The sequence below is a fragment of the Cryptomeria japonica genome, chromosome 9 (assembly GCF_030272615.1).
Source record: "Cryptomeria japonica chromosome 9, Sugi_1.0, whole genome shotgun sequence".
Classification (NCBI taxonomy): Eukaryota; Viridiplantae; Streptophyta; class Pinopsida; order Cupressales; family Cupressaceae; genus Cryptomeria; species Cryptomeria japonica.
The window spans coordinates 325,339,833-325,411,921 of record NC_081413.1 but is presented as its reverse complement, the minus strand read 5'-3'; the positions used below and the strand labels follow the sequence as shown (position 1 = coordinate 325,411,921).

Here is a 72,089-nt window from a genome sequence, read left to right as displayed (position 1 = left end):
TGTGAATATGCATAACACTATTTTGGAAATGATAATATAGATCCTCATCCATTAAAAAAAAATTATAATGGTAAAATTAATAGACCTTGTGTAGGGTCCTCCAAGCCTAGAGAAAGGAGTTTGAAGCATAGATACATTGATTTGACCTTGTGGCCATCAATGAGTGTTGACCCAATAGGAGATGTCTTGAGATTGACAATTTTGGAAGTGTGGCATTGTTGAGAGCCAACAGTTAGGTGTGAACCCTGTCTTCACAAATTATGATCAGTTTCCATGATACTTGACCCTATCCTCATGGTGTTAGCTCAATTCATATTAGTTTTTCCAATCCCAGAAGCCAAGTAATGTATCCAAGGGTGTCTAGAAGAATGGAGTGTATGATCATTGACTTTGTATGTTGAAACCATTATACATGCCCCTCCATTGAGGGTATTGAGGAAGATTGGGAATAGTGTGTTTTGATGAAGAAACATGATTTGAGAATTTTGATGCAAAGGCAAGGGTAGAACTCAGTATTTCATATTAGGACAACAACCACATTGGTTAGGCAAGTCAAATAAGGTCTCTCCAATGTTTAGGATACACAAGGGCAGCATTAGTCATGTAAGTATGCATGAGCATGGGAATGTATAGTTACTTTCCTTTTAGACTAAATTGGGTCTATAACTCTCAATGGTGTTCATTCCAAAAGTATATTTAATACCATTCACTTGCACCCAAGGTTTGACTGAGAATTTTGTCTTACTTGTTACTAATTTGGATAGTATTGTGAGGATCCTGTAAGGATGACTATCACCATACTCTCGATGACTTCACAACATTGATAATAATTTCACATTAGACACTCATGGATTACCCTAATTACACATTAGTCAACTTAAGATATGATACAAGGATTGCATACCACAAAGCCATTAGATATGTTTTGAGATGAAAAAGAATAGTTAATTGGTTTTGGTTCAATTTGCATTATTTCTATGTTCAATTAATTTAATTTGGTATATTATACTAAAACGTGATTTCATTACTAAAATTTCAACTTCTATATAACTAGTTCTATAGCTCGATTTTTTTACCTATGAAGAAAGACCATGTCAAACAATATCAGCGAACAACAAAATAAGGAGACAATTGCTAGATTGTGGTCTAACTTGAAAAGAAAAGGTGATGGAAAATGTTATTGTCCCTACAAAATTTGTAAGGGGTTAAAGACTAGAAGACTTCTAATCAAAACAACTAAGAAACATTGTAGGTTGCATGGTAACATTGAAGGGGGACATGATTATCATCCATTGGTAAGTTTTTCATTATATCATTTTAACAATTTATATAAATAAGAAATCACTTGATGATGAGATCATGATCATGGTTTATTTATGTTTATCAATTTTATATAGGTCGAGCACCCCGGAGCACATGATATGGATCAACACAACCCAGAGAATATGGTTTTTGAAGTGGAGGAACATGGAGGTGTGAATATCGAAGTTGAAGATAATGATCCCATGGAAGATGACGATCATGAGCCACAAAACACAATTGAAGATGATGGTACAAATATATTGATCCATGACACATTTAGTACTAGTGAAGCTAATCATGATGATGAAGATGACCTTCATATTGTTCATGATGTCCCTCTACTTGAGAAGGCATCTCATGCCCTTTATGAAGTTTCCTAGACAACTCTTCTCTCTGTTTTATTGTTGTTGGTGAACTTGAAGGTTATGAATGGTTTATCCAACATAACAATCTCACGTATGTTAAGGTATGTCATATATGTCATTATAGTTAATAAATGGTGAATCATGTACCATTACTATTATTTGTATTAACAAATTATATTTTTTTGTTGTAGATTGATAGGTGAGTTTTTGTTACCACCATCAAATATTATACCTCGCTCATACTGAGAATTATCTGCCATTATGAAAGATATTGAAATGGAGTATCAAGCAAAAGATTCTTGTTCCAATGATCATATTATATATCACAAACAACATGAATTTAGAACTAAATGCCCTAAATGTCATATAAGTAGATATCGAATAGATCAAATAACAAAAAGGGTGCCTCGCAAGGTTCTTTGTTATATTCCCATTATTCCATGTATGCAACGATTATTCAAGTGCACTAGCTTGGCACAATTTATGGATTACTATGCATGCAATAGAAGTCAAGATGACATTGTTAGAATGCATGTAGATGGTTCAGCATTTATGGACATAGAGGAAAAGTGGCCACACTTTAAAGAAGAACCTCGTAATCTCAGGCTTTCATTGGCAGCGGACGGTGTCAATCCATTTGGAGAGTTGAGATATGTTTACTCAGTGTGGCATGTTTTTGTTATCAACAATAACATTCCTCCATTGATGTCAATAAAGAGGGAGCACATAATGTTGGCAATGATTGTTCTAGGTATTTTATCATTTAATAGTCGTCTACATTTAATTATAAATATTGCGGTAAAATGGTCATAATAATTATGTAATGTTTTTGTTCATTCGATTAGGTAAGTACCAAGTTAAACATATGAATGTATATATTGAGCCTCTTATCGACAAGTTGCTATAGTAATGGCATGGTGTCACTATGTATGACGTCTCTAGACCAATAAGACAAAGACAATTTCAATTCCATGTGATGCTTGTATGGACAATACACGATGCCCCAGGGCTAACACATTTTTGTGGTATGTTATAGTGTTCAAGTTGCGCATGATAATTATAATTAAAAAAATTAGCATATTTAATCCAATTATACATTATCTTGGAGGTCTTCAAACAAAGGGAAAATTTGCATGTCCAGTTTGTGGTCCAAAGATGAAATCTCATCATTCAAAAAGTTTAGGAAAGCAGGTCTTTGATGAGTATAGGCACTTTCTCCACAAAAATCATAAGTATCAAAATACTAAAAAACATCTTTTCAATGGGAAAGAAGAGAATACATCAAAGCCATGAAGAATGACACCTCACCCATGGATGTTGGAATATAATAGAATTAATCATCAAGGTAATGCCATTCCATCTAATGGTTCATGTCATAAAACATCTTTTTTGTTGTGTTTTGTTTACTGATAATGTGATTGATGATCGTGAAGGTCATCAAGGCATTAATGACCACCTTCCTAAGGGACTAAAAAGTTATCCTCGACAATTTAGTAGGTTTCCCAACTACGAGCAGTTACAAATTGTGCATTTGTTTGATACTATGCATATTGGAAAGAATATAACAGAGACATTATGGAAAATATTGGATGGAAGGCGTGACAAAGAAAAATTTGTCAAAATTTGTAGTAACATTCAGGAATTTAATCATGCAATGAAAAATGTCATTCAATCAAATATCCATGCAGACCAAATTAATATAAGTGAACTTCCTTGGTTATTAACAGACCAACAAAGCAATGCTATAAAAGAAGTCATACGAAAAAATTCAATTTCCCACAGGAAAAAGGTTAAAAGATGAATTGACAAACCATATTGTTGAGTGGTTTGGAAATGACACATTCGACAAAACCAAGCTCCATGAAAGAGCTCGCACATATCTAAAGTATGTGAGGGACCAATATAGGACCCATTTAGATAAGAACGTAAAGTACGAGTGTCCCCCCATGATTCAAGAGAGGGAGTGGAAGGACCTAATTTTGGATGCCAAGGAGAGAATTGAAAGGGAAAAAGGAAATACACCACCAAACGCCAAAAGAAGGTATGGGATACTATTAAGAATGTAATTATGTACTAATTAATTACTCTTTATATTTATATAATCTAACATATTTCAAATTTTTCATAGACTGAGTGACACGTCAAAGGAAACCAAGGCAAGACAAGAAAAGCACGGGAAACACAAACTCGACTCTAGTTGTTATATGAAACTTTCCGCATGAATCATAATTATCTCTAAATGAAATATCACATCAAAATATTTATAAATTGCAAACGAATTTTTTTTATCAAACAATGCAAACAAAATTCACGATACCAAGCAAAAATGCAAGGCTCTGAATTCAATAGAGTGCCCATAGAAGATGACAAGAGAATTTCCTACTAGCAAGGCTATACAGTCGTGGCTGATCGACTATGAGAATTGAGTGGGCAAACACAAGATTCTGGTGCATCCGTCACACAAGTAAATAAGCTAAATGAAAATTGTTTCAAATTGAATACTTTACCTGCAATAATCTAATTGATGTTGAGTTCCAACATAAAGTGACTATATTTGTTTTAAATAAGAAAGCAACGATAACAATGTGCATGACATTGGAATGTAGCTTGATAATCGTGAAACACCACCTGCACATGAAGGTCCGGATGTGCATCCCAATAGTGGAGGTCTTCATTTTCAATTCAAATTTATTTATGTAATTATTAATACAGTTAAACATCTTAATTTGTAATTAGAGTAGTAATTAATGTAACCTTTTTTGTTAATATTTTAGAGCATGTAGTCGGTGGTGACCAAGTGGAGCATGATCTGGGTACACAACATCAGGAATGTGATGTTCCCCATTCAGGTAAAGAGGACCACTGTTATTCCTTTGAACAAATTTAATTGCAATTGGTGTTTAGCATTAATGTAACCTTTAGTATTTCAACTCCAGAGGATCTAGAGGGTGTTCAGCATGTTGAGGTTGAGGCTAGACAAAATGATGTGGCCCCATCAGGTAAAGAGCGCAACAGTTATGTTCTCTAAATTAATGAAATATGTGTAACAATAAATTAACCCATTTCTTTGTTATTGCAGAGGACCCCCCTTCACTTTAGTGTCCTCATCCTCGATATAGGACTAGGCATACATCGAGATCATGAGTAGAGGGTAGAACAACTGAAGAGGGGGGAAATGATGAAGAAAACGATGCTCCACTTCGTCTTTTCATAGTTTCAAAGAAAAAAAAATGATTGTAATCTACCTTATTTGATAATGATTGATTTTTATGTGTTAATGAATGTAATTATGTGCTAATGAATGGTTATGAATGATATATGTTAATTAATATTGATGAATGTTGCATGTTAATTAATGTTAATCAAGGTTATCTGTTAATGAACTTTATGTGATATTAATGAATGAATGTTATATTTTATTAATGGTAGAAAGAATGAATGAATGTTAGATGTTAACAGGGAATTTAGAGTGATGTTAGGGGGGGAGGGGCCAAATGAGCTTCCACCTTCACGCGGTTGGCCCTATTAAGTAGAAAATATGAAACTATTCTCGAAACCAAGTGAAGCTCAATAAGATAACACACTTTTCAATATTTCAATATGTTGCACAGTTAATCTTATTGAATAATGTATATTGAATCTTAATTGTAGGGTCCAACAGAGCCAACACGAATAACAACACCACAAGTTGTTGGGTATAATGTACTCCCATATTGTCTTGTATGTACACTAACAGTATGAGTTACTTCTAGTGTTGATATCCATGGCGGGACTGCAAAAGTTATGAATATGCCTCATCCTTGTAAGTTTTTTATTACTTGACATTTTCTTTAGCATTTTTAAATTTTTCTTATCATTTTAAGTCTAACCACTTTTATATGGAATTTATTGTTCTATTTTTTAGTACTTGACTCCATGGTTGCTCTGTATGAGGATTATTATGACTATATGCTGCTATTAGTTGGTTCAATTCAGATGGACTATTATTTAGGCATTCTCTTTATCGTTGTTGTATGATCTGCATGGTTGCTATCTTATATTTGTCAACCAATCTTAGATTTTCCCTCGATGATCATGTATTTTCTTGCTATTTGTATTCCCCATAATTTTAGTCTTTCTCATACTATTTTTATATGCTTTCTCATCGCCTATACTAATGCATACAGTTATATCATAAGCTAGATAGTCCCTCATTGTTGAAAAGAAAACCTTTGAATAGTAGCATACTATTTTACCATCTTATAACAAGATGGCTCCCATGACATCCTTAGTAGCATTTGTGTAAGCTTCAATGAGAAACAAATAATTAGGTAAGGTCAACATTGGAGCATTGTGATGCAGAGCATGAAAATTATATTGTCAAACGTAATTGATAATATTCAGAGCATGATTCTGCTAGCCTATTGGACGAACCTGCTTTAACAACTACTCAGTTAGAACAAATGATTCATCCCTCTTCTTAAATAAATCAAAAATTGAATTGATCTAGCCAGCATTGCATTCTTATGAGTATGCCTTTAACTGCTAAGTGTCTAATATGTTTTGAGCATGCATACTCCATGGGTGTTTATATGTACACTTCTCTCATGTATACCTTGTACTTGCACCATGTATGTCATGTGTATGGCATATGTGTTTTATATCGTATGTGTATTTGTGTTACTTCATGAATGAGATGTTTTCAGATGTCTATTCCATGAATACCTCTCTCTTGTATGCTTCATGATCGATGTGTCTTCACCATGTCCACTCCATGAGAACCTTTCTCATATATGCTTGTACCTTATGTGTATTTATGTATTACTTCATGGTTTACATGTATGATCCATGCCTTGCATGTATTCATATGTATGGTTTGTCCTTTACATAGCTCCTTCATGCCTTATGTGCATTACTTCGTGCCTTGCATATATTCATGTATGCTAGTTATTTGCTTACATGTATCATTATCTTATTCCTTATGTGTACACTTCACATCTTATGGTATTTATGTATACTTTATTCTATGTGTATGCACATCTTATGGTATTTATGTATACTTTATGCTACATGTATGATTTATACCCTAAGTGAATTCATGTGTACACTTGATGCTTTACATGTATTTGTGCCTTATGTGTATACTCTATGTTTTGCATGAATGCTTCTTGCCCCAAGTATATTCATGTGTATGCTCTATATGTATTATTTATGTTTTATGTGCATACTTCATGTTTTAAGTGCATCCATGTGCCTCATGTATATTTCTCTTTAATGTATGTTTTATGTATATATACCTGATAAATTGTGGATATTAATGTGTCTATTGTGTCTTCAAAATGATTTCCTCATTGTATGATTTATACATGTACTTTTTCATATATGCATTGTACCTCAGGGGGTATTTGTGTGTATTACTTCATGTCTTGCATGGATGCTTCATGCTCCTGCCTTACATGTAACAATATGTATGTTTCATGACTTAAGAGAATTCATGCTCTACATATATTCAAGTGTATGCTTTAGGACTTTAGTAGAATCATCTAGATGCCTCATGCTTTATCTATGCTTCCTGCTTTATGTCTTAAGTATATTCATGAGTATGCTTCATGATTTAAGTATTCATTGTATGCTTCATAATTCAAGTGTATTCATTTGTATGCTTCATGCTTTAAGTGCTCATTGTATACTTCATGCTTAAAGGTATTCATTTGTATGCCTTATGACTCATGTGTATTCATTTGTATTCCTCATGTTTCAAATGTATTCTTCATGCTCCATGCACAACATGTGTGCTTAAGTGAATTCATGGACACTCTATGTGTTACAATGAACATCCCATGCATTATTGTTGGCATTATAACAGACAAGAAGAAGGTTGGCATTCCAATTACAATGAGAGATTGTTGGCATTTCAATAAGGATATTGAGAAGGTTGTTGATGACTATGGATATAACTTATTAAGGATGATTACTGTCTTAATATTATTATTTTGTCATTGATGTCAAGAAATTGATTTTCTAATTCAATATGATATTGCCATATCGTAAGGAGTATGATTTGATGAGTATAAAGATGTCAGTAAAAGACACAAAAAGAATATGATGAATAAGGGGATAAGTTATTCAATGGGCAACTATTACCGAGTTAGACAATGATGAGATCGTGATGTTTAGATTGTTTTGATATCCTACATATGCTATTGTTTGAAAGGTTAATACTATACTATGTTACTGAGCAAAGAACCTAGTCGGTAAACCCTAAGGAACCTAGTCGGTAAACCCTAAGGTTATCGCTATCGGTTAATGAAAGCAGAATGTCTACTGAGTGAAGTTTAGTATTTACCGAGTTACAACCAAGCTATAACAGAATGCATTAAATGTTTACATGTGATATTTAATGAAGGAAGCTGATGAGCTGGGGCGAATTAAATGATTTGTAAGCTGTGTATGAAGATTGTTAAAAAATATATGGTAAAGAAAGATCGGCAGGAAGATCTACAGCTCAGATTGAACCGCAATACCCTAACACAAGTTCCAAGGTGAAAATGCAAGTTCCAAGGCGGAGTAAAATGTTTTCAGATCGAAGGATACATTGAACCTGGACAAGATTGAAGATCTGATGGCTATGATTGATCATGGTATATGTGATCAAGGAGATTAAGCGGTTAGAAGATTGTTTATAAATAGGAAACTGTTGATAAACAATGTATGTGAGCAAGTGTATGCATAGGGATGCTACATAGTGATTACCGAGCACAGAAGCTTGAAGACCTGTTTTGATAACAAAGTATAGAGCCCAGCAGAGGGACAAGATAAGTCCTATGAATTGATTGTATTGAGAAAATAAGAATCTGCTTCAACATTTTTAGATGTGAAGTTGCAGACATATTTTTATTACTATTATTTTGAGAAGTAGCAGAAAATCTCTTAACCGAGTGGACTTAACAGCCTTATTTGTAAAATCCTCTAGCAAGGTGACATTCTTATTGAGTGTTTGAAATCCTTTAACAAGGTCACTTCTAACAAAGTGAAGATCCTAACAGATCTGAGGGAAATCCCTTAACCGGGTCACATCTAGCAATGTGTTTGTAATCTTTAACAGGATTTGCTTTTAACCGAGCATACTCTAGAAGAATATATTTCTTAGTGGGTCCAAAATCCCACAATGGTTTTTCCCTATTTGAGTTTCCACGTTAAATCTGGTGTTATGAGGTTTATATTGTTCATATGCTTTTGAGTTTGCATGTTTGACAGTTTTGGTTATATGACTGATATATATGTTACCGAGGTTGAATCTGATGTTTTTATGGATGATTAAGTTTGTATGATTCACCCCCCCCCCCTCTCATCTTGTTGGCTATTGGATCTATACTTATATTAAGTATCAGAACTATCAATTGGTATTAGAGCTTAGGACTCCGGAAGAAAAGTTTAAAGGCACTTGAGTTAAAGATCCAAAGATGTATAAGAGGGATGCACCGAAGCTGAATAAGTCAAGTTTCTCTACATGGCAGAAAAGGATGAAGTTGCATCTATCAGGAATTGGAGAATATGTTGTCTATTATCTAGAGAATGATTTCATCACACCGAGCACCTATCCATTGACAATGGAAGAGATAAAGGCAAAGCAAAAACATATTCAAGCAATGATTGAAATAACATCTGCATTGACTGACTTAGAGTTTAATGATCTAGAAGGATGTACTGATGCAAAGGCAATGTGGACTAAGCTCATATCTGTATATGGAGGAGATGAACATGTTCAAAGAGAAAAAGTGGATAGTTTAAGAGGACAACTTGAATCTATGAGGATGAATGAAGGTGAGAACATAACCCAGTATAGTACAAGACTAAAGGAGATTGTAAATCAAATCAAAGGAGTAGGAGGAACTATTGAAGAAAAGGATGTAACAAGTAAGTTGTTAAGAACCCTTCTACCAGCTTATGCAATCCGAGTCTCTGCAATCAATGAATTGAGGTCTGTACCCAATATGCCAGTATCTTTAGATGCTACTATTGGTAAGCTACATGCATTTGAGTTAAGTAACTTTGATAACAGTGGGTCATCAGTAAATAAAGTTGAATCTGCATTCAGTTCTTTTCATATTGATGAAACTAATGATTACAATGATAGAAAGTATAAGTACTCTGAAGGGAATCACAATGGAGCAAGTGAAAGATTTTGCAAAAACATGGAGGAGGTACACAAACTGTATGAGGAAATCAGAAAGCAAGAAGAGTTTGAGGCACTATTAGCTAGAAGGCTATAGAGAGGAAAAGGTAAGTATAAAGGAAAGCTACCTTTAAAATGTTTCAATTGTGATAAGATAGGACATATGGCTTCTAACTGTCCTAACAAAGAATCTAGTGAAAGGAGAGATTACTGAGATGAAAGACAGAAAGATAATCATTACAGAGGACACCGAGACTTCAGGAGAAGAGATAAAAAGACATGCCTAATAGCTGATGAGGAATCTAATGATGATAAATCAGATGAAACTGATACAGAGGAAGTTGCTTATGTGGCTATTAAAGATGGATCAGATGAAGAAAGGTGTGAAGAAAAAGCTTTAATATCTCATATAAATACTAATGATTCTTGGAGCATAGATAGTGGTTGCTCACATCACATGATAGGTGATAAACACAATTTTATTAAATTAAATGATTATGATGGAGGCTATGTAAGATTTGGTAATGATGCACCATGTCCGGTAAGAGGTAAAGGATCCATAACACTTCTTGACAATGCTAAATGTAATGATGTTTATTGGGTTGAAGGTTTGAAATATAATTTGTTGAGTGTAGCATAGCTAAACAACACAGGTTACCGAATAGAGTTTGAAAAAGGAATTGTCAAAGTTCATGACAAGCATGGAAAGTTAGCTACTACTAGAACACAAACAAGAGGTAATACATTTCATCTTGACTCAACTCAGAATAAATGTCTATATGCAAGGATAGATGATACATGGTTATGGCATAAAAGGTTTTGTCATGTTAATTTTGATAATCTGATCAAAATAAGTAAGAAGTACCGAGTAAGAGGTCTACCAAGTCTTGAAAAACCTAAGAATGCTATGTGTCGAGGATGCCAGATGGGTAAGATGACAAGATCAAGTTTTACAAGTAAGTCCTACACTTCTAAGGGAATTTTAGATCTTGTGCATACTGATCTTTGTGGTCCTATGAAAGTTTAGAGTTATTATGGTGATAAATATTTCATATTATTTGTGGATGATTACTCAAGGATGATGTCAGTAATGTTTTTAAAAGAAAAATCAGAAGCTTTTCAAATGTTTAAATGGTACAAGGCTAGAGTTGAAAATGAAGCAGGAAGACAACTGAAATGTCTCAAATCAGACAGAGGAGAAGAGTTTACATCTGATGAGTTCAACTTATTTTGCAATGATCATGGTATAAAAAGACAAGTCTCTGCACCGAGAACTCCACAGCAGAATGGGATAGCTGAGAGAAGGAACAGATCTATTGTGGATTGTGCCAGAACCTTGATGATTGAAAAGAACATTCCACAAACATTTTGGAGAGAAGCAATAAGCATAGTTGTTTACACCTTGAACCGAGTTCAATTGAAGAAAGGTACTTTGAAGACACCTTATGAAATCTGGTATGACAAGAAACCTAATGTAAGTTATTTTAAAATCTTTGGGAGTAGATGCTATGTTCACAAAGATGATAGAAATGGTAAGTTTGATCAGAAAAGTGAAGAAGGAATGTTTCTAGGTTATTCTTCTAGAAGCAAAGCATTTAAATGTCTGATCAAATCATCTAACAAAATAGTAGAAAGTGCAAATGTGAAAATTGATGAATTTGCAAAAAGAAATGATGAAGGAAACTCCAAAGAACCTGAAGATTGTGAAGGATTTGTCTATGTGCAACCGAGAAGTCCTACCGAGATAACTGTTGAAGAAAATGAAGAAAATATCCAGTTACCGAGTGATGAAGAAGATCATACAGAGCCTACCGAGCCTATATTAGCCAAGTATGTCAGAAGACATCATGCACCAAGTTAGATTATAGGAGATAAGGATGATCCAGTGATGACAAGGAACAAACTGAGATAGAACACATGTTTGCTATCTGAATTTGAACTAAGAATAGTGAAAGAGACATTTAACAGTGAAGATTGGATAAATGCTATGACAGAAGAGATTGATCAAATCAAGAAGAATGACACATGGACACTGGTCCCAAGACCGAAGGACAAAAATGTAATCGGTACAAAGTGGATCTTCAAAAACAAGCTAAATGAAAAGGGTGAGGTCATTCGAAATAAAGCAAGACTAGTTTGCAAAGGTTATGCCCAAGAAGAAGGAATTGATTATGGTGAGACTTTTGCACCTGTGGCAAGACTTGAAGGAGTAAGAACATTGTTGGCATATGCTGCTTACAAGAATTTCAAGGTATATCAAATGGATGTCAAATCTGCATTTCTGAATGGTATATTAGAAGAAGAAGTTTTCATTGAACAACCTGAAGGATTTGTTGAAGGAGAAAATAATGATCAGGTATGTAAATTGAACAAAGCTTTATATGGTCTGAAACAAGCACCTAGAGCATGGTATGAGAGATTGCACTCATATTTGATCAAAATTGGTTTTATAAGAACAAGTGAAAACAACAATATGTACATGAAGAATGATGAAAATAGAATACTGATCTCTGCCATATTTGTTGATGATATTATCTTTAGTGGAAATGACTCTCTATGCAAGAACTTTGGAAATGAAATGAGTAAAGAATTTGAGATGTCATTAATCGGTGAGATAAAATATTTTATATGTCTGCAGATACTGCAAATGAAAGATGAAATTTTCATTACCCAATCCAAGTACATAAAGGAAATCTTGAAGAAATTTGGAATGGAGGATTCAAAACCAGTAAGTACTCCTATGACTACCAACTATAAACTATCAAAGAATGATGAATCTGCATCTATTGATGAGACACTTTACCGATCTATGACTGGAAAGTTGCAATATGTTGTTCACAGCAGGCCAGATATAGCACATGCAGTAGGTATTGTTGCAAGATTTTCTGCAGATCCTAAGGAAACACACATGACGACAATCAAAAGAATTTTCAGATACTTAAAAGGCACTGAAGATTATGGTTTGGTATATCAGAAAGGAAATGAGTTTGATTTAAAAGTTTATACTGATGCTAATTGGGCAGGCAACATTGATGACAGGAAAAGCACAAGTGGAGGAGCTTTCTTTTTAGGAGAAAGACTAGTGAGTTGGCTTAGCAAGAAACAAGGATGTGTTTCTCAGTCAACAGCAGAAGCTGAATATGTTGTTGCAGCACTGAATTGCACCAATATAGCATGGATCAAACAACTGTTGGAAGGTATAAATGAGCAAGTTACCAAGCCAGTAACTATATTCTGCGATAACACTAGTGCCATTAACATTTCAAAGAATCCTATTATGCACTCTAAGACAAAGCATATCTCTATCAAATATCATTATCTTAGAGAAGAAGTTCAAGAGAAGAAAGTGGTGTTGGAATATGTTAGTACAAAGGAGAAAATAGCAGATATCTTCACCAAGCCACTGTCAAAGGACACTTTTGAATATCTCAGAAGTTAGTTAGGGGTCCTACCCCTATCTTCCATTCACTAATCAAGTTCGGTGAAAGCATCAATTTGATGACTCTACAGAATATCTTTAGGAGTTGATGCTAATTTACACACTTTAGGAGGTTTTCTAAAGGTGTGCAGGAAACAATAAACAGGGAATAGGAATTGAAGACAAATGCTCTGACCGAGACTCAGTTGATACACAACAACAGGAAATAACTTCTTACATGAAAGAAATTATGTTTTTAGTTCTTTTCTTTTTGGCATTGTTGTCAAAGGGAGAGAATACCTACGAAAGGGGGAGAATACATAAGAAGAGCAGACTACAGATTGGAAAGAAGACTAAGAAAATAGGAGAAGTCTAATGTATGGGGGAGAGCATTTCAGAATTTTAGAATTTCACAGCAATCTGAATCCGACTCAATAAAGTCAAATCAATTGGTTTTGCCATCAATGCCAAAGGGGGAGATTGTTGGCATTATAACAAACAAGAAGAAGGTTGGCATTCCAATTACAATGAGAGATTGTTGGCATTTCAATAAGGATATTGAGAAGGTTGTTGATGACTATGGATATAACTGATTAGGGATGATTACTGTCTTAATATTATTATTTTGTCATTGATGTCAAGAAATTGATTTTCTAATTCAGTATGATGTTGCCATATCTTAAGGAGTATGATTTGATGAGTATAAAGATGTCGGTAAAAGACACATAAAGAATATGATGAATAAGGGGATAAGTTATTCAATGGGCAACTATTACCGAGTTAGACAATGATGAGATCATGATGTTTAGATTGTTTTGATATCCTACATATGTTATTGTTTGAAAGGTTAATACTATACTATGTTATCGAGCAAAGAACCTAGTCGGTAAACCCTAAGGTTATCGCTGTCGGTTAATGAAGGTAGAATGTCTACTGAGTGAAGATTAGTATTTACCGAGTTACAACCGAGCTATAACAAAATGCATTAAATGTTTACATGTGATATTTAATGAAGGAAGCTGATGAGCTGGAGTGAATTAAATGATTGGTAAGCTGTGTATGAAGATTGTTAAAGAATCTATGGTAAAGAAAGATCGGCAGGAAGATCTACAGCTTAGATTGAACCGCAATACCCTAACACAAGTTCCAAGGTGAAAATGCAAGTTCCAAAGTGGGGTAAAACATTTTCAGATCGAAGGATACATTGAACCTGGACAATATTGAAGATCTGATGGCTATGATTGATCATGGGAAATGTGATCAAGGAGATTAAGCGGTTAGAAGATTGTTTATAAATAGGAAACTGTTGATAAACAATGTATGCGAGCAAGTGTATGCACAGGGATGCTACATAGTGATTACTGAGCACAAAAGCTTGAAGACCTGTTTTGATAACAAAGTATAGAGCCCAGCAGAGGGACAAGATAAGTCCTATGAATTGATTGTATTGAGCAAATAAGAATTTACTTCGACATTTTTAGATGTGAAGTTGCAGACATATTTTTATTACTGTTATTTTGAGAAGTAGCAGAAAATCTCTTAACCAAGTGGACTTAACAACCTTATTTGTAAAATCCTCTAGCAAGGTGACATTCTTATTGAGTGTTTGAAATCCTTTAACAAGGTCACTTCTAACAAAGTGAAGATCCTAACAGATCTGAGGGAAATCCCTTAACCGGGTCACATCTAGCAATGTGTTTGTAATCTTTAATAGGATTTGCTTTTAACCGAGCATACTCTAGAAGAGTATTTTTTTTAGTGGGTCCGAAATCCCATAGTGGTTTTTCCCTATTTGAGTTTCCACGTTAAATCTGGTGTTATAAGGTTTATATTGTTCATATGCTTTTGAGTTTGCATGTTTGACAGTTTTGGTTATATGACTGATATATATGTTACCGAGGTTGAATCTAATGTTTTTATGGATGATCAAGTTTGTATGATTCACCCCCCCCCCTCTCATCTTGTTGGCTATTAGATCTATACTTATATTAAGTATCAAAACTATCAGTTATAAGATACATATATTCACATGTATGATCCTTATTCAAATAATTCCTTAAATATATTCATGTATTTATATGTACTTCTTTATTGGTATGATCCAAGATTTATGTTTGATCGATATCTTATGTGTATTCATGAGTCTTGCGCACTATATGTGTCAAAGGTATATGCCATACTTTATGTAAATGCTTCATCCTTTGCATCAGATGAGTCGGGCAGCCTATTATGTTGTAGTGTATAGTGTAGTAGTCCTAGTGGCACAACATGTTGTTCCATATTTACAGTATATGGCTGGATCGGAGGGAGCTAGGGCACCCAGATAGGATGTCGGTCAGCCGACACCACCTCCTCCACCTGGCGATGAGGGAGAGGTAGATAGATAGCTTTGTTATATCTCCTAGATTTTGTTATATGTACCCCATTTTTGTAGCCTTATTCGATGCTTGCTTCGATGAGACATGGTATATGACAGTTGATATCATTTGTACTCTGAGACTTTTATGATAATATATACGAGATCTTGATTTGATTTCATCATACTTGTGTTGATTTATTATGAGATGTCTTTCTATATGTTTTATTCTATATGTATGCATATCTTTCCAATATGGATGTATGTAATGTAGATGAATATGGATGTTTATTTTCATTTCTTTTTCATATGCAAATAAATGATGAAAATGAGTAATGAATAATGCAAATGTTTAGTTTCCTTCATGCAATAATATGAATGCAAATGATTAATGGATAATGAAATGTATGGATCTATATAAGATGCTCATGTATGCAGCTAACATCTCAATACACAAGGACTCGATCGGAGAAATAATGATGAAAAATAGACCACCTAGCCAAGAAATGATGATGCTTCAAACTCTCATTCAGAAGATAAAGAGATTATTGTTATCATGCCGAAATCACTCGAAATGCATAAAATTTTAGAATGAATGCAACCTAAACCTAGTCACTGGATTTGGAGTGCTTAATCTTCATCACTGAGTGTTTTACAAACACAACAAGCAGAATAGAGTTCATTTCTTTGCATATGCAATATTAACTATCATGTTCGCAATGACCCTTTGTTAGTTCATATCCTTGGACAGATTACGCATGTATTCAGATTGCACATTAAAGAAATTCCCTCAACAGACAAAGAAATGACTCCAACCTCCCTGTAGCATACAAATAAGAGTCGAGGTATGTGTGGCGATCTCACCTTGATGTGAAGGCACTTATCACAGACACTCAACTAATTAGATGTTTCCAGACCATTGGATTCATTCCTACAAGCATAAAATAAAGAAAAGTATTATGCCCCCAATCCTTGCTCCTCTTAGTCAAGATAGACTTCCTCGAGTTACGCAGAGGGAATAATAAGTGAAAGTCCATGTAAAAGACAACAGACAAAGAAAATTTCATGCATATCTCAAATAGTTTAGTGGCTGTTTTCAGTAGTCTTGTTTTGCTTGTGTACTTAGTGATAAAACTCTTCAGTATTTAGGAGACAGGTGACTGACTTAGAGTGGATGATCGGGTACCACTGACTGAAAGATGACTTGGTTGATACTGCTTAGGACATGTAAATTGATCAGCCGATTACCTCAAGACTAGGACATTGATCGGTTTCAAGCCATGAGGGTTCCAAAAGAACCATGATGTCACAAAAGTGACTAAAAGATATGTACAAGCGAAAGCAAAGATACATCACTTTAGTACAAGAGATAAGACTAACCTAGACAAAATCCAGTAGCCATACTGATCTATGTCATTGTTTTAATTTGATAATTGATAGGAATGTCTGGTTTCAAGAGTAAGTACCCCGTATAAGACCGATCTATCTGGTTTCAAGTGTACCCTTCCCTGTATAAGACATGTTGATGTTTGATAGAGTTTGATAGATTGATTAACAAGACATGAGATAAGTTTGATTACAGACTTTGATAGTTTTTCGGATGTTGATTTGGTTTGAAGGATGGTCTATGCTTTCTTGCTTTGATTTTTCAATTTTTTATTTTATTTTGAGTTTTATTTTGTTTGTTTTTTTTTAGGATTTTTTTAGGACATTTTAGGATTTTTGAGGATTTTTTTCAGCTATGCCCCCAGTATGCAGACCTATATGACATCATGATTTGCAAAATGCATGTGGAGACAATGAATTTTCGATATGACCTATGTTAATGCAATATGCATGATGAAGATGTATTTCCTATTTGAACAAGGATGACCGTGTTTGTTTAGCACTTTGTAATACACCAATTGAATTGGAGGTACAAAACATTTCATAGATAAGCGGTCAATCGATCCTTAAGGTTCCTTGGAATATCCAAAGTAACACACTTAGTGACTAGGATTTACAAATGGAGACGCAAAAAACTTCCCCATAGATTATTGAAATTTTGATCTTCTTTTGCCCATGTGAGTGAAAATGAGTTAATTCTTGCTCTTGTGTTCACTAAAGATCCTCAACATCCTATATGAATAGCTACGTGGATTATTCTAATTTCAAAAGAATCTCGAATAGAGCCTTACAACCAACAAGCTTTTAGAGCTCTGATGAGGTTATAGATTGTAATTTCTCAAATAATGCTCCATTGCCAGTAGGCGTTCATAGCCTTGATGGAGTTACTCGTATGTTCCCATTGTCAAGCTTTTTGTTGCACTTGTATGCATTATATTTCAATTATATATCATTGCTCTTTTGCCTTGAGATGAATATTTGGCATAGCACTTTTCTTTTTTATTTTATTGTCTTGACATGTAAGTAATGAAACCTACTTGGGTACGACAATTACAGCGGCACTGAAGTAGAATTTTAGATTTTTCACTAGTCATATGATCAACTAGGTGTCTCAAGTGAATTAGAGATTTTGTTAATGTGTTTGAGATATAGCAATTGATAGATTTTGGGTTAACAAGTCTCAAATAGTGAAATCACTACCCAACCATAAGTAAAGTTTGTCATAGGGTAATGTTAAAAATAAATGACCTTATGACCTCAAGGACTTCATGTCTGAACATCTAAGAAAGGAGATGACCCTTGTTTGTCTTGAATGCAAATAAATGATAAAATTGGATAGTTGCCTTGTTTTATTGATGTTGTTATATGCAAATGCAAAAAAATTATGAATGCGATGTATTTGAAAAAGAAACTATATGCAATGCAGTGCTTTTAAGAAAATGATATGCAGTGCAGAAAGCAAATGCTAAACTAACCCAACCCTTAGATATAGTATCATTGAAGGTGCATGTTATTCATAGGGTCAGAAATTTTTGTGTAGGTAGTTCATTGGTCCAGCATAAAGATGTCTTTCCAAGAAGGACTTGGCTAAGTGTATATATCCACCATCTCCAATGTTGATTTCCTTAGTTTTTGTATTTTGCGATGAAACTAGGGTAAAGTCTTATGCAAAGGATTGGATAAGGGGAATGGAAGGATGAAAAGGAGGTGTTGGATAATGGATCATATATTGAAATTTTGGTGCATGAGCGAATGGAAACATTTGCAGGATCACCATTGTCACACATCTTGAGGGATGGTGGATTGATGGAGGAAAAGTGGATCCCACATTTTGAGGTACGGATGGAGAAACAGCTAGGGATTTTGGGACATAAGGATCCAAAATGGATTAAAGAGGTGATGGAAAAATAGATTTGGAAGGTTAGGATGGGGGAACAATAATCTTGGTTGTTAATTTGGATTTTTCTTTGGACTGTTGTGCTTCAAGGAGACACTTAGGGATCCACATGGTTTTTTATTTTTCATTCTTTTGCAGTTTCTTGGAACGCATTGCTTCTACAAGTGCCTTAGGAACCCATATAGCTTTTGATTTTTCTTTCTTTTGCTCAGTGAGCCTTTGTGTCCTTCTAGATGGATGGAAGGTATGCGAAGATGTACGCCTTCATTGATCTTGCACAAGGGATGGAGGAATATAGGGTCCTAAAATGGATGAAAGAGATGAAGGGGAAGGCGTGTACATGGATTTTGGTTTAGTAGGGATACCAACATTTCGAGGAATGTCACTGAGACCATGACTCTTAATAGTTTCTTTAACATGGAGGGATTCTCACTTGTGAAGGTCTACCCCTTTGTGTTTATAAATATTTTGACTTGTAGGATCATGAGATGGCTTTGTAGGCATGACAAATCCTTAAGGTGAACATGGAAGATTATGACAAGGAGATGAAGGAATACTTTGATCTTGACATCCAAGAGGACCATTGGATAAAGTAGGAATGGTGTTTGACTCTTCATTTTGAATAGGATCATTTGAAAAGGTGGAAGAGGCATCTTGATCTTGCTTAGGAAGGATGTTTTTCTCTTGAGATGGAAGGGGATCATCTTGGAAGAAATGGAAAGGTATAAGGGAATCATCATGGGATTCCATGGAAATAAGATCTTTTTCAACCATTGAATATGATATGGATTGTCATTGAGAAGCCTTAGGAGATGGAGGCTACATGTGGGCCATTGCTAGACATAGGTTCATGATTTTGATCATGCTTAGAAGTAGTTCCTTCATTTTCTTTAGGTGAGTCATTAAGATCTTCAATTTCAATGACACCATTATCAATGAGATCTTGAATCTTATGTTTTAATTCCATGCAATTCGAAGTCTTATGCTCATTTTGTCTATTATATGCACAATACTTACTCAAAAATTCACATCTGCATGTGGTATTTTTAGGCAATATGATAAGATTATGCTCAAGAAGCTCTTTCAAAGTCGACTCAATAGATTGCCCCAAAGGTGTAAACTACCTATCTAGATGATTTTTTGGAGGAAATGTCTTTATGTCTTGGTGAAGGTGTCTTGTGAGCTTGTTTGAGATTTGTCTTTTGATTGTCAATTATTTGTTGGTTTTTAATTATCAAACCATATAATTGTTTTAGCATTCCTTGAAGTTTCTCACTCTTGATATCATGCATTTGTTTTTCAAATGGATTCATTGATTTATCTTGTTGGATTTTCATGTCATATATTTCCTTCTTGATATCTTGAATCATTTGAGCCAAGGTAGCCATGGGAACTAGAGCTAAGGTAGCCATGGGATTCTTACTTTTGTCAGAATTTTTAGAAGAGCTTCTAGTTTGAATAGGCATTTACAACTAACGGGACTGAGAGCTAGATGTGATGCAGAAGTCAAGATCAAATTGAAGCTAGTTGTTCGTTTAACGTGGTGATTGAGAGAAGTAACTAAGATCTGGTCTGGTTTCAAGAATGATCTATCCTGTGTAAGATGTTATCTAAGTTAACTTAGGTTTGATAAGATGTTGATTGAACTAGCTGGAAGATGATCGACAAAATCGTGCAACACAATGGCAGGGTACACTATCGAGATTGTTTATGCTTAGAATTATGATAACCAATTTTATGCTTGCTGTAGATTGGTTTGGGCAATTTTGACTGACAAGATCAGGAGTTCGTACGACAGAGTTTTCAGACCTAGACGACAGTTTAGCAGTTTACAGACGATAAAGATATTTTTTCGTACGAGTTGCTGCCTAATTTCGTACGACAATTGGGTAGACTCCAAACGATAATCTATTGACTGTGATGTATATTTGTACGACAGTTTATAAAAGGCCAGACGACAGTTGTGCAGTTTCGTACGACAGGCTTTACAAAGCCAGACGACAAACTATTAAGATCAATGAAGACTCGTACGACAATAGGTATTTAGTAGGACAAAAATTTAGGAGACTCGTACGATAGAGGACTGGACAGAAATGAAATTTTGATAGGAAGAGTTTTTGAATGACTGACGAAGACCAGTTTTTGGATACGGACTGATGTTTCGATGAATGACGAAGACCAGTTTTGGACACGGACAGAGTTTATCACTAAGTTGTTGATTTATTTGATTTGTTTTCTCCAGTTTCAGTATTTCAGTTTTAGTTTTAGTTTCAGGGATGATAACACAGAAAACATGCAAGATATATACAATGACTTCAATCACAACATGCTAACCCTACGAAAGTTGGCTTAGAGAAGAAAACCTTTGCTTGTTGACTTAGGTACACACCCAATAGCTAATCAGAATACGACTATTGAGTCTTAGGTAATGGATTCTCAAAGCCATATTAGCCGACTCCAAATGCTAATCGGGGCACGATATAGAAAGTGTCTTGGGAGAGTTACTATCTCTCTTGCACAAAGATTATCCCCCTTTCGGAGGTGAATCAGGTAGCTTCTATCTTATAGTTCTTAGTCAGGAATTTCATTCAAAATTACCCCTTGAAGTCACACAAGTATGATTGAGGCCTATATCCCAACAAGGTACTGAAACAAGTTGTAGTCACATAAACATGATTGAGACCGCGAGGCCCTACAAAGTGCTTGATATGAGAGATCTCAAAGAGAAAACTCAAATAGTCCCATCCTCTAAGACTTTAATCACCAGAGGCCTATTTATTATAGTGAGTTGGAATGCTTAGGTCCAGTTGTATTCACTTGGGGCGTTCTCACAAGGTGATTACTTTTTCCCACTGTGACAGGTCCGCTAAAGGTATACAAATCTCAAAATTTTAAAAAAACTTTGAGGGTCTAGATTTTTTATTGTCTGTAAAAGACAAGAGCATACTCTCCTACCTCTCTAATTTTTCTGAAAACACAAAAGACAGATTTGATCTTTAACCAAATAGCAATTTAAGTTCCTAAAAAATTGAACTTTAAAGAATACACAAAGTTCGGTCGATTTTCTTTTGGCAACCTGCAAAACCAATGCATCAGTAGTCATTTTGTTTTCAATTATTTGACAGGCGTAAGTTTGATTGATAAATTCTCTGACAAGCATCCTGCAAGAAAATTAGGTAGGTTGTAGAAATCTTAGGCAAATAGAAGACTGACCAGGGTTAGCGTCAGCGTTAGCAAAATCTAAATTCAATTTATGAAAAACCCTGAAAAGTATACTATTTTTGAAACGATAAAACAAAAATTCGTATGCCAAATTATACCTTTTCGCACAAGTATTCTCAAAGGCCTGAATGATAAAACACAAAGTCAAATAATAAGAGCATAAACTCGTACGAGCTCCTTTTCTGATCTGCACAATAAAACACGGGTCTTGATAGAATTTCGTACGATGAAGGAAGTAAACTCGTACGATATTTAGCAGAGGCTGTATGGACGAGACCTGAAAGATAAAAAAAAGTGATTTTGAGGCCAAAGGATTGAATTCTAAGCCCCACGGTGGGCACCAAAAATGTGTGTGTGAAAAGTGGATCTGTATCTGTAAGCTGTATCTAAATACACAACACTTCAATTAAGTCATTAGATGCATGGTTAGTAAATCAATAATCAATACTAGACAATAAACCATTACAAAGCGACCTATTGCCTTATAGTAGATGTGAGTTTAGTCTTGCTCTCAGATTTCATATGCAATACCAGTGACTAGACGACACCTAAACGAAGAATTTTTAATCTATATGAGCATGAATTTGAGATAAATGAATGCAAGATTTAAGCTAGATGAATGCAAGATTTAAGCTAGATATGCATGATTAATCTAACATGATTTAAGCAATATTAAGCTAGATGATTTAATAAGGATGCAATAACTAATATGAAAATATCTCAATGCAAAATCTCAATGACCCTAGAGAAAAAACAACATAATAACAATATATTTTCCAGGATCCTTGAATGAGAGATGAGAACCTGAATTTATAGAAAATTCAAAAAGAAACCAACGGCTGAGATCAAATGATGATGAGCGGTCAAGATTTTCCAAGAGGAAGTACAATCTAGGTGAATTGATGTGATTGGCTGCTTTTCTCAGTTTTAAAGGAAATTGAACTAAAATTAAGATAAAATCAGAAAAAACTGATTTATTCTCTATTTCATTCAATTTTGATATTTAAATGTTTTAATTGCTTTCTTTGAGATTATTCTTCAATTTTTAATTCTTTTTTGTCAATTAATTCCTTTTTTTGATGATTTAATGGCAAATTGATTTATTTAATTAAACATGCTAGGATATTTAATAAAATGAATATGATAGTTGATTAAAATGATTTACTTGGAATGATCAATTAATTGGTTGATTAATTTGCCATGTGACATTGGTGATTTAAGAAATTAATTGTGTGCTCAAGATTAAATTTAATTGCCTTTGGTTAAGACCTTGGTGACGTTGTCGAGATTAGGGGCCCATGGTTTAGATGACCATTTTTAGGGTATTATAGTTAGTTGTTAGAGCCTTTGTTTCCCTAACATAGTTAATTTTTCCTTCAAACGATTGAGTAATGACTTCTAAACTTTCTATGGTTTTTCCATCCTCTTTCAGGCTTTTAATCCCTATGCACTTCAAATCATTTTGCATCAATAGAACGAGTTGAGCTAACTCGTCTTGCAGTTTAGCAGATTCACTACATCCTTGTTCTACCATAAAATTTCGCCACTCAATGTTTTTCCTGCACACATAGAGAGTGTTATCATCAGGGCCTATACTGATTTTTCTGACATAAATCTTATGATGCCATATTTTTGCACATCAACCATTTGAGCTACCACATTTGTCCATTTGTTTTCTTTTTTCTTCCAATTGGCGATTTCTATCTCAAGCTCTTTCATTACAGCTATGGCATTCTCGTACACCTTGCTAAGATTTTTAAAATACTCTGTGCCGTATTGAGTGATCCCATCCAACCATTCTAGGAAAATCTCAATCACCATCTTACTCTTGTAAATTTGGCACAGAAGTTTTTGATTAACATGTGACTTAGGATTGAATGACATAGGCAGCTATGAAATCGGCTGAGCATTAGGATTATGAATGGCGTCTATATATTTTGCCATATGTCTCAACGTTTTTTTGAGATTCTGCTTATCCTTCTCATCTTTCCATGTCATGTTAATTATTCTTTTAGTGGAGGCTTCCAAATGGTGTACATCCGCCACATGCGATCCAACACCCAAATTAACTTTTTCAACATTGAAATCTTTTGCTAACGAATTCTCTACTTCCTGGTACAGGAGCACCTTCAAACCAAACCATCACTCATGGCATTCCATGAGTATAAGGATTTAACTAGGTGTTTAGATGTGTCAAGGTCCTGAGTATGGACCTCTTTTGATTTTGAACTTTTTTTTTGTAATAAGGCCCACTTTGTAAGGCCATTGACATGTTTGGCACTTATAAGCCTACATGATCAAATCTGGTCAATAGGGTAAAAAATGAATAGGAATAGGAGTTTTGAGTCTTTTGAGTCACTTTGGATCATGTGGAATCCAAATTAGTTGGATTGTTAATGTGGATGATCAAAATTGTCAAGTTGACAACATTCTTGACAATATAATGTGACCTTTGTCTTTCGGCCAACCACTCCTCCCAATGGTCATGAACTTTCAAAAATCGGTTGGGGGAGTTAGTTAAGACATATATAAGTCCCACAAGGCCGAAGACATGACAGTTAGAGAAGGTTAGAGAAAGTTTTGAGATTGAAGTAGAATGAAAACACACATTTTCCTGCAAATTCACGTTCTTTGTGCAATTCTTGTGGTGTTGTTAGATTGGGAAGGCACTAATCTGTGCATAGAAACATAGTAGGATTTGTTAAAGTCATTTTGGCTTTGGTTGCATTCATTTTGGTGGAGTTTGTGACGCTCTAGAGATAGATCTCTGCTACCGGGTCTGAAACCCTCTTCTCACCTAGGGTTTTATGTTCAAATGTCTCAAATTTGACTCTCCCTTGTGAAAGACTTCCATCCCCGGGGGAAAGACAAGTTTAAAGGATGTATTTTAAGATTTTAAAATCCTCGTGCAGGAGAGTGTGGAGAGGTGTGAGAAAACATTGACCCTAGCTCGGCATCCTCATATGACCGACTTGTGTTAAGGAGCAAATTGATGCATACAGTGCAGATTTGGGTTGGATCAGCCAAACCAATGCTTGAATTGGTGTTTGTAGAGTAAGGAAACACTTCCAAAACCATAAGGGTGAGCCATCGGTGGTGTACTTCCTTTGTAAACTTGTCTAATTAGGCCTATAGACCTAATAGGACTGATTTGGGGTTCAAACATTTACCTTGAGGATTGGAATCTAAAATTTTGGGGTCTTGAAGAACTTCAAAAAGGGTATCTGAAACCTCAATTTTTTTGGGAAGTCCTTTGGGATTTTGGATAATTAAGTCCCAAAAATCAATTAGGTCAACCTAATGCAATTAGGCCTTCCTCACTAGCCCATCTCAGATAGTCATGGTTGTGGGGCCCATGGGTTGTTAAAACCTATTGAATTGGTGTATTTAGGTATTGAAGAATCCCTCTGATTCATCCCACAAGTTGGTGAGTTCATTTCAAGTGTTTGGTGATACCCTAGCCTTGTAGGTGTTGGGCTTAGGAGTTGATAGATGGATCTTGTTACACAAATTTGGTGTGATGTGTTTTCTTGTATTGAGAAACCTCAAATCTTGTCTTGAGGGGTAAGTGGGGCCTAGTGTGTGTGTCTAGGCCTAATAACACCAAGTTTCCTTGTTGACTCTACATCACTTCCTTATCCAAAACATGACGTGCTATCTCAGCAGTCCAACTATTTGTATCCTGATCAAAATCAATCTTGGAAACCATCTTCAGCCTTTTAGATTTCATAGTTTTACCCAACATTTTCTAACCATGTCTTCAATAGGAACCAAGACAAGAACCGCATTCCTTTTCTTGCTACTAAGATCGGTGTCCAACCAATGAGGAGTACTGGAACCTACTTCTTTCTTTGCTTGGGGTTGCTCAATACTTACATTAGCTAAGATCAATGCACCTTCAGTGTCCTCTTCTTCTTTTTTTATGTTCTTCAACATCTCCAACCTCCAAGGTGGGTATCTTAATGTTTTGTTTAGACATTCTATCCTCAGCTTCTAGAGACCCTTCCAAATTGACCACCACTGAACTTTCTGACAACATTTTTCCCTTATATTCTTGGTTCTTGACCTGGTAACATGAGTTGGAAGTTAGATAACAAGGGACTTCTTTGAACCTTTTACATTATCTACCTCAAGATTAACCTTGGCACCACCTGCATCACAAGTTTTAACAAACTTATTAGATGAAACTTTTTTAACAGGAGAATCTTTGATAACAAGTTTTCCTAGTCTCTATTTTCGTAGCCACTGCTTAGTTCTATGGATAATAGGGAAAGTCCTCATCTGAATCTAATCTTCTTCCTTCTTATCCCACTCTATCTCAAGGATTGGGGAGCCCTATACTTTTTCTGCATATTGTGGGTCAATCAAATCTTCTCCATGATCCTCAATTCCAGTTATATTCATTCTGAGCTGAAAAGAAATAATCTGGTCTACTATGAACTTGGAAAATGTTCTTCGTCTCACTTCAAACTCATCTCCGCAATCTTCCCAAAAATCTTCGAGTTGTGAAACATGAGAGAAACTCTCTTTAAGAGCTAAGTGTGCCTGAGCATAACCTTTGCTGTCGAAATTTGGTCGAGCAACATAGGGTTGAAGGTTAAGCTTCTTGAAATCAACCTCCAGGTTCAAGGCATCGGAAACAAAGTGACAAATATAATAACCCAGCTCAACTGGGAAAGATATGCCTGAATCTTGTCTAGCTAGAGTTTTCTTATCAATACGAGCAAGCTGCCTACACAATTCAATCAGCACAAAATGATCAAGGGCAAACCTCGACAATCTAAATGGTTCTCCTTTGAACCCTCCAACCTTGATATAGGTGAGCCGAGAATACTTAATGAAATAGCTTCCATATGCACTCACTAGCTACATTGCCTCATCAGATAATCGCTTGTTCACATTTTCTCGCAGTTCATAAACCAACCTCCTTGCAAACACATCATGAACTATTCTAAAATCCTCATGACATTTCTGTAGCTGGAGGTGCGGGTGATACTAATAAATTTTCATCCCATTAACCCATTCTGCATGATGCATATCTGGACAAGGTCTAACACATGCCAAACAATAAAACAAGTATGAGGACATATAGAAATTCTTGTTTTCGAGACAATTACTTAGCCCTTCATGCAATCTCCTAGCAATCAATTCTGCCCAATCTATATATCTCTTCTCATCCAATATGACTCGGATGTAAAAGTACATCCAATCTTCCCAATAAAATTGTTGTTGGCTTCTTCTTACCTTATGCAACAAAATGACAATATCCCTCGCCTCTTTAATCAAATGCTCTCTAGTCAAGGGCTTAGGCAATCTGGAACCACCCTTTTGGAATTTCAGGAGCCCATTTCTATCTATAACACTTTTGTATTGGGTTTTCTTTTATAAGAAAAATCCATATAGGTGGTTATTGTCCAGTCTTCATATGGCTCTTTAGCGAGAATTTTAAAGATTGCCATAATGGTTTCCCTATTCACATTCAACAGGATGCTCCCATTTGCATTTCTGATGCATCTATGTTCAGGATCATACTTGTTCATGCACTCAAGTACTAACTTAGGGCACTGTATAGCAGAAGGGAAAACCGAAGCTTCCATTAACCCACTGTCAACAATTCTTCCCATCATGGGTGAACTAGAGGGATTTTTAGCTCTTTCCAAAAATTCATCTAAATCTGCATGAGCTAGGGATGTATCCCCAAATTCTGGAAGAGAACAACCTAGACTAGATTCTAGCCTTGGTTTTGGTGGAATGGGCCTCATTTTCAAAAACCAAAATAGGCAGCAATAGTACCCACTACTGTTACTACAACAAAATTAACAGTTTCTTCCTTGTAGGACGAAAATGACAAAGATGGTGAAGATTTTCAACTCACCTTTCATACAACTATGTGTCTACTAATTTTGAGAAAATTACCTCCGCCGTTGAACCTTTGCCTTTCTTAATTAAGCTTTTTCATGAAGATACAAATCCTTTTGTACAAAAAAACTGATATAAATGGCTAAAAATCCGGTTTCATGATTACCACAACTCATTCACTCGTGTTGAGTGACAACGGAGATGACTCTTCTGACACCCTCTTTTATTACATAACACTTCGCGCGATCTCTTATTAGAAAAATGATTACCACTTTGTGAAAAATCTTTTCAAATAAATCACCCAGATTCTTGGAATATTCCTTGCATGATGCCAGCCTTTTCCCTTTCTCGGCCTTCGCTTTTGTAAAGCATCCATTTTAAATGTAGAAAGGCTAAACCATTGAACCAATGAACTCACGAACCAAGAAAGGTTCAGTGGTTCAAGTTCATTCCCCGCGCAAGATCAAGTTAAACTTGGTAAAACCAAGACATAGTATATATAAAGACTCAATGAACCAATGAACCAATGAACTAATGAACTAAATTCTGGGTTCAAACAAAAAGGTTCATAGACACGAATATTTAAACACAAAGATGTGTTGGCTGAGACAAACTGACTATGCTAAAATTGACACACATTATCACGACATGAATATTCCAATACAAGATAAAACCAATGAATGCCAGAAATAGGGGGTAAAAGGTCTACAAGTACACATTTCAAAGTGTGGCCTGATACCTGCGTAAAGATGCCCCAATAACTGTGCATTTAAAATTGCTAATACTTATGCACAAATGTGTCAATTATGATCCAAAAATGCTAAAAAAAAGTATGGCTATTAGTACACGTGAAATTTATTAATGGGCTTTTAGTTTTTATTTTTGCTTTCTTTAAGTTAGTAGTTAGGGGGTTTGGTGTGCAAGGAGTGAACGATTATTGGAACATGGGCCGGTGCTCTTCCCCTTGTGGACTTTTTTATATTTTTTTGATGTAGGTACAATTGTTTTAAATTTTACAAGTGAATAATATTTGTAGATATTGACATGACTTAATATTTCAGTACAAAATGAAAATTAATGATATTTTTGTAGTTCCTCATCTTTATAAGCATCTAACTATTCTATAATTACAAGCAATTATTTTTTAAATGTAAATAAATACTTTAACTTGTAAAAAATCATCAAGAAATCAAAACAAAAGATAAAAATAATGAAATATATGAAAAAGACCATGATGACCTCTTAAATTTCCTAATGACACATCCATTACACTTGAAAGTGCTAATCTTCTATAATGATTGACTGGAGAAAAAAAATCATCCCATAAACACAAACTAATAATAGAAACAAACTCTACCTAATAAAGTTCTCCACCATTGAGACACTAAATTATTAGAACTAAGACAAAACAAAACAATAATTTTTTTTATGCTTGGAACATATGTTTGGCAGCATTAGGGGATTTAGAGGCTGACATATTTATTGCTTTCCTCCTCATCACTTTAATCTCACAGCTTTCTAGGTGAATACGATTTTGTCTCCTCTGTTTCCACCGCACTGATCAACCAATCACCTGCAACACACACTATGTACGGTCTACGTATTTGTATACGTCCGTCCATTGCTACAGATTCGGAGTGGGGACCTATAGGGATACTAAGTTAAACAGGAGAAATGGTGAAAAAGAAAGAATCCAATTGCCTGAATCCACTACCTAGGGCCATGTGGCGACCAATAAATAAACTACGTACAACAAACCTACCCTGCACTCAGCAGCCTGCTTTTTAGTGGCTGAGCACTGGCAGACTCTTTTCATGGCGGAAAGTAGCTGTTTCGAACGGAATGCTGAACTATCTATTGTCAGGAGAAGTTGCATTAGAGATATATATATATGTAGGGCTGATGGTTAGATCTTGAACTTATAAGCTCGGAGCTCTGTTTTATTTTTCGTGGTTTTTTTGATCAGTCTGTGGAGCATCAATAAGTAGGAAGAGGGACAAGTGAGAAGAAATAGATGGGCATCATAGTGTGGGTTTTCACATTTATATGTGGGATATTGGCGTTGGTCCGTTGGAATGAGGTGCGAGAGAGGCAGAGGCAGAGGCAGAGAGGACTACCCCTGCCCCTTCCGCCAGGAACTATGGGATGGCCTCTCTTTGGTGAAACCTCTGATTTCCTCAAGAATGGCCCCCAATTCATTAAACGTAGAAACACCAGGTGAGCCATAGCATATAAACTGACATGTTTTCCCCAAAAAAATGACCCCCATTTCCTTATATTCAGTAAGGCCAGGTGGGTCATGGCATATAAGCTTAGCTAACATTTGTTTGCCCTCTTCTAAGTCTGCATTCCCTGTTGCAGATATGGAGAACTGTTCAAATCACACATTCTAGGATGTCCCATGGTGATATCAACTGATCCAGAGCTGAACAGGTACATTTTGTTGAATGAGGGGCGAGGACTGGTTCCTGGATATCCCCAATCTATGTTGGATATATTGGGGAAGTGGAACATTGCTGCTGTGCACGACCATCTGCACAAGACCATGAGAGGAGCCATGTTGACCTTGATCAACCCTTCCATCATCAGAGATCATCTGCTCCCTCATGTCGACCAATTCATGGCCAATTATGTCCGTCATTGGGATGCCCGCGTTATCAATCTGCAGGACAAAACAAAAGAGGTATGATATTTGTAGTGACATAAGGCTTTTACAGTCCTGATTATACATCCATGAATGATATTAGTCAATCCATGAATCCTCACCAGGATAAAGAAGAATTGAATTTGTTTTCTATATCAAAAAATGGGGGCCTTGCAGGTTTTCAAAATGAAATTGAAAAATGGGGTGAATGGGTGTTCACTCTCAGCCCATCTGCCTTAATCCAATTCTCTGTCATTTGAATGTAAGGCAAGACAGGTTTTGTTGTCCATAAATAAATAGCATTTAGAGTTTTGAATATGCTTTGGTCTGTTGGAGGGGGTTTTCTAAAGTAGCTCAGTGAGGTGTCTGAATTTTTTTAGGAACTTTTATATGTGGGGTTCGGAATTTGTAATATTGGGCAAAAGCTTGACTTTTAAAAATATTTTTAAAAATTGATGGTTTCGTGAAGGAGGAATGTTAGGAATGTTAGGTATATAGTTAAATTTAAAAATTATTGTTTTTTCCTTAAAAATTATAGATAAATGATATATGACAGTAAAATCTTCAGCAATTGATGAAAAATTGATGGGATAAACTTACAGCCCAGCCCCAAAGACATCTCCATAAATCTAAAATCTAAAAAAAATACTCATTTTCTAAAAACAAAATCCTCGGTAACACAATTTTCTTGTTCTCATCTTACTCCACAAAAAATAGCCCTCTGAGAAACAACCTCTACCCTAGTTAAGCTTTAACCATTGTATTTGTATTGCAGATGGCATTACTTTTGGGATTGAAGCAGGTTATGAGCCTGGATTCTGGTCCCAAGGTGGAGGCATTAATGTTAGAATTCTCTAAACTAGTGGAAGGAACACTGTCTTTGCCTATAAATCTTCCTGGAACCAACTACAGACGCGGGTTTCGGGTATAAATCAGTGGCTCTCCTCAATTGTCCATTGATTCTGAATTGCAAATTGTTTCAAGCGACTATACAACTTCCAAAAAATTTGCAGTTCTTTTATACTTTATGATGAATGGTTCCATAAGGAGTAACAGTAATTAAGCCAGCTGATTTTATCTGGTGGGCGTAATTTCCACACTATTTTGCAGGCAAGGACGAAAATTCTGAGGTTGCTGACTGAAATACTCCATGAAAGGAGGGCGTGCCAGGAAAAGCAGGAGTATAACGATATGATTGCAATGCTGCTGAATGTTGAGGAAGATGGTTCTTTTTCGAAATTTAAGCTTACTGATGATCAAATCTTGGATTTGCTCATCGCCATCATAAATGCTGGCTATGAAACAGTTTCCACCACCACCATGATGGCTACTAAATATCTGCACGACTGTCCCAGGGCTCTGCAACAACTGAGAGTGAGTACCCTGAACCTCTGTCACTGCTCTCATCTCAATCTTACTAGATGTCTAAATTCAAGTTGTGGGTTTTTTCTTCTCCAACAGGAAGAACACTTGGCCATCCGCAGGAGCAAAAAGCCAGGGGAAAGCATCACTTGGGACGACTTCAAGTCCATGAAGTTCACTCACAGTGTGGGTAAATAAAACCTGTCTCCAATTCCGAGCAGTTTATTGAATTGAGAGTTTCATATCTTTTCACATATGTTTGAACTGTTGCAGGTGATCTATGAAACTCTAAGGCTTGCAACAATTGTGAATGGGGTTCTGAGGAAATCTACCCAAGACATGGAAATAAAAGGCTTCACCATTCCTAAAGGTTGGAGAATTTATGTTTATATGGCAGAGACTAACCATGACCAAAATCTGTATCCAGACCCACTTGAATTCAACCCTTGGAGATGGCAGGTACTTTCAGGATTTATTCTTTACATTTTGAAATTTTTAGCCATTCCAAATTGGTGGAGAGATGAGCAATGTATGAATGTTTGTACTCAGGTGGATTCAAGCAATTGCAATCTGTATTTCATGGCATTTGGAGGAGGTAGCAGGCTATGCCCAGGCAAGGAATTGGGCATTATGGAAATAGCTCTGTTTCTCCACCACTTTGTTACTAGATATATGTACGTATCCACCCACCCACTTCATTACTCTAATACTTTTCCCAGGTTTTTATCAGCACTACAGTAGGTTTTCAAGTTCAAATTAACAGTAGGAGGTTCGAAAAGAATCTGACGATGAAGTAAAATTGCTGATTTGGATCTCGTAGACTGCTTAATTTCATAACCATTATTAAAATCAATCTTTCTTTCAATTAATTCTATTTGAATGACAGATGGGAGGAAATAGGCGGAGAGAAGATTCTCAACTTTCCCAGGGTGGAAGCGCCCAAAGGACTTCGCATTAAAGTATCCAATTATTAAGAAAAATAAATATAAAAGTTCAATTGTACTTACAGGCTATTCAAGCTCTCTCTATTCAATGTTTAGAGGACATTCTTCATCAATTTTGTCCTTCGGCCCTTTTGGGATATGGCTTTTCTACTTAGATATGGACAAATATTTGTTGGCTCATTAACTTCATTAGGGGGATTTCTCTTATTACAAGTTATTATTATAGGACGCCAAGGGGATGTAAGGCCCATCCATATTGTGACTATAATCACACTCTTCTTGTGTACTATTCTCATAATATATAACTTAATTGAACAACATGTATTCATTTATATGTATTGCTATGAGTTGAGGATTCAAATATGTATTACTATTAGATATTGTTACAATATCATGTGTAATACATGTAATAAAAGTAATAGTTGTGTGAGATTCTTATATATATATATATATATAAAAGGTTTCTATGTGTCTTGTGATCTCTAAATTTGTGGATGCTTGTTCTAATAAGTATATGTATGTATTTATAAATTTAACGGATAACAATATACATATGCGTGTCTATCAAATTGGTGAATTGTTGACACCTTGGCCAAGTCATCATATTATACGTGGCATATATCATTATAAAAAAAACGCTCTTGGTAGTTTGCAAAGTAGATTTCTTACATGGTAGCATGCCATTTTAATAGGAGGTACTTGTGCGATGTATTGTGGACCTCTGAAGATAGGGTGTGCACATATAGGCTCAAGCCCCCTATAAACTTATATAACTACATTATAGATTAGATTGGGCAAATTGAAAAATTTAACACACACACACACACACATCCATATTTATTCACATATACATATACATATACATATATGTATATATGTTCACATACATACATATATAAGAAAATGAAAATCAAGGAAACGATAGAAAGAACATTTACTTAAGATCGCAAAATAATAAGAGAGGGTTTAACAAATTAAGACCATAAAACAAGAAGGATGCAAAACAATAAGGGTTTAGAAATCTAAGAAGGAAATGCATATATCTATGTATGCATATGTATACATATACATATACATACATACACGCAACAAACTAGGAACAACATTGACATTGTACATACAAACAAAAGATGTTGCAAATTAAGATCTCAAGAAGATATATTTGACCTAGAAATTGTATTATGATAGAATTTGGGTAACTATAAAATAAAACAAACTAAGAATGAAGAAATGCTCAAGATTTGTGCACAATGTAGTGGATATAAGGGGAAGGGAATCAATTAATTCTACTACAAGGATACGTGTAGGGTGATGACACATGATAAATGCTTGCAAGTTGGATTAAATTGTGGCAAGGTAATCGAATGTCAGGAGGCTACAAAGACCAATTATAGAAATCAAGATAGATAACAAGTTGAATTGAAGGGTGGCAATGTGATGAAATGAAGATAGATAACAATTTGGGCTATAATAGTACATCAAATTAGGCTATTAATGATAGTCTTTTGGAAGACAAAATTGGCAAGAGTGACACATATATTTTATATCTATAAAAGTAAGAGACAAATTAGGCCAAGTGACACTAGACAAACCATCATAATTACTATCAATAAAGTTCATAATAGTCCTATGAGTGGTTTCAAAATTTGAATGCTACGTTTGACACAAATATATATAACATATTGTAGAAAAAGTAAAAGATAATTTAGGCCAAGAAAATCACCAAACAAACCATCATAATGCTTGTAAATGAAATGCTAAGATCGAACAAAAAATTTAGTTGACATAATTTGACTAATGATGAGATCGAACTCACTATCATTAAGGACTTGATATATAAGGGATATGGAATTGATGTATTCCCACAAAGATTATTGCAACCTATTTTGTTGTAAGGTACTTTGGAGACTACATTAATTGACAAAATCATACAAAACATGTGTCCTTTGTCTAGAATGTTTGAACATAATATCAAGATATTGTTGGCTTTTAAACAATGTAATAGAGTATAGACTATCAAAGAAAGCTACAAAATTGGTTTGACTGCAAGGACTCCAACGACTTGATTAGGATATCAATAAGGATACAAACATAAATTAATTTATTCTTGAATTTCCTGTTATGTTTGAGGCATCGTTAGAATGGTGTTAATTTCTCGCAGAAGTATCACAAAAATGTAAATCTTTTTTATTATCTTCCAACAATAACATAAAAAAAACACTTTAAAAGCCCTTAAAAACCCTTTCTATAAATAGTGATGCCATAAACCCTTAAAAATCATAACATAAAGGACCCTTATATTAAGAGTGATTTTTAACGAAAAAATTTCATAATTAAACACAAAAAATTATCAACAATTTATAATGAATATTAACAATGATGCTTGAAAACAAAATATCATTATTATAAGAGTGTTATTAATTGAAAACATTATTTCAATATCCGCAATGACACCTTTTTTTTTAGACATTTTATTATACGGTTACAAAATACTAGTGATGCTTAAACAAAAGATTACATTTCACTTAAGAGATTTGTGTGTTTATGAACATAGATTTTAGTGTTCATAAACACCCAATGGAGAATTTTAGAGAACAAACACCCACAACTTTAGAGAACAAGACTTAAAATTTAGGAATAACATAAAATTGCTAGAGGGTAACAAATGGGGAGTTTAGGCGGGAGATGTGGGCAGGGAGATCGACCGGGGAAGTCTGCGACTCAGTTCGTTGGTAGTTCGCAGGGCGTGCGACATGCTAGACAGGAAGGGGAAGGGACAATAGTTTGCTAGCGAGGAGACAAAACTGTCTGCCGTGAAAGGGGTTCTAAGACTTTGTCGTTTGTCGATGCTAGGGTTTTGCTGAATGCCGCCATTGGTTCTAGTGTGGCTATGTCCATCGAGTAGAGGTAGACTGGTGAGGCTTCGAGGTCATGGCAAGGGAGACGACCGTTTGATGGTGGGTTCATTCCTGTTGCAAATGCCATCTTCATTAATATGAAAGCGGAGACAAAAGAGAAAATAGATCATAATGTTTCTTTTTTTTCCACACAAGGTGTGATATGTCGGTTTAGGGGTTTTTGGCCTAGCCTCCCTCAGTTGCATACCTGGATCTCGAAACATTGGGAGCCTCTTATTACTAGTAAAGTTCATATTTTTCCCATGGCTAAGGGGGTTTTTATTGCAAAGTTTGATAATGCTCAGGATAGAAATAAAATATTTTGTGATCATTACTTTAGTTGGGAGGACAAATTTTTGTTGATGATTAAGCCTTGGCGGTTTGATTTCAACCCTTCTTCTGAAATGTTTAACAAGATCCCGATTTGGGTTCGGCTTCCTAATCTCCCCCTTCATTTATGGGCTGATCCTCTTTTAGAGGAAGTGGGTGATGCCCTTGGAGATTTTTTGATGGTGGATGATGAATCATTTGATATTTTTCACTCCACCTTTGCCTGCATTCTGGTTGAAATGGATGTTTCAAAAGGGCTGCTTGCTGAGATATTACTCAAATCTTTTAAGGGTTATTGGGTTCAATCTTTGGACTATGAAGGGATTCCCTTCCGCTGTAGAAGATGTTTTAAAACAGGTCATGCGGCTGCACAATTTGGATTTGAGAAAAAGGCAATGATGGCTACGTGGTGGAAAGGTGTTTCTCAACAACATTATATAATTGAGAAGAAATCTGAGCAACATAGGATTTTTACTCAGGTGGTTGCGATGGACTCACAAGGTCTTGGGGCATCCTCTCTGGATGTCACAAATGGTGGGGATGTTGAAGATGTGCAAGATTATCACATTGAAACCCCTAAAGAGAGAGAGAGAATGGGCCTTAGGCTGCAATTTCTGGTGATAGCGTTCCGACTATCAAATCTGGTGGCTTCTTTGACAATGCCATGCCTGTAGGGAGGAAAACTGACGATATGTTTGAGACTGTGGAGACTCTTTTTGTAGGCATTCATTCTTAGGATAATGGTGGTCTTTCGCTAGCTTGGCATGGTAAGGCACCGCAAGTGGAAGATGGATGGATTTTTGCTAAGGGTAAGAAAGCTAAGTTCTCTAAGCCCTCTTTTGACATGAGTCTCCGCTCCCACAAGAGTAGCTCTAAATGTAAATCTTGATGGTTCATGGTTGGGGGCTGGCTGTTGGCTGTTCTTTTTGCAGCTTTTGTTTTTTGTTGTGGGAGCCTATTTTTAAAACCCATGTATTTGGCTATGGGAGTCAAAATAACCCATGGTTGTCTGGTGCTTTCATGTTCCTTTTGTTAGGACAACTTCTGGTTGAGGGTTCCAGATCCATTCAAAATCTGATTGTAAAGGGTTTCGAGTCCCTTCAAAACCTATTTTTGCCTTAATCAAAAACTTTAGAGAACATCATAGTTACAGATTAAATGAAAAGAATTAAAAAATTTAAAACAATAGAACAAAATGAAAAATAGAAAATGGAAGGCCTTAGTGAGGAATTTATCCTCACCTAGTATCGAAATAACCCATTTGTACATGTGGGGTGGCTTCAAATCCTCCTCTCTATACCCACATGCAAAAGCACTTAGAAGTAAATGCAGGTAAGGACTTAGCACGATAAATGTAGAGCAAAACATGTAGCAAATGACTACATACATGTATTTACCTGCATATTAATATGCCAAAGAACCAGGGCATAACCGTCATTGAAGAACTAGAGCGTAGCCATCACCGAAGTGGAAGGGAGATTGGTGTTAGAAGTGAGCATGTTTTGGACAAACATCTTAACTTGCAGAGACCCCAGGCAAACACTTTCTGGTGCATAATGGGTCAGAGACTCTAGAAGACATGAGAATGAAAGGAATGAAAGTTGTCTCAAATGGCAAGAAGGCAAGACTATTGAATGAATTTGTGCTCGAAATTCGCTAACAATGCGTGGAAGTAAGGAGAAGCAACACAAAGTTAATGCCACTGCAAGGAAGAGTGCAAGGTGACGACAGTTGATAAATGCGCACAAGTTGGATTGAAGGGTGACCATGTGATGGAATGCCATACGACCATAAAGTCCATTTTGGACGATGTGCCACACAAGTTGTGGGGGCGGGTTCGTGGAGGTAACGATTACCACACCAAAATGAATTTTTTTTGACACCTTGGATGAATCATTGTCAATATACGTGACAAACACACTTAATAATTAATTTTATTTTACTTTCTAATTAAGCTCTTGGTAGTCCAAGTGGTAAAAACAAATGGTGACTTAGAGGTCTACGTTGCACTCCATGTAGACCTCCGAAGTTAGGGTGCACAACTATGTTACTAGAAACGTGATAGTGCAATGTCATTTCCCGTTTGAATGGGCAAAAATGGTTTTCTCTGTTGCCAAGTGGTGCAAGCATTTCCATACCATTGCTCCATAAAAATTTAACTTGCATACATTTTCATTTATGTGAAATAAAATTTTGAAATAAAACTAAATATTTATATAAGATAAAATTATATATATAAACCTCTAAATATTTAATATTTAACAAGCCACTGAAATATCGGAAACTATAGTTGAATCTTATATCATTAACTTCTAAATATCCCGTTTCTGTGGTAACATAGGTGCGCACATGACAGAACGCAATGCTGAACTATAGCCCGGAGAAGTTAGAACTGGCCGACTCTTTTCATGGCGGAAAGTAGCTGTTTCCAACGGAATGCTGAACTATCTATTGTCAGGAGAAGTTGCATATATATGTACGGCTGATGGTGAGATCTTGAACGTCTGAGCTCGGAGCTCTGTTTTATTTTTCATGGTTTTTTTGATCATCAATAAGTAGGAAGAGAGACAAGTGAGAAGAAATAGATGGGCATCATAGTGTGGGTTTTCGCATTTATATGCGTCATATTGGCGTTGGTCCGTTGGAAAGAGGTGCGAGAGAAGCAGAGGCAGAGGCAGAGGGGACCACCCCTGCCCCTTCCGCCAGGAACTATGGGATGGCCTCTCTTTGGTGAAACCTCTGATTTCCTCAAGAATGGCCCCCAATTCATTAAACGTAGAAAGACCAGGTGAGCCATAACATATAAACTGACATATTTTCCCCTAAAAATGACCCCCATTTCATTATATTTAGTAAGGCCAGGTGGGTCATGGCATGTAAGCTTAGCTAACATTTGTTTGCTCTCTTCTAAGTCTGCATTCCCTGTTGCAGATATGGAGACCTTTTCAAATCTCACATTCTAGGATGCCCCATGGTGATATCAACTGATCCAGAGCTGAATAGGTACATTTTGTTGAATGAGGGGCGAGGACTGGTTCCTGGATATCCCCAATCTATGTTGGACATATTGGGGAAGTGGAACATTGCTGCTGTGCACGACCATCTACACAAGACCATGAGAGGAGCCCTGTTCGCCTTGATCAACCCTTCCATCATAAGAGATCATCTGCTCCCTCATGTCGATCATTTCATGGCCAATTATGTCCGTCATTGGGACGCCTGCGTTATCAATCTGCAGGACAAAACAAAAGAGGTATAATATTTGTAATGACCATAAGGCTTTTACAGTCTTGATTATCCATCCATTAATGATTTTTGTCAGTCTGTAAACCCTCACCCGGATGAAAAAGAATCGAATTTGTTTTATATATCAGAGAAAGGAGGGCTTGCAGGTTTTCAAAATGAAATTAAAAAACAGGGTGAATGGGTTTTCACTCTGGGTTTTCTCAAATATCTCAGTGGGATTGCTGAGAATTTTTAGTAGGTTTTAAAATTAACGAATGGCATGTGACAGTGAAATCTTCAGGGATAAATTTACAGATAGGAACTTTAATTTTCTTAAAATCTTCTGTAATAAAATTTTCTTCCCGTCATCAAACCCTTACTACACAAAAATAGCCCTCTAAGAAACAACCTCTACCCTGTTAAAGCTTTAACCATTTTATGTGTATTGCAGATGGCACTGCTTTTGGCATTGAAGCAGGTTATGAGCCTGGATTCTGGTCCCAAGGTGGAGGCATTAATGTTACAATTCTCTAAAATTGTGGAAGGAACAGTGTCTTTGCCTATAAATCTTCCTGGAACCAACTACAGACGCGGGTTTCGGGTATAAATCACTGGCTCTCCCCAATTGCCCATTGATTCTGAATTGCAAATTGTTTCAAGAACCTATACAACTTCCAAAAAAATTTAGTATTTCTATACAATATGATGAACGGTTCGGTAAGCAGTTACAGTGTCTTATGGGCGTAATTTCCACACTATTTTGCAGGCAAGGACGAAAATTCTGAGTATGCTGACTGAAATAATCCATGAAAGAAGGGCGTGCCAGGAAAAGCAAGAGTATAACGATATGATTGCAATGCTGCTGAACGTTGAAGAAGATGGTTCTTTTTCGAAATCTAAGCTTACTGATGATCAAATCTTGGATTTGCTCATTTCTATTATAAATGCTGGCTATGAAACAGTTTCCACCACTACCATGATGGCTACTAAATATCTGCACGACTGTCCCAGGGCTCTGCAACAACTGAGAGTGAGTACCCTGAACTCTGTCACTGCTCTCATCTCAATCTTATCAGATGTCTGATTTCAAGTTGTGGGTTTTTTCCTCTGCAACAGGAAGAACACTTGACCATCCGCATGAGCAAAAAGCCAGGGGAAAGCATCACTTGGGACGACTACAAGTCCATGAAGTTCACTCACAGTGTGGGTAAATAAAACCTGTATGCCTCCAAATCTGAGCAGTTTATTGAAGTGAGAGTTTCATGTCTTTCCACATATGTTTCAACTGTTGCAGGTGATCTATGAAACTCTAAGGCTTGCAACAATTGTGAATGGAGTTATGAGGAAATCTACCCAAGACATGGAAATAAAAGGCTTCATCATTCCTAAAGGTTGGAGAATTTATGTTTATATGGCAGAGATTAACCATGACCAAAATCTGTATCCAGACCCACTTGAATTCAACCCTTGGAGGTGGCAGGTACTTTCTTTACATTTTGAAATTTTTAGCCATTCCAAATTGGTGGAGAATTGAGCAATGTATGAATGTTTGTTCTCAGGTGGATTCAAGCAATTCTAATCTGTATTTCATGGCATTTGGAGGAGGGAGCAGGCTCTGCCCAGGCAAGGAATTGGGCATTATGGAAATAGCTTTGTTTCTCCATCACTTTGTTACTAGATATAGGTAGGTATCCACGGCCCACTTCATTATTCTTTACTACTTTTCCCATGTTTTTATGAGCACAGTAGAAAAAAATCCGAAAATAAACTAAAATTGCTGATATCAATCCTCTGACTGTTTAATTTCGTACTCATCTTTAAAGTCTTTCATACATTCATTTAACTCAATTTGAATGACAGATGGGAGGAAATAGGCGGAGAGAAGATTCTCAAGTTTCCCAGGGTGGAAGCACCCAAAGGACTTCGCATTAAAGTATCCAATTATTAAGAAAAAGAAATATAAAAGTTCAATTGTACTTGCAGGCAATGCAAGCTTTTTCTATTCAATGTTTACAGGCCACTCTTCATCAAGCTTTTTTACTAGATATGGACAATATTTGTTGCCCCATTAACTTTGTTTTTGTGAATTTTAATAATAGCATATTATTATTATTTTATTATATTTTTATTAAACTCTTGACAAAAGCTAAAAATTTATTAGTGCTACATTATTATTATATTGGTGGATTAAAAAACTAAAAGCAAAAAAATGTTGAAGTGGGAGGAAGAAGGATGTCAAATATAATACTTCTAGTTTTTGTTTATTGAGGTGCACCCATTATGTGAGTGTAATAGCATAATTTAAAATAATAGATTTTTAATATTATAAATTATTATAAAAGGGGTTTAGTTTAATTAGTTAAATATGAGATTTTCATTGTGGAGATTCAAGTTCAATTTTTCATAAAGATATCTAAAATTGAAACTCAAAGTTGTTAATTAAGTGAAATGTATGATCATTGTGTTACATTTTGTATTTTGTTCTTGATGATTTTTTAATATAACTAGTATAAATATCTTAAATACATCTATTATCAATTTATAATTATTTTATTTACTTATAAATTAGTTTATTTTACTTTCAATTATTTATACTACATAACTTTTGTTAAATCTACATTATTATTTTCATTGTTGATATATATAAAGTAATCCGTGATGGATTAATTTTTTTTATTTTTTTAAATTTTGTTAATTATTATTTTTCTTAATAGTAAATTGTATTTATATTTCTATCTAATAATTATAACTTTAATGATAGCATGTTTTTATTTATTCAATATATATTTATTTTACTTGATGTTTATTTTGAAAATATTGTACCTATAATTAAATATTAATTTTTTGACATGCAAATGGTTGTCAAATTTAAGGTAAAAGGTAAGAGTTTCTTGTTAACATGCTCACGCCATTACACTCCACCCCTTGTTGCCATTGTAGAGTACCTCTTGACATTAATTATGTTGATGAATATTTATTGTTACATCCATTGTGATTAATTGTGAGGAAATTTATATACTATCCTAATTGATGATGACAAAATTAAGGTTGAATGTATGTGTTGATATTTGATCAAGTGATATGGTGTTACAATTATGATTTCTACCATGGGTGCACTTGATGTGCTATTTGAGTGCGCAATATATAGGTGGTCAACTTATAGATAAGAGACAAAAAGCAGGTCTTAAGCCCTATGTCATCTAATCCTATGGTAAAACAAGTAATCTAGTTGGTCCATTATTGTAGATAGGACCACTTTGTCCATGCCCTTTAACTTGGGACCTTAATTGTAAACCTAAGTCTCATTTGGTTTAGTGCTCACAAAATGTCCAACTTCTAAGTGCTAAAAATAAATGTTTTAATAATTTTATATGAATGTTAGCACCATTAGGTGGAGTACCTAGAAGTGCCTAAAAATTGGCATACATGGAAAATTTAATGATGGCTTGATGGCTCAACACATGACCCTATATATTACTAAATGGGAAATATACTTCCTTCTCAATGATTATAGTCTAGTGCAAATGTTTATTTAGCTCCTATAAGCCTTGTTAAGTCATTTCTTAATTGTTCATGTTTAGTTGTCTTTTAAAAACTTTTTTTTTTGCTTTTCAATGATGAATTCAATTTATTTTGATTGAATTACCTTTGACAATTTCATAAACACCTCGACAAATAAATTATTATAAAAAAGAGCAAACTTTTTTTTTTCCCTTTGTGTATCCTTTGCATGCATATAATTTTGCACTCATCCTGCCTTTAGATCTCTAGTTTGAGCTATTGAGTAAACCTACAATAGTGACTCTCAAAATTGGGATATTAGATTTTTCAATTCGGATTTAGGAGAAAATAGGAAACACCTTTTAAAGAAGGTGCCTCATTTGAAGTCAAGTAAAAATCACCTTTGAATGAAGGTTTAAAAAAACAAAAACTTTGAATGAAGATATTTTTTCATAAAAGGAAAAAGGGACTCACATTCAAAGTATTTTTATATTTTATAGAAATTACATTCATTCAAACATTATTTTTTAATGACCTACCTTCATGCAGAGGTTCTTGGATACCTTTGAAGTGGAAGGTCCTTGAGACAAAGGTTCTAGAAAATGACTTTTCCACATTAGGCCTCAAATTTTGCTCAATTTTTTTTATTTTCAACTTTGGGTTGGACTATCAATGGAATGAATATGATAGGAAATTTGGTAGGATTCTAACCCTCAAAGTAAGCTTTTTAGAAACTCCAATTTTAAATATATTTAATTTGATTATTGAATTTATTTTCTATTTTTTTGTGAACATAGATTTTTGAGCGATCATGGAGGTCTCTACTAATCTTAGCACAAAAGTAATGCATGCACCATAATTGAAATGCAAGAGATACAAAACCATAAGAGGCACACCACATTTTTGTACGTGAAAAACCCAAATGGGAAAAACTACAGAAAAGATTAACTCTCAAGATAATATAACTAGTTATATAAGATTACAAGGCTCACTGTCCGGAGGGCTCATTGCCAAGATTACAACGACTCACTGTCAAGAGAGAAATAAATATTAACTAAGAACACTAAATCTACATATGCATGGGTTAATTTCTTGATAAGTTCAAAGATCTAAACTTGTTTGTAGTAGATCCAGTCAAGAATCTTTGAAACTCTTTTGCAATCTGCTTGTTCCAATCAGACATACATCCACTGTCACATCAATTCTGCATTTCTTCTTCATACACACACTCACACAAAAATGTGCACCATACCGAGAAAACCACACACACACACACACACACACACATATCTTGGTAGGTGTACGCACCAAGTCGGCCTCAAGAACACTTTCCCCAAGAATACTTCTCCATCGGTCTTTTAGATGTTTTCTTTCAAGAATCTTCTAATGGTTAGATCACACATTACAAACACCAGAGAAAAAATAAAAAACAAAAATATTTAAGGTCGGCTAGACTCGGAATGATCATATCCTTGAACATCCATAAGCATGTTTTCGAAGCACAAAAGCATGATCCAACTTGACACAAATAAGTTAAGGTTATAAACAACGTATTACCAAAAATCTTTATCAGAAACCAAAATACGAAGGAATGCAAATCACATAAAACTGTTAAACTTTGTTAGAACTACCAAATCATCAACCACCATCACAATGTATATACTTCCCGAACACCAAAAACTAAATACAAAAACCTTAAAATATGTCCACCATCATACCAAAATTGTATTACCATATCTACAACATGACAAAAAAAGTGGAGCTCTACAACCATGAGACTTTTCAATGGTATACTGTTAGACGTCATTACCACTACTGCACATACATTCAAAGCACAAATTCAATTACCACAATGAAATCCAAAAAATGGCCAATATGAAAAACATATCCAAATACTGTCAACATACATTTCTAGAGCAACATCCTTTCAAAAAATACATTTGCAATAACTGTAACACATCTATAACACTGTCTCTGCAACATTAGCTTCCTGACATAACAACAAGGTTCTTCATCTTCATACATATATACCTATCTTCCATTGTTTTGCATCTCCTTCATACATACATACCTATCTTCCACTGTTCTACATCACCTTCACTTTATATATTATCTTATTATATCCGCACCTATTTGGATCATTGTGTTTGACATCAATGAGAACCAAATATACATTTCTAACAATCTCCCCCTTTGTCATTGATGGAAAAACACTTCTCTCCCCCTTAGATACTTATTTTCTATTCTTTGCTTTATCTATACATCTGTCCATCTCTTCCATATCTCTCCTTCTTTGATAATGTTTATATTTCTCCCCCTTTAACATCAAGGACAAAGCGTAACAACAACAAAAAAAGGTCACCAAAAACTATGCTCCCAAAATGATGTTTCATTGCACTTCACATGGAAAATTCTCTTATACCTCTCTTTAAGTTTCGGAAGAAAGGTCTTCCAGGAATTCACAACCATTTTGAGGTTTACACACAAACTGTTGTTCTCCACTAACAAGTCAATAACATTAGCTAAAGTATCCGGTATAAAATAATTATGCTCACACTTTTTTGCTTCAATAAGGAGACCGAAAAGATGTTCTAATCTTGCTTCAACAATCTCTTTTACTTTCCAAAAAGTATTTTCATTGTCTTTGGATTTATATAAGCTTAGAGTGTAAAGATTTTATCACTTTTCTCGGTGTACCATCTTTATCACTGAAAATATCAAACATTTTACTAAGGGAGTTTAGCTCACACTCAATGGAGTCAATTTTAGCTCTGAAATTTTCAATAGTAGCAGGCCACCGAAGATAGTACTTATACACTCTGGCCACTCAAACTTAAATTCAGATCTGATAAATAATAATGAAAGCATAGATCAACACCACATCCATAACACATATAACACCAATATTTTTGACTTTTTGGGAACTCTTTCCTTGGTTCTCTTTGTCTCTGCCCCATCGGTATTACATTGTATTTGTCTTCTATGTGGTTGTTTTGTTGTTGTGATCGGTTTGGGCTTAATGTCTTGTTAAGTCTAAACGGATCTTCTTTTGTAAAGGGTTTCAGGTCCCTTCAAAACTTGTTTTTTCCTAAATCCAAAACATCAAGGTTTTTGACGTGAAAAACCCAATTAAGGGAAACACCAGAGTGGGAACCTATCCACAATGAGATAATACCTTGTTAGGAGTAAGTGATATATTACAATGGAGAATTCACATGCATTTAGGCACGCTACTCAAACCACAAACAAGAAGGGCTACAACCCTGGGGAAGGCTCAATGCCTTACAAAAACATTCAGATTACATTTGGAGGATCATGAACTAATAGAATAGTGTCTCATTATGCCTGGTTACAGTTCTGGTTAAATGCATAACATAAAATCTGCTCTTTTGCACTTCTACACACTTCTTCACACTTCTTCTCCACCACTGAAAGATCATATCAATAATCGTACACACAAATACATCTCGCATATAAATATTACATATATTTATACAAATCATCAACCTATATTTCAAGGTCTACTCAACCCTCAACATGAATTACAAAACAATAACCTCACACGCTACAATAATACATGCAGACCAAAACAATGTCGGCTAAGACATAGTCTGGACCTAAATCAACACTGCACATAAGAAACACCTCCAAGGATTACGCCTCAAATATCCACAACACGCTACAATCAACATGAATGTCGCATAACACGAAGAACACTACCGGATCAAGAAAATAATCAACAACACACACAACAATCAATGCAAACCAACAATACATATATAAAATGATCTAGAAACATCCACAAGCAATGTGAACTACCACAACAATAACCACAACATCACCACTTACTAGAATTTCCATCATCATTATACCAAACCTCAAGAACACACACTATAGTGACTGTCAAATTGAAAGATTCACTTTCAGACCTTCAAATCATGAACCATTTGAATTGAGCATAGATATGAATGTCCCAAACATTGCCAAATCCGAAAACCAAGATATTGCAATTTTGGAGTAATGCAGAGCACAATCCAGAATATTGAATAACATGAACAACTGAAAAACAACCTCAATACTGGATCACACAACTCGATCAAATAACCATGTGGACCACTAAAACTTTTGCTGAGTCAACTAGAGATACTTATCTCAAAACCCATTAAACCGCAACAACTCATCTGCAACACACTGACCAAACCAACTCATCCAATCTGACTGCAACATTGAAATACATAGGACATCAATGACAACACATCATTCTAGCAAACTTCTCAATAATATCCAAAAATATCCCCCTTAGGCATTGATGGCAACATATGGATGTGAGAAACAATCAATGCAAAGAAATAATCAATACTCAACAATCTCCCATAACTCTCAACAATCTCCCCCTGAGATTAACACAGGATATAGATGTTTTTCACATGCTTCTCTCTACATTTGATATCAATGCAAACTGCACATACAACACAACTCTTGATTCTCTCCCTCTTTACCAGAAGATATTTCCTCCTTAGAACAAACTCACAAATTTGAGCAACTAAACCACATACTGACTACTTGGTGCAGGAGCACCTCATGACTAAGATAATAAGAGAAATAAAGGCTAAAGGATGCACATGAGAATGTGACCTTTCAATCCATGTGTAAAGCGGAAAAATCGCGATCGAACCCTAGTTGTTCTCCCCTCTTCCGACTCCGAGGAGAGAGAAGGGAGGTTCGCTAGGATTTGATGGTTTTTCACTTAGGGGAGAGACTTTACATTCAAAAGAGGGGTTGAAACTCATAAGATCCAATCCCACGCAATGCAAGATTGGATGCTAAATGAATTTCAAGGGTTAGGAAAGCAAGGCTACCCTCTTTTGTAAAGAATGTTGTTAAGGAAATTAAGCTAAGCATGCATAGAAAATCATAAAGATTCGCTTATAAACTGAGTTCGGGTTATAGGATGAAGCTGCGGACCTGGAATTAGCAGTAAAATGTCGATACGGCGCTGTCCTGCAAATTTGAGCAAAAGTTGTCGGGACGATGCAGTAAAATGTCGATACGGCACTGTCCTGCAAATTTGAGCAAAAGTTGTCGGGACGATGGCGCCCGGTGCCACGGTCCTCCGAAAAATCCGCGAAACGAAGGGGGATCTGTTCGTCTCTGCACAAGGATTCCAGATCTTCAATTTCAGTCGCGTACCTGCAACCTACACACAGAAAAGCGAAGACGATTGGGGGGTTAGGGATTAGGGGTTTTCCTTTAGGTCAAACCCCGGTTTTGGAATTAACCAAGAAATGAGCAAGAGCTGTAAATGTAAATGTATGTAAAACAAGTACTAATACCTTGTTCTAAGGATGTTTGTATCCTTATGTGCGAAGGTTTAGATGTTGTATGTTGTATGTTGTAGCATGTAGTATGTGATCTCCTCTTCAATGGTTGAATCCTTGTCTTGAATGCAACACTTAGCCTTGAATGGAGACTTGAAATGATCAATTGCTTGAAGGAATGCTTGAATGCTTGAATGCTTGAATATAATTTCCACGCTTTGTACACATATCCTCTTCCTCTATCAAATGAGAGAGAAAAATGTAGTTTATATACTTGTCATTTAGGGCTGATAGACTGATTTTCCCGACCTTAGGCCGACCAGGGAAAGTTAATTTCCAAATTGCAAACAAAAAGACCCGAGCCCCTTAGGAGACCGGGCCCAAAATAGGACCCAGGGCGCTGGGCGCCCTGGTCCTGAGGGACCAGGGCGCTGGGCGCTCTGGTCCCACCTCCCGGGACAGCAGGGTGAAAGGAGGTTCAAGCCAGGGTGCTTGAAAAATGCAGTTTTCAGTGTCGTGAGCAAGTTTCAGGGTCTCCATTCAGGTTGCAAGTTGCGTCGCCATCGTGAAGACCGAAATGCAGTCGAAATTGCAAGTGTCGCAATTTTAGGACGCTACATTTAGCCCCCACTTTAGCGGGAGTATGTATGCTCATACTTCCGGTAAAGTACAAGGAAACAACATTGAAAGACTTTCACCACGTCAAGGAGGCAAGATACACCAAGCCCCAGTGGACTAAGGATCTTACAACTTCGATTGACAAAGTAAAAGGGAAGATCACGAGGAAGAACCATGACTGTCAGTAGTAAGGTTCCCTCACTATGAGTCATGCAAGAAAGATATCAAAAATTTTCAAGGCCAGGTTAAATTTACCAAGAAATTTTCAAGTATCTTGAAAAGATATGAACGGGATGTATGCCCCCCTACGTTAAAGCGATCGCACACGCCTCATCAGGGGTGATTGTTTTAACGTAGTGATACATATAAGAAATGAGAAAGGAGCACGTTATCGCAAGGATTTAGCCCCCAAGTGTGAGATAAACCCAAGGATAATAGACACAAAACACAAAGAACGAGGTGACTTCGCTTTCCTCGGGGTTAGTATGCTGTATGATAATTCATGTATATATATCATATGTATGTATGCATAATTGTTCTTCATTCCCCAATCAAGGAAGGTCACCTAGAAGAAGGGAACACATGTGTCTTTTGAGTCAACATGAGAGAGATCGAGAGATCTCAATGCTTTGCATCATCCTCAAGTAGACAACACCAAGGACAACAAATAGAAGAATGAGAATAACATATAGAAGAAGTAACAAAAGAGAGGGGGAGAGAGTCTACTATGCTAATGTAACTAGTCTAGCACGTCATCTACCCCCCGATCTTGCTGATCAATGTTTCGGGAAGGCAGGGAACACGCTAGAGAAGGAACATCCAACACAGCAGATGGAGCTATCACAAGATCCAAACAAGGGCTATGTTCATGTTCCGAGCCACATTGTTCTTGTCTAGGAGCTAGGATAAGTGCTTTAGAAAATTCAGTAGATAAATGGTTATCGACATCAACAAGTTCATATTCACTATCAGAAGCAAGAGGAGTAACATTTTCATCTATATCATCATCAAGATTTATAAAAATAGGATCTTTAACTCGCACCGGATCAAGACCATCATGCATCTTATGTTTAGGAGATTTAGGCTCAATGTCCGGCTGAGGAGAAAATGGAATAATGCTTGTTGAAGGTGTTTTTGGAGATTGCAAAGTTTGAGCTCTAAGACGACGCTTTCGCCGGCGTTCACGTGCAGAACGATTTCGTCTAGTCTTAGTAGGAAGTTGCGAAGACTGAGGAGGAGGAATGTTCTCATCCTTAGCACTTGGGTGTTTAGGTTGTGGTCTCTTAGGCTAGATAATAGGAGAAGAAGAAGGTCTCTTCTCTCTATAAAAAAGAAGGAGGAGGAACTGCTCCATACAAAGGAGGAATTTTTGGTTTAGGGAGAAGACCAAGTCCATCATGACGAGGAGGTATAGGTCTACTCTTAGGAAGTTTATTAGGTATAGACATAGTCACATCCATAGGGATGGGTTGGGAATCTTCTTGAGGAAAGACATTAGTTTTATCTTTCAAAGGAAGAACTTCCTTCTCAAGAATGATAGGAATGTCAAGTTTAGGTGTTCTAGGTTCACTTAGAGATAGGATCATATCTGTTTTCCACTTTTGATAAGATTTGAAAAGATGATCACTTCGCAGAGGAAGAGATTGGAATTGTTTAGGCCAAAAGTAATCAAGAGGAACACTAGAGGTTCTTTCAGCTGGTTTAAAGAGACTATGATTGACAGTAACAACTTCACCATTGTGGGGAAATTTCAAACACTTATGAATAGGAGAAGCAATAGCTTTCATGGAAGATAGCCAAGGATAGCCAAGCTTCACACGAAATTGTTCAGAAGATGGAATAATAGCAAAGTTCATATCAAGAGATTTGTTATGGACCTCAATAGGCAATGTAATAGAACCAATTGCAGGAGAAGAAAATGCATCAAATAATTTCACAATCACATCTGTTTTGTCATAGATCACTTGATTCAATTGCAAAGTAAAAAGAAATTCTTTAGTAATAACATTAACCATGCACGAAGGATCAATAAGCACTCCACGGCAAGGTGTATTCTTGACTTTTGCAACTATGTATAAAGGACCATCAGGTGCCCTAATGGTTTCGCTAGAATCAAATGTGATAGAAGGTTCTTTAGGGTTTTCTTTCTGCTCTACGAAGTTAATCACATTCGGAGTCATAGACACAAGATCATCAGATGAGAGAGAGGAATCATTAGCCTCAATCGCATTAGAGGTATGAGAAGGCAATGGATCAGTGAAAATCTGAAGATTTTGATTAGGAGGAGCTACAGATGTGTTGCCTTTATCATTCACTCCAGAAACAGAGATAGTATTATTATCAATCAAATCTTGAATTTTACCCTTTAAAGAAAAACATTTTTCAGTATCATGCCCAGGCTGACGATGAAATTGACAAAAGGCTTTGTTATCAAAATAAGGTGAAGTAATCTTTGCAGGATCAATTTGTCTTATAGGAGGAAGAGTAAGCACATTTTGTTCCAATAACTTATTCATAATACTATGCAATGATTCATTCAAAGGAGTATACTTTCTTTCTTTCTTGAAAAATTTAGAAATAGGAGGCACACCTGATGCTGCATTCACATTGTTGTTGATGATGTTTTCATTGAATTTGATGGAATCTTTGTTCGGTTTAAACTTCCCAAATGGTTGTTGACTGCTATCATCCTTATCACTCGGAGCCATAGGATGTGATTGTTCCATTTGACTCACAGTCAGTTGATAATTGTGAAGAGTGGCGCACAACTGTTGGAAAGAAGTAAACTCAGAAAATAGAAGTTTGTCTCGAATATCTTTTTGTAAATTAGAAATAAAGATTCTTTGAATATCATTGTCAGGCACTGGAAAAGAAATTTGAGCGTACAAATGCTTATATCTACCAATGAAATCAGTCACTTTTTCTTTAACACCTTGTTTACAATGCATTAAATCAATCAAAGTAACTTTAGGACTTATATTGTTTTGAAATTGTTGAATGAAAGCATTTGCAAGTTGTTCGAAAGAAGTAATAGAATAAGAAGGCAACGAGCAATACCATTGTAGGGCTTTGTCTCTTAATGTTCTAGTGAACAGTTTTGCAAGCAACCTTTGGTCATAAGCAAAATCAGTACATATTGTTTGAAAAGTCTTAACATGTGTTAGAGGATCTCCTTTACCATTATAAAGTTCCAAATGCGGGATTTCAACATGTTTAGGAGGGATAGCTCGAACAATGTCAAGAGAAAGTGGGCTCGCAACATCAAATGTGGGCACACTAAACTTAGATTGATTCATAGAGGCAATTTGTTGCTGTAAAGAAGAGACAGTTTGTGCAAGATTGTTAATGGTCGCTTCAGTCGAAGAGTTCATATTGGATGTGTTAGATTGAGATGGAGGTGTTATGTTATTGAAAGAAGGTAAAGAGTAAGGTGGTGGGACTCTATGATAATTAGTCATAGGAGATGATTGGATAGGAGGAACACTACAAGGAGGAATAGAATGATTAAATGAATTGCCCCCTTGCGTCATGTTCATTTGTGATGATATAATAGGCACACTCATTGAAGAAATCGGATTGAATGAAGGAATAGGGTTAATTGAAGAAGAGGGATTGCCCCCATGACTGGTGATCACAGGAGGAATGTCTTGTATAGAGGTAGCCATGATGTTTGATGTAAAGGTAGGTATACTAGCAATAGGAGTTGTCAAAGGAATAGAATGATTGTCTTGTGTAGGAAGTTGTGTATAACCTAAGGTTTCAGCACAACTCTTCATAGGCATCACATTTGAATCCACAATGTGTGCAATACCACGCAAAATATCAATTCCATTCTTATCACTTTGAAGCATACGTTTTAGACCCTCAATTAAAGGAAGAGCTTGACTATCAGGGTATTCTTGAGACATCCATTGTCGAAAATCGTCAAATTGGTTATCCAATTTCGAAAGTTGTTCTACAGAAACCTCATGGAGAGCTTCCTCATCATTAGGAGGATTAGAGGAATTACCCATGTCCTCGTTAAAAAGGCTATTCAAATTAGGTTCCATCTCCTTAGTAATTAAACCTTGGAAGGACTTAATTCTAAGGCTTCGTCTAACGGGAATAGTGTAAGTAGGGCTTATTGTTGTAAAACTCATGCACTAGAGAAGGAGAGAAAATTTTGAATTTAGAGGTAGCAATTTTCAGTAAGATCAACCAATTTTCTGGATTTAAGCTGTTAAATGCAATCACAATAGTCTCCCGAAATTTCAGAAAAAATGTCCGGGACCGTGGCGCCCGGAGTGCAACACGGTCCCTGCAACTTTTTTCGAAATTTGCAGGGATGAAAGGTATGATGATTTTAGAGCTAATCTGAAAAAATTGAGTGATTTTACGATCTGTAGATAGGCCAAATTAAAGTTGTAATCTCGAAATTGAACCTTACCCAGATTGTCGAAAAATGCAAAATTTGAATTTTGAAAAAGAGAGGGAAACTGAAATTTTGAATTTTATGATTTTAGAGGGAGTGTCAAAAGCAATGCAAATTTTGAAATTCAAAAATTGACTCAATTTCACGCAAAATTCAATTTTGAAAGCGGAAATCGAAGTTGTTGTAATTAAGCACTTAATTTCAAAAGTCACAAAATGCAAGGATTTGAATAAAGCACTGAAATTTCGAATGATTGCAAACACAATTTTCAGATTTATGATAATAAAAAACGCAATTTTGACACAAAATTTTAATTTCAATGACTTTTGAATGATTAGAAGCCTTAGACCAAGCAATCGCAAGACCAACTTTGACTGTAATTTTGAAAGTGTTATAATTGATAAAATCAGCCAAAATTATGGATTTTAGCAGGAAAATACAGCAAGATCTCGCTCCTGAAATTTTGGAAAAAATGTCGGGGACGATGGCGCTCGGAGTGCAACACAGTCCTCGCAACTTTTTTCCAAATTTTCAGGGATGAAAGATATTGTGATTTTATTGTGGAATCCAAAGTTACAACTGATTTGGAGATGTTTTGATTGGTCAAATTGTCAGACAAAGGTTGAATTAAGAGGGTTTCAAAAATTAGGGTTTTGACATTTAACCACTTAATTTTCATAATTAAAGCACAAATATGAATTGAAAATTTGTAATAGAAAGGCAGATCTGAAACAGGCATTAACATTTAGACATTTCGCAAGTTCAATTACCAAAAAGAAAATTTAGGGTTTTTATGCAATCACCTCTAAAATTTTGCAAAAGATCAAACATGGAAATGTAATCAATTTTTTCAGATCTAAGCATGAAAAATCAGAAAGGATGTTCACGTTGGGTTCACCAAAATGTAAAGCGGAAAAATCGCGATCGAACCCTAGTTGTTCTCCCCTCTTCCAACTCCGAGGAGAGAGAAGGGAGGTTCGCTAGGATTCGATGGTTTTTCACTTAGGGGAGAGACTTTACATTCAAAAGAGGGGTTGAAACTCATAAGATCCAATCCCACGCAATGCAAGATTGGATGCTAAATGAATTTCAAGGGTTAGGAAAGCAAGGCTACCCTCTTTTGTAAAGAATGTTGTTAAGGAAATTAAGCTAAGCATGCATAGAAAGTCATAAAGATTCGCTTATAAACTGAGTTCGGGTTATAGGATGAAGCTGCGGACCTAGAATTAGCAGTAAAATGTCGATACGGCGCTGTCCTGCAAATTTGAGCAAAAGTTGTCGGGACGATGGCGCCCGGCGCCACGGTCCTCCGAAAAATCCGCGAAACGAAGGGGGATCTGTTCGTCTTTGCACAAGGATTCCAGATCTTCAATTTCAGCCGCGTACCTGCAACCTACACACAGAAAAGCGAAGACGATTGGGGGGTTAGGGATTAGGGGTTTGCCTTTAGGTCAAACCCCAGTTTTGGAATTAACCAAGAAATGAGAAAGAGCTGTAAATGTAAATGTATGTAAAACAAGTACTAATACCTTGTTCTAAGGATGTTTGTATCCTTATGTGCGAAGGTTTAGATGTTGTATGTTGTATGTTGTAGCATGTAGTATGTGATCTCCTCTTCAATGGTTGAATCCTTGTCTTGAATGCAACACTTAGCCTTGAATGGAGACTTGAAATGATCAATTGCTTGAAGGAATGCTTGAATGCTTGAATGCTTGAATGCTTGAATATAATTTCCACGCTTTGTACACATATCCTCTTCCTCTATCAAATGAGAGAGAAAAATGTAGTTTATATACTTGTCATTTAGGGCTGATAGACTGATTTTCCCGACCTTAGGCCGACCAGGGAAAGTTAATTTCCAAATTGCAAACAAAAAGACCCGAGCCCCTTAGGAGACCGGGCCCAAAATAGGACCCAGGGACCAGGGCACTGGGCGCCCTGGTCCTGAGGGACCAGGGCGCTGGGCGCTCTGGTTCCACCTCCCGGGACAGCAGGGTGCAAGGAGGTTCAGGCCAGGGTGCTTGAAAAATGCAGTTTTCAGTGTCGTGAGCAAGTTTTAGGGTCTCCATTCAGGTTGCATGTTGCGTCGCCATCGTGAAGACCGAAATGCAGTCGAAATTGCAAGTGTCACAATTTTAGGACGCTACACCATGTAATAGGGCAGCCTTGTTTGTTTGATGTTTGATTTATCTATAATAAACCCCACCTTGTTACCAAATGACATGGATTTGGCAAATTGATAAGCCACCATGGGTATATGGGCGTAGGGGTATTTGGTTGAGTATTTTTCTAGGTGTTTATGTGTTGGATATGTCTTAGAAATGTTTAGGACATTTTGAAGCACCTCTAGGTAGTCGGATTTAACATATGTCAAAAGTTGCTCAAACTTGACATCTTTGTTGACAACTTTTAATGACAACTTTTGGTTGCAAATAACAACTTCTTTCCAACGGTCACCTCGATTCAAAAGGTCATTAATAACCATAAAGGAAGGTATAAAGTTTCATCCCCAATCATCATTGGGAGGAGAGAATGAGGGGAGAATGACTTTGTTAACTTTGGCATCATTGAAGTAATAGATTTTTGAGAATTTCCCGCAATTCAGTTATTCTAAGTGGTGTACCATACTGTATGATAATTTTTGAATTAAGAAACCAATGGGATGTGTTAGAGTGGCCAATCACCTTTCAAATGCATCAATTATAAGGTTCTAATTCACCAAGACAAGGAAGAAGTCGACAAATTTCTAGAAGTAGTCTAGATTTGACAGTTTTATCTAGGGTTTTGCAAAGAAATGGCCTTACCTTGCCGATCCTTCATTGGTGGTTCACGAATTTGAAGGGGATGAAAGTATGCCCAATGTATTTTAGGATTTTAAAGGCCTTTTGCAAGTTAGGACCAGTTGGATACGAGGGTTTGATGCATTAAGGTGGGCAACTCCATGTGGCCACCAGCAAGTGTAAGTAAACATGTCTCACATCAGGGGTTAAATGTCTGATCATGGCCTAAGACTTAGGATTTGGTGTATTTGAAATGGATTAAGAGTATTCCTTGAGTTTTTTAGGTGAGTTAAGGTATGTGTCTACACACTCCTTTGCAAAAGAGGCCTAATTGGGCTATACCGGTCTCCTAACCAAGTAGGGTTTGGATTCTTGTGCTCCCTACTAGTAAGAACCCTTAGGATATGTTTTGTAACTTCCAAAAGGGTATCCAAATCCAGGATTTTTTGTCTATTCTTTTGGAGACATAAAGATTTAAGTGTAGAAAACTGGTCTGAAAGGGCTACTAGGTTTTGTAGGCCTTGTTACAGCAGTTACCCAAACCGGTAGAGGGAACCTGAATTCAGTGATTGAAGGGGGTCTCCCTGACCTAGGGGACTTGTAATAAAACCTTAAATAGCCATTTTTGCATTGGAGAAGAGACCAAACCATTGTTGACCATAGAGACCTTGTACCGGTAAATGAAAGAGACCTTGTACCGGTAGTCTTTTGTTTAGAGAGAGGGATGTGGGACTTGTCAAACTAATGTTCCTTAACCCCTAGAATTTTGTAGGATTGCTAGGGTCCTTGGAGTGCTCTTGGATTAGGGGAACCTATCCTATATCGGTACCAGGACCTCTGCATCACTACTCCCCATGAGTAGTAGCCTCACTCATCAATCTAGATCACACGATATCTCTATGAAGTCAACCAGACTATTGTAACTCCATGCATCTTAGTTCTCATCAAGAGGGGAAATCACCCATCGCTTCTCTTTGAGATACTCAAAAGTATCTTTAGACAAAGGCTTCATGAAGATATGTGCAATATGTTCCTTTGTAGATACATACTCCAATCTGACTTGCTTCTCATTCACCTTCTCTCTCAAGAAATAAAAGTTGATTGATATATGGTTAGTCTTTGAATGCAACACTAGATTCTTAGAAATGTTAATATTGCTTGAATTGTCACAATATATTGCAGTAGGCTCATAAAAAAAACATTGATATTATTCAACATATGCTTCATCCAAATCACTTGAGTACAATTGCTAGTAGTAGCAATGTATTCATGTTTTGTAGTAGACAAAGAGATATCATTCTTCTTCTTACTCATCCATGAAACCAATCTCTTACTCCAAAAAAATATACCACCACTAGTACTCTTTCTGTCATCAACATCACCTACCCAATCAACATCAGTAAAAGCACTCAAAGTGAAATCATCATTTCTAGGATATCACAAACCAAAATCAATTGTCCCTTTTGAATATCTAAAAATTATTTTCACAACAACTACATGAGATTCCTTAGGATCAACTTGAAATCTAGCAACAAGGTAATCAACATTCATAATATCTGGTCTAGTCTGAGTCAAATACAACAATCCACCAATCATAGATCTATATCTAGTTTGATTTGCTTTCAAAGAATCACCATCCTTTGTCAACTTACATCCGGTCACCATAGGTGTACCAACTGGCTTAGCATCATCTAAACCAAAATTCTTCAACAATTCCTTCACATACTTAGACTATGATATGAAAATACCTTTATCCAACTGAGTTATTTGCAATCCTTAAAATAATTTCATCTCACCAATCATAGACATCTCAAATTCATTCTACATATCATCAACAAACTTCTTCCACAAACCATCATTTCCACCAAAAATAATATCATCGACAAAAACTTCAACAATCAAGATGTTATCATTATCAATCTTGAAGTACATATTACTATCATCAATACCTTTATTGAATTCAAGCTTCACTAAATACTTATCCAATCTGACATACCAGACTCTTGGGGCTTTGTTTCAATCCATACAGTGCTTTCTTCAACCTACAAACCATATCTTTTTGATATGTCAATAGAAAACCATTCGGTTGCTCAATGTAGACTTCTTGATGCAGAGAGTCTTGGAGCTTGGTTCAATAAACCTTCTTGAGTGACTTGTCCTACTCAACCCTTCAACTACTCAAGTCCATCCCTTAGCACTTAGTAGAGGTTATGCTAATGAGACCTCCAAGGTTTGAACCTCTTTGGCTTGCCTCCTAGGTATAGCCAATGGTTTTTGGACAATCAACTCCTCCTCTTGAGGTTGCCACCTCAATCTCACACACTTCACTCCAGGGCTCCAACCACTCCTGCAAGGATCTCAACATACTACCACTTCCAATGGGATCCCAATGCTTCTACCAGGTGTCTTTAAAGAATTTTGAGGATTTTGGGTCATCAAACCCATCACTTGGGCTTCCTACCCTTCCTAGGTCTATACCGGTTCTAAAATAGGCCTAATTGCATTAGCTCTCCCTTGGTGGTTTTAGGGTCTTAACTTGTAAAATTCCCAAACAAGGCTAAAAATAAATCATGGATTCGATTACCCTTTTGGATGTTATAGATAGTATTGGAAAAGTGCATCTGGGTTATCCTTACAAGTGGGGTTTCCAATGCTGCACTATTTTGAAGGGTTTAGGCCTCACCGGGTGACTTGGCAAGATGGGTCTAAAACTCTTCTCCAGTCAAGAATCCTGCTCCAAATAATTTATGAATCTTCAAGGGAACTCAGAGGGATTTCAATTCATGTATCACTTGTTCCTGCACGAATCCCCATGTGCTCATAAATCACACTTTTCTTATTGTCCTAACTCGCCTACTCTCAACGGTGAGCCTAGGGCTTCATTGTTTCTCCTCAACAAGGACCTAAAAAAACACAAATCCTATCCTAAAGCTATGTACATACCCTAACCTATCATTCTTAATGATTTCAATAGGTGCCATCAAAGAATGCCTAGGTTAAAGCCATTTTCTTGCTCTTAGACCCTACTTGCAAGGGTTTTGCACCTAGTTTCAAAGAATGGAAGAAATCTTTGCAACCTAGGAAAATCAAACCAACAAATAAAAATTAATGAAGACAAATACAAGGAAAACTCAATAATTGCAATGAGTTTACACCATCTAGTCCATACTGGACCGTACAAGCAATGAAACAAGTGAAAAACTGTCAAAAACCGATGGAAACAAGTTTGCTTCACAATCCAAAAACTTGCTCTTGCATTTACAATCCTCCAACCCATACAATGAAGTGAATTTTGGCTTTTATGCTCCTTTTTCAGTTGGTTCAACCAACTTTTAATGCCTATAACCAAAAATGCAACTTTTGCAAGAAATTGCAAAATGTTGCTCAACAACGTTTTACATCCTTTGGCTCCAGGGTGCAATTTTGCATTCAAATGCATTTTAAGACTCCTAAAGGTCCTCAAACACCATAGAAGACCTAAAAACAACACAATAGACCCCTAATACATGAATACATTCATCTGGAGTACTTTACCTATGAGCTACCTAAGCATCTCACTTCTCAGGCTGTCAGCATCCTGAACACAATTGACTCAAACCAAAACTTGGACACCTCAACCATGGCTCTACTAAGTCCTAAATTGTTGGTCCATTATTACATCACAAAGATAACGCACAAACTTGAAAGAAAATAAAAAATTTCATACTTGGAGTGTTAGGTGCCCCGCACCATACTCCCCTAGGACAAAGAACTCAAGTCCCTTGAGTTAAAAGGTCTATAATCTCCACTTCATGCTGAAGTATATCTGCCTCTAACATCCACATGGCATCTGAATCAGGTAACCCTTTCCACTTGACAAGATAGTTCTTGTAGACTCCTTTCCTTGTCTTCTTTACTATATTGGTATCCAAGATACTCTCTAACTTAACCAGTTGACTAGGTGGTAAATCTTTTGCCTTATCTTCATGAACCAGTGATGGCATGTCCATCTGATTTATTGGAAACTCTCCCTTGTATGGATAGAGATCAGATATATTGAAAATAGGAGATATCCCCAAGGTAGGAGGAAGTTCAACTTCATATGCATTTTGCCCATACTTGTGCACCACCTTGAGAGGTCCAATTTTCTTCATCATGAGCTTGATAGGCTGCCCTTTTGGAAGTCTCTCCTTCCGAAGGTATGCTAAAAATAAGTCTCCTACTTTAAATTGTACTTTACTCCTTGTTTTATCAGCTTGAACCTTATACTGCTCAGATTTTTGTTGTAAGGACTTTCTTACCTTATCATGCACTTCTTTAATACCTTCTGCAAAGTTCTCCCCTTGTGCACTCTTAGGTGCCATTGAACTAAGATCTCTGAGCTCTAATATGCCCCTAGGATGGAATCCATACACTATCTCAAAGGACTTCTACCCGTGCTACGGTTTACTGAGTCATTATATGCATACTTTGCCTGTCCAAGTACTAGATCCAAAGTCTACCCATGTTGTTTTGTAAGACATCTTAGCAAGTTACCCAATGACTGGTTGAATACCTTTGTCTGACCATCTAATTGTGGATGATAGGCAGATGAAAAAGATAACTTGGTGCCCAACTTCCTCCAAAGTGTCCTCCAAAAGTGGCTCAAAAACTTCACATCTCTATCACTAATAATGTTGATTGGAAGACCATGAATTCTGACTATCTCCTTGAAGAAGAGGCTTGCAATATAGGTGGCATCATTGGTGCTCTTGCAAGGTATGAAATGTGCCATTTTGCTAAACCTATCTACCACCACATACACACTATCAAATCCTCTTGGGGTCCTAGGCAAGCCTAACACAAAATCCATGCTCAAACATTCCCAAGGTCTTTGAGGTATGACCAAGGGTTGATATAGACTTGCATTACTTGATGTTCCCTTTGCTCTTTGGCATATGGTACATTTCTCTACAAACCTTCTCACTTCTGATTGAAACTTGGGCCAATAATAAAACCTACCAACCTACTCCAAAGTCTTATCAATGCCAAAATGACCTCCTAGACCTCCTTGATGCTTCTATTGGATAATATTTTTCCTCATAGAACTTTGAGGTATGCAAAGAAGATGTCCTTTGAACAACAAACCCTCCTGTATCATGTATTCTAAATAAGAGACATGTGAGGTGTTAGAGAAATCAGAACAAACATTATATATCTCTGCAAATTCCTTATCATCCTTGTAGAGGTCTTTTAACTCACTCAAACCCACACTTTGCAATTGTATCTCTTGCATAGTCATGAATCTCCTACTTAGTGCATCAACTACTTTGTTGGATGTCCCTTTCTTGTGTTTGATACTAAATGTATAGGATTGTAAGTACTCAACCCACTTTAGGTGTCTTTGGTTCAACTTCTCTTTCCCATTGAGGAAACTAAGGGCATGATTGTCAGTGAAGACTACAAATTCTTTGGGCAGCAGGTAATGATTCCATTTTTTCAATGCTTGAACCATTGCATACAAATCCAAGTCATATGTGGAGTACCTTTTCTTAGCTTCATTTAACTTTTCTGAGAAGAAAGCTATAGGATGTCCCTCTTGGCTTAAAACTGCCCCTATCGCCCTTTGGCTTGCATCACATTCTACTGTAAACAACTGATTGAAATTAGGCAATCTAAGGGTTGGCAACTCTTCTATCTTGGTTTTCAATATTTCAAACCCCTTATTGGCTTCCTTTGTCCACTTAAAGTGACACTTAACCCCTCCTTTAATGGTATTGAGAATAGGAGCACAAACATGGCTAAAGTTTCTCACAAACTTCCTATAGAAATATGCCATTCCATGAAAGATTCTAACTTCACTTATGCCCCTAGGGATAGGCCAGTTAAGTATTGCTTCTACCTTACTTGGATCCATCTTTAAACATCCATGAGAAATAACATAACCAAGGTATACAAGCTTTGTTTTCAAAAACTCACATTTTTCAAGGTTAATCTTGAGTTGAGCCTCCTTCAACTTCTTCAAGACCATCTCCATATGCTTGAGGTGTTCCTCCTTGCACCTGCTAAAGATCAAAATGTCATCAAGATACACAATAACAAATCTACCAATAAACTCAACTAAGACTTCATTCACGAGTCTTTGGAAGGTACTAGGTGCATTGGTGAGGCCAAATGACACCACCAACCACTCATATAGGCCTACATTGGTTCTAAAGGTTGTCTTCCATTCATCTCCAGGTCTAATTCTGATCTGATGATAACTAGACTGCAAGTCCACCTTTGTAAAGTAGCTTGCACCACCTAGATTGTCCAATAGGTCCTCAATCCTTGGCATGGGAAACCGGTACCTTATAGTAATCTTGTTGATTGCTCTAGAGTTCATGCACATTCTCCATTTTCCTCCCTTTTTAGGAACTAACATAGTAGGAACAACACATGGATTCAAACTCTTCTTGATAAACCCTTTGTCTAAGAGTTCTTGCACTTGTTTGGTGATCTCTTCATTTTGACTAGGTGTCATTTTATAGGCAGCTTTGTTTGACAGATTGGTCCTGGTATTAAATCTATTTGATGATTCACATCTCTCATTAGAGGCAAAGAATCGGGCATGTGATCCCCTATCACTTCTGCATATTGTTTGAGTAGACCTTGCACGTCTTGAGGCACTTCACTCATTGGATCTACCTTAGCTTCATCTCTAGGCTTCAACACTATAGCATGGCCTTGTTGACCTTCTTGTTTCAACACTTTGAGAAATTCTTTACCACTCATCAGCATCACACTTGAGCCTATTTTATTTTCTTCTTTTGAATCAGGTAGTGGATCCATTTGGTACTTCTTCCCATTCTTGGTGATAAGATAGTTGTTATTTTCTCTATCATGAGTAGCTCTCACATCATATTGCCATGGATGGCCCAACAACAAATGACAAGCATCCATAAGCAATATGTCACATAATAATCTATCCTTATACTCAACAATATCAAAATCGACCCATGCTTGTTCATCAACCAAGACATGTTGACCCTAGTTGAGCCATGATACCTTGTAAGGAGTGAGATGAGGCAATCTCTCCAGTTTGAGTTTGTCCACCATTTCAACTGAGACAATATTCTCAGTGGATCTTGAATCTACAATCACCTTACAAATCTTCCCATGTGACCTATAAGTGGTCCTAAAAAAACTTTTCCTCTGTGGTGGCCCTTGAGCTCGGGGTATCTTGAGCATTGTTCTCCTCGTCATCAAGTTTTCTCCTTCTGTCACTGGCCCTGCCTCGCTGATTGAAGAAGTTACACTCTGGGTGTCCTCCTCTTGTAACAATTGAGTTCTTCTTTCCCCCATGTATGAGCTTGTGGATCTTGAGGCTTTTCCCGATCACTTACTCATGGTATTCCTAACTTGATTGCAATGATAACACCTACCGGTGAAGACTGTGTTTCCTCTTCCTGAGTTTCCAAACCTGCCCCTAAAATTGCTCCTCCCTCTATAGGATCCTCTAAATGATCCTCTCTGAGAGTCCCCATTTCCTTCTTGGCCTTGCTTCTCTTCATTTCTTGGTGATTGCTGCCCTCTGTTGCTACCCAAAACCACAGATTGGGAAACCAAAGACTTGCATAGTCCTCAGTTGATCCAATCAGCCTTGGCCAACGAACAGGGATGGTCGAAGACCAAATCCCTTTGCACTTTAGGCTCCACTAACCCTAGGTGGGTGTACCTTACACTCTCAAGCACAAAATAGGTTTGTTTTGAGTGAATTTAAACTATGGGAACTAGCAATTGCAGGGATGGCAAATAGGCTTTCCTGCAACTATGCTAACAGAAGTGCTTTTTATTGAATGCTTTTAAAACTGATAAAATAAGTGTGAATATAGTTGTGTTATGTAAAAGATTAATGTTAGGACTTTAAACCATTATGAATAAGAGCAGTACTTATAGAAATTAGAAGATTTGTTTCTTTGATAAGGACCTAATGCATACAAAATTATTCAACAAAGATCAATAATAGACCAGTGCCTTTATCTAACAGTTAATGAATAACTTTGTGGACAAGAATCACTATCAACTCAAGAGACAATTGTAAGACCATCACTGTGAAAGTTTCATTATGTGTTGCATGAACAATAAAAACCCAATTTTACATTCAATACAACATCATGTGATGGAGCATCACAACAAATCTAAAATATTTATCAAGAGGACATATGATCCCATCAAACACAAAATTGCACATAATGATTTGAAGATAAAAACATGAAATCTTGTATATTAACTTTTGGAATAAGAATGTACACAAAAAATACACTTACAAATACTCCAATACATTCAGTTTGCACAGAATAAACTCCTCATTCCTATTTGAGCTTTCTAAAACATAACACTTGTAGCCCAGCCAGTGGCAGAATATTATATATCTCTCTTATTATACAAAAATAACTCACTACATACATGTGAGCCAAAGGATTCAAATGAAAGGACACACCCTTTCATCTTGTTAAACTAAACTTAACTAAAACCTAACACCTAACTGCTTAACTACTAGACACAAAAATATAATAAAAATTAGTTCTAGCCATCCAGTATTGTATCACACTTTTGTATGTGCTCCAAATACTTGTTGTCCTTGGGAGTGCTGGTGTTGAATACAGTATCCCTGACATCGATCTCCATGGTAACCAATCTCTCCATATGCTCACCTGTCTCCTTCATATCCAAAATATTTTCCCGAGCAACATTAAGGGATATGTTAAGTACATTCTGGCATTCTGCAATCCAAATCCCTTAGACCTTTAACTTCTCTGCATCATCCACAATATCTGGTACACCATACCTAACGATATCTTTACAATCGGTAAATTCCTGCTTAATGTCTACACCAAATGCCTTATGCTTGTTCAACCTTCTCTGGATCTTCTCAACAATTTTCTCATCGACACTCTTCTCTTTCAACAATGCCTTCAACCTTTTCAAAGTTCTTTCATGAGAAGCCATATTATCCTGGGTCTTTTGACAATTTGTCTAGAATTCTTTGAGAACTTCCAACAAATGCTCAAACCTGTTTGTCAACAAAACACAAGCAACATCTACCCTAGTAGTCCTGATTTGCCTTCTTAGCTTAATGTTTTCTTTCATTTGGTCTTCATATTTCTTTTTCCATTACACACCAGTATCAGTTATCTATGGTACTTCATGACCATGACTTCTCAATAGGTCTTCATATAAATTCTTATATTTTTGACCCTCTTTTAACACCCATTGCATTTGGGCCTTATTCAGTTTTGCAATGTCAATCCCCAAATCTGCGGTGACAATTGGATTAAGTTCTCCCACTTTTAGCTTCATCATGTGCCCAAATTCCTTATCTATATCTATGATCTTGGGTATTTTATTTGGAGGGTATAGGGCCCAAAGCAACATTTTCTCTTCATTTGGATCATATCTCGATCCAATAAAAATGTCATTAACACCTTGTATGTCTAACTTTACATCCTTTCTATCAGAATGCAACAAGCTGTCAAAAATAAAAGAAGCACTTAAGTCCCATCTTGGGAACAAAATGATGCCTGCCTCACTGAGAAGTTGTCTCTCTCTCTATGGTGTCATTGTGGCCACTTCTGCATCAATGTCTTCTTAAAATTTTTTAAGCATCTCTGCTTCATTTTTTGGGGTAACATTTGGGATGCTTTTCCTGAACTTTTTCCCTTTGTAATGGTACAAGAATTACTTAAACTCTTTGGAATATACAAAAACTTCATCTGCAACGAAAGCTGCATGCTCTTTCATTCTCACATCTGTGTTGGCATTTTATTCTCACCATGGCTTGCTCCTAGCTCTCTACCACTTCTTCTAATTTAGGAGCACAGAGGGTTGATACAACTATATTCTCATCAGACCCACTCTTAGAATATCCTTCTTCTTTTAGTTTTTGAAGCCTCTTCTTCCGCTCTTCCAATTTTTGGTTCAATTCTTCTAAAAGTGCAGCAACCTCATCCCGTTCCTTGTTTCTAAATAAATCTTCAGCCTCCATGGGTATATGCAAATATTCTCCCAGGTTCTGGCTCTTCCTGCAGTGGTGGATATATCCCTCTGGATCATAATTTTTCTAAGCCTGGTGTCCATACAAATTGTACTCCTCTACCAGCTTCTTTTCTATCATCTCATAAGCCTTGATAGATACAATGGTGAAGTCTCCAAAATGCAAAATTCCAGGCATACATACCTGCTTGTTTGCGCCACCCAAATGTTTTTCATTTGACATACTAAGTTGCCTAACAATCTCTAAATAGGAAGTCCTGTTAGGAACTAATGTAGGCAACATATGTGGAACACCCTCAAAGCCATAAACCCTGAAAAAAGTGAAATTCTGACATACAAACCAGTCACCCCAATTGTGGTTGACCCTAGTGTCTCTGAAAGCATGGTGTCTCAAGAATATCTTGATCTCAAGTGAGATAGACCCATCACATTCCACTCCAAACATCCTATACAGAGGCTTAACAAAATATTCTTCAAACAACACATAATGTGACTTGTCAAACCTCGAATCCACAGGGATACCCATAATTGAACTGGTTGGTCCTGTCCATCTTTGTTCCTGGGAGTCACCCTTAATTCTTCTAGCCACAAACCTTTCATCTACCCATGAAACAAAACCATATGCATTAAAAATGAGTAAAAAATGAAAGTAGGGTTAGGCTCTGTTTGCAAACTCAAGAATCCTCATGCAGCTTTCCAGCCAAGTAAGTTCCATAATCAAATGGCCTTGGCTCATGCATTTGAATGTCTGCAGCCAACACCAATGGGCCTATCCTTGTAACATCAGGAACTTCTTCCCCACAGACTTGGTCGCATGCCCAATATGTGGATTGCAAATATTGTCTGAACAGAGTAATTTCGAAAGGAGGACCATCCTGCTCTGTGAGTCGTCCCTTCTCCTTTTTGTGAATTGCTAACTTCCACACTGTGTGAGCGGCGTCCATTTGGGTATACTCTCCTTCTAGGTCTGTAAAGGATAGGGGCATGTAGGGCTCATAAGACACACCAAAAACCTCCTGAATAGACCTGACAGATATTTGTATGAATGGATCCCCATTGGGCAATTGGATGTATCTATTTTCTTTGTTGTACTTCTTGGTAAGCAATTCCAATAATCTGAGATTCAAAAAAACATTTGGGACCACCAGTCTACCCAAATTTGTTGTCCAAGGGTTCGACAATGGCATCTCCTTGTTCCACCTTAGGTAGTGATATAGAAACAATTCATGGCCCCTTATGGTTGTCCAAATATCTCCAACCCCTTTGTACTTATCTTCCAATTGATCCTTGGACGACAAATAGGTTTTAGACCTCCTCGACTTAGCACCAGATGACTCCATTTGGTCAATCATGTCCTGGTTCAACTTTCGCTTTTGCACATCCTCCACAGACTTCATCTTTTTTGATTTAGCAGACTCTGTATCTAAAATTTCTATGACCTTTCTTTTCCCTTGTGAACCAAAAGCCTCCATGATTAAATGCTTGAATTCTCAAATTATGCGCGCTTCTTGTCTGCAACTTCAATGTTGATGGCTGAAGAAACTATGAATAATTCTGGCACGAAAACCCTTTCTTTATGCTGGATATGCAATGGCTAGAGTCTGTAACAATAAAAAACTCATCAGATTTGCTTTGTGCAAATCCAATCCACTTGATCACGAGCATTAAATAATGGTTGTCGTATTAGACATTCTAACGGCTAATCGACATAACCCTACTCGATAATTCATTTACTTGACGCCACCCAAATTTTGTGTTCCTTCAATTACCTTTTTGTCTTGTCTATCGACATAGGTCACTTTGACTAGCCCATCGGATCTCATCTCGGCCATTTCCCTTTTTTTCTTAAGGCTTGACTTATCCTGATGGATCCTGCTTTCCTTTCTATTAGTTAGCTTTACTTTATTTTAAATCGGAGTATGTATCTCCGATGAAACCTCCTTCTGTTAATCCCTCCAGTCGCTCCATCAGACTTTGGAATAAGTCACTTAATACTTCATCCAATGGTCCCATGGCATCTAACTTTCTTTTTGATCGGCGTAAATTTTACTGATTGCTTCATCAGGCATCAGCATAGCATATTTTCCTTGTTTTTGATAGTTATAGTCTCCCTGATAGATCCACCCTTTGTGGCATTCTGCCCATTGGGCATCGATACAACTATAAAAATGTTTCTCCGGTAGCGTAATCTATCCCGATGAGTCTTCTTGCACCTTACTCTCCTTATTGGGTTGCTTCAGTCTATCAGCGTAGGTTTTCCTGATGTAGTCACTTCAACTATGATGAGCTCATCTTCCTTATCGGGCATCGGAATAACTCAAAACACATCTCCCCGATGTTGTATTTTATCCCAATGAGTCTTGCTCCCTTTCTTGCCTAGTACCGCTTTATCGGAGAAAGTCTCTCCGATAGAGTTTCCTTCTCCACTTAGTGCATCGGGTATCGGGGTAACATAAATTAGGACCTCCCGATAACCCAATGTTATCACTATGAATACATCGCCCCATTGGTTGTTGGCAAGAGCTCCACCGATAACCCCATCGGGTATCAGGATAACATTTTTTCCTCATTGCTGATAGTGTATGTTACTCCGATGACTCTAACTTCTTATCATATCATCACCATAACTCTCCCCGATGAATTACCACTAAGCTGCACTTCTTCACACTGCTCATGCCTTTTAGGAAATACCATCGGCATGAGTTACTCCGATCAACGCACTTCGTTCTCCATGGGTGTTCTCATCGGGATGACTTATGTCGATATGCAAAATTTTGCATTTTTTGCAAAAGAAGCCCTTCTCCATGGATGCAACTTTTAATAACCATATTGAAAGGTTTCTCCCACACCATTGACATCTCTGAACATGTTCACAACCCTGCTCTATGCTGATCTTCCAAAAGTGCTTCTGCAATGAAACTAATTGTGAAGAGGAGGATTGCCAGAATGCCATCATACTTAACATTTCCCTTGAATATGCCCAAGTAATGCTTTTTCATGAAGACACTACAACATATCACCTGCATATACAATCCAACAATAAATGCTCTTATGATAAAACTATATGCAAAAAGCATCCATATATAGCACAAAAATATTTTATAAAAATATGTGCTAACACCCTCTACCAAAACTTCCTCTACCTCTGAAATTCTAACCTCCCCTATGTTTATGATTTTGGTCACTCCTTTTGATCTTCTCTTCTTCCCTTAGGGCCAACTGAAAACACTTATGGATAGTGTCTAGTGTGAGGATACTTATCTCATCTTCTATATTCTGTCTAAGGCCATTCATGTACCTGGCCAACTTCTCCACTTCATTCTCATGCTTCCTAGCCCTCAAACTGAGTTTGTGGGATTCCTGTGTGTATGCATTAACATCTAACTCCCTTTGTTTTAGATTTTGTAGTCTCTTATCGATTTGAACTTCATAATCTCCTGGAAGGAATTGTGCCTTAAGTCTGATCTTCATACGCTCCCATGAAGTTATCTTCTTCTTTCCTTCTTGTATCCTTTCTTCTTGCATCATATTCCACCAAACCAATGCTGATCCTCTTAGTCTTGATTTGGCCACATTGACTCTTTTCTCTTCTACTACCTCTTTGTAATCAAAATGATTATTGAGAGCCTCTATCCAATCTAGAAACTCTTCTCCATTGAGGTTTTCTTCATAGGTGGGTAATCCATCCAAATTGTCTTTGGAAATGGATTTGACTGCATCCAAGAATAGTTTTTGGTCTTGAGGCATGACTACTGCTACTGGTTCCTCTCCATCTTCCACTTCTCCATCAGTCTCATCACCCCATTATGTCTTAACCTTCCCCTTCTCCTTCTTAATCTCTCTAGTTCCTCTACTTCCTTATGCATCCTTCAATCCTTCTATCATCTCTGCCACCAATTGCCGAATGGCATCTGGAGTCATTGCCTTTGGAGGAATTGAAATTTCTTCTAATTCTCCACAATCTGACATAAACCAAATCTTTCAAAGAATGGATCTGATACCACTCTGATGCAAAGAGTCTTGGAGCTTGGTTTAATACACCTTCTTGAGTGACTTGTCCTACTCAACCCTTCAACTACTCAAGTCCATCCATTGGCACTTAGTAGGGGTTATGCTAATGAGACCTCCAAGGTCTAAACCTCTTTGGCTTGCCTCCTAGGTATAGCCAGTGGTGTTTGGACAATCAACTCCTCCTCCCAAGGTTGCCACCTCAAGCTCACACACTCCACTCTAGGGCTCCAACCACTCCTGCAAGGATCTCAACACACTACCACTTCCAATGGGTTCCCAATGCTTCTACCAGGTGTCTTTAAAGAAATTTGAGGTTTTCGGTCATCAAACCCATCGCTTGGGCTTCCTACCCTTCCTAGGTCTCTACCGGTTCCAAAATAGGCCTAATTGCATTAGCCCTCCCTTGGTGGTTTTAAGGTCTTAGTTTGCAAAATTCCCAAACAAGGCTAGAAATAAATCATGGATTCAAGTACCCTTTTGGATTTTATAGACAATGCTGGAAAAGTGCATCTGGGTTATTCGTACAAGTGGGATTTCTAATGCTGCACTATTTTAAAGGGTTTAGGCCTCACCGGGTGACTTGGCAAGATGGGTCTAAATATCTTCACTAGTCAAGACTCCTGCTCCAAACAATTTATGAATCTTCAAGGGAACTCAGAGGGATTTCCATTCATGTGTCACTTGTTCCTGCACCAATCCCCATGTGCTCATAAATCACACTTTTCTTGCTGTCCTAACTCACTTACTCCTAGCGGTGAGCCTAGGGCTTCATTGTTTCTCCTACACAAGGACCTGCAAAACCACAAATCCTATCCTAAAGCTATGTAAAGACCCTAACCTATAATTCTTAATTATTTCAATAGGTGCCATCAAAGAATGCCTAGGTTAGAGCCATTTCTTGCTCTTAAACCCTACTTGCAAGGGTTTTGCACCTAGTTGCAAAAAATGGAAGAAATCTCTACAACCTAGGACAATCAAACTTGAAAATCAAACTTAATCAAGAAAAATACAATGAACACTCAATAATTGAAATGATTTTACACCATCTAGTCTGTACTGGACCATACAAGCAATGAAACAAGTGAAAAATTGTCAAAAATTGGTGGAAACAAGTTTGCTTCACAATCCAAAAACTTGCTCTTGCATTTCCAATCCTCCATCCGGTATAATGAAGTGAATTTTGGATTTTATGCTCTTAGTTTAGTTTGTTAAACCAAATTTTAACGCCTATAATCAAAATGTAACTTTTGGAAGAAATTATAAAACGTTGCTCAACAACTTTTACATCTTTTGGCTCCAAGGTGCAATTTTGCATTCAAATACAATTTAAGACTCTTGAAGGTCCTCAAACACCCTAGAAGACATAAACATAGCACAATAGACCCCTAATACATGAATACATTCATCTGGAGTACTTTACCTATGAACTACCTAAGCATCTCACTTCTCAGGTTGTCAACATCCTGAACACAATTGACTCAAACCAAAACTTGGACACCTCAACCATGGCTCTACTGAGTCATAAATGGTTGGTCCATTATTAAATCACAAAGATAACTCACAAACTTGAAAGAAAACAAAAATTTCATACTTGGAGTGTTAGGTTCCCTGCACCACTTCTTCCAGCTCATCATTAAGAAAGCCTGACTTGACATCCATCTGATACACCTTGAAATATTTGTAAGCATCATAAGAAAGAAATAATCTAATGGCTTCAATTATAGCTACCAGAGAAAAAGTCTCCTCAAAGTCAATACCTTCCATCTGAGAATAACCCTTACATACAAGTCTTGCTTTATTCCTAACAACTTCACCTTTCTCATTCAATTTATTTGGAAAAACCCATTTAATTCCAATTACATTCTTATCCTTAGGTCTAGGAACAAGAATCAATGTATTATTCTTTTCAATTTGATTCAATTATTCTTCCATTGCTTTAACCCAATTTTCATCTTTACAATCTTCAACAACATTCTTAGGTTCGATCTTAGAAATCAAGTAACACTCTTCAACAATTCTTCTCCTACTCATCACACCTATATTCTTATCACCTATGATCTGATTCTCTAAATTATTTAACCCTACATACCTAGGA

The 72,089-nt window shown here is 36.5% G+C and overlaps 2 protein-coding genes across 3 annotated transcripts; both read left to right on the top strand.

Annotated features, from left to right (window-relative positions):
• The first annotated feature begins 29,680 nt into the window (after positions 1 to 29,680).
• Positions 29,681 to 33,244, top strand: LOC131029741 (cytochrome P450 85A1). Its single transcript, XM_057960381.2, has 8 exons — positions 29,681 to 30,177; positions 30,322 to 30,643; positions 31,380 to 31,529; positions 31,715 to 31,978; positions 32,066 to 32,152; positions 32,240 to 32,425; positions 32,516 to 32,640; positions 32,853 to 33,244. Exons 1-8 carry the CDS (start codon positions 29,975 to 29,977, stop codon positions 32,938 to 32,940), a joined length of 1,425 nt encoding a protein of 474 aa, XP_057816364.1. The 5' UTR covers positions 29,681 to 29,974; the 3' UTR covers positions 32,941 to 33,244.
• Positions 33,245 to 38,437: 5,193 nt separating this feature from the next.
• On the top strand, positions 38,438 to 41,479 carry LOC131029742 (cytochrome P450 85A1). 2 transcript variants are annotated; one of them, XM_057960382.2, is made up of 8 exons: positions 38,438 to 38,925; positions 39,069 to 39,390; positions 39,814 to 39,963; positions 40,129 to 40,392; positions 40,479 to 40,565; positions 40,657 to 40,842; positions 40,922 to 41,046; positions 41,223 to 41,479. In XM_057960382.2, the coding sequence occupies exons 1-8, from the start codon at positions 38,723 to 38,725 to the stop codon at positions 41,308 to 41,310; spliced, it is 1,425 nt and encodes a 474-aa protein (XP_057816365.1). In that variant the 5' UTR covers positions 38,438 to 38,722; the 3' UTR covers positions 41,311 to 41,479. The 2 variants fall into 2 exon arrangements, with proteins under 2 accessions (XP_057816365.1, XP_057816366.1); XM_057960383.2 differs by having other exon boundaries at positions 38,743 to 38,925; positions 39,050 to 39,390.
• The last annotated feature ends 30,610 nt before the right edge of the window (positions 41,480 to 72,089 follow it).

What these genes read in the sequence shown, in the direction of transcription:
- LOC131029741 (XM_057960381.2), top strand. Translation starts at nt 29,975, where the DNA reads ATGGGCATCATAGTGTGGGTTTTCACATTTATATGTGGGATATTGGCG. An exon ending in TGCAGGACAAAACAAAAGAG is followed by an intron (nt 30,644 to 31,379) that starts GTATGATATTTG and finishes TTTGTATTGCAG; the next exon opens with ATGGCATTACTTTTGGGATT. An exon ending in TCAACCCTTGGAGATGGCAG is followed by an intron (nt 32,426 to 32,515) that starts GTACTTTCAGGA and finishes GTTTGTACTCAG; the next exon opens with GTGGATTCAAGCAATTGCAA.
- LOC131029742 (XM_057960382.2), top strand. Translation starts at nt 38,723, where the DNA reads ATGGGCATCATAGTGTGGGTTTTCGCATTTATATGCGTCATATTGGCG. An exon ending in ACTACAGACGCGGGTTTCGG is followed by an intron (nt 39,964 to 40,128) that starts GTATAAATCACT and finishes ACTATTTTGCAG; the next exon opens with GCAAGGACGAAAATTCTGAG. An exon ending in CCATGAAGTTCACTCACAGT is followed by an intron (nt 40,566 to 40,656) that starts GTGGGTAAATAA and finishes CAACTGTTGCAG; the next exon opens with GTGATCTATGAAACTCTAAG.